This window comes from Papaver somniferum, unplaced genomic scaffold, assembly GCF_003573695.1.
Source record: "Papaver somniferum cultivar HN1 unplaced genomic scaffold, ASM357369v1 unplaced-scaffold_125, whole genome shotgun sequence".
NCBI lineage: Eukaryota > Viridiplantae > Streptophyta > Magnoliopsida > Ranunculales > Papaveraceae > Papaver > Papaver somniferum.
The window spans coordinates 18,699,740-18,771,828 of NW_020621603.1; the positions used below are offsets into that span (position 1 = coordinate 18,699,740).

Below are 72,089 nucleotides of genomic sequence, written 5' to 3' on the forward strand. Positions count from 1 at the left end.
TCATTGCGACGAGATCATATATCTCTTTCCTTTTTCTTGGTTTTCTTGGTTCACAGAATTCCATCTCCATTGCACTGTACTCATCTCTAAATTTCTCATTATACTGCAACATGATTAATGACACTCATCAAAGGAATGCATAAAAATATAACAACATTTTTTATATGCATAACCTGTGATGCAGCTAATCTAAACAATGCATAACTAGTCATGCATTTAATATTGGAACTGAATAATATGTCATGCATTGATTTGTTAAGGTGCATAACTTATTATGCATTTAAAAACACAACCCTGCTTAACTCCTTTTCAATATTGAAAAATGCATAACCGATCATGCATTCATATATTGGGCTGCATAACATGTTATGCATTGATTTATTAAGGTGGATAACTAGTCATGCATTTAATATTGGAACTGAATAATATGTCATGCATTGATTTTTGTTAAGGTGCATAATTTATTATGCATTTAAAAACACAACCCTGCTTAACTCCTTTTCAATATTGAAAAATGCATAACCGGTCATGCATTCATATATTGGGCTGCATAACATGTTATGCATTGATTTATTAAGGTGCATAACTTATTATGCAATTATCATTTTTTGCTAACGTAACTTATTATGCATTCATTTGTAAGGAATTTAGAGATACAGTCATTGATGCATGAAGGTCAATTATAAATCATGAAATGTTCACAAACAGGTACCTTTAAGAACGTAATATTCTTCTTGAGCATTGCTTTCTTCATTGCTGCCAAGTCACACTTCGCAGCTCTCGGTGTAGCATTGGAAATGACCTTGACGATGTCTGATGATATCTCATCTATGTTAGAATGCTCAGCCAACCAAAGCTGCAAAAAATAATAACTAATAAGACATTTTGTATCCAAGAAAGTAATATTTATTGACAGATGTTATGAAAGTAAAAAAAAACTAACTCACAAGAGAATATATAGTGCAACCACTGCAATTCTTGATATGAAGATTGTTTCTTTTGACAGTCTTGATGCTCTCCATCAGGTGTTCATGAATAAGATCAGGAAAAGAGACAGAGTCCATGGTTTCCAAATCCTTAACCAAACCAACATACAAGACATCTAAATTGTCTCCACTTGAACGACAAAAGAACAAGACGACTAGCATGTAAAGGCAGATAAGGCAGACAACTTCCTCTTCATGACCTTTCTTATCAATTTTTTCCAACACCAGCCTTTCAATATCATCTATCTACACCTTTGTTACCCGTGCTTTGGGATCTTTGCTGATAAATCCTGGCTTTGTTTTGAATGGGAATTGCTTGACGAGGGGATGTGACTGAGTCATCTCTATCTCTGCCTTCGAAGTCAGAATATCATTTCCTCTGTCTCCTTCAATTCTTGGAATCAGAAATGTAACAGCAAGCTCACTAGACGTTGATGCTATGGACTTGTTTTCATATAACTTGAATGAATGTTGATTCAATTCTTCATGGTCATATGATAGAAATACTTCATTCATCAGCTTGTTGCTCTTACCATCCAAGTATGCCATGTTTGCAGCATATAACCAGTTATAGAACTTTCCAAACACACACACATTCATCATGTTAGCCTTCAACGGATTCAAACCACCTCTGTCTTTTATCTTACTAAACAAGTGACCTACCCTAAGGAAACCTGCTCTATAAGTACCTCCTTGAACTGTAGATTTGGTTTTAGGTTTAACTGCGTAAAAAAAAAACAAAAAAAATGCATTTTAGAACTGCTATTTAGAACAACAAAGGAATGCATAACAAATATAACAACATTGTTTTATATGCATAACCTGTGATGCAGCAAGTCTAAACTATGCATAACATGTTATGCATTGATTTATTAAGGTGCATAACTATTCATGCATTTAATATTGGAACTGAATAATATGTCATGCATTGATTTGTTAAGGTGCATAACTTATTATGCATTTAAAAACACAACCCTGCTTAACTCCTTTTCAATATTGAAAAATGCATAACCGGTCATGCATTCATATATTGGGATGCATAACATGTTATGCATTGATTTATTAAGGTGCATAACTAGTCATGCATTTAATATTGGAACTGAATAATATGTCATGCATTGATTTTTGTTAAGGTGCATAACTGATGCATAACAGGAACATGAAGGAATTCAACGCACCTTGTTTATAGACAACACATTGCTTATTTGTATTATCATCCTCATTATCTGCATCACCCAATACTTCCTTTGGTGCAGCTTTCTTTGCTTTCTTTGCCTTGATTTGCATCTCCTTCAGTGTTTCGACACTATCAATTTCTTCGTGTTCATCTTCAACATCAGAAGGTAAAATCACATTGAGGAGAAAATTATGTTAAACTCGAAGAAGAATAAAGTGATAACTCAAAAAAAATTATGGGTATTCAGGATTAAAAAAAATAAATTCAAAAAAAAACAAAATCAAACAATGACAGATGAAGCTAATGATAAATCTCACCGGGTTTTTTCTGTTTCTTCGACTTCATTTTTCCTTTTTCATCTGAAGCATCAAGAACAAAAATTAAAATCGAAAATCAATAAAATCAAATGTACCGAATGCATGCAAGAATAAGATCGATTAAACTAGTTTAAGTACCTAATTTCTTCTCTTTTGATTTCTGAAGACGTGTTTTTGTCGGTGTTTCATCCATTTTGGTTCTACTGAATTCTAGGGTTAATGTTTTTTAGTGTTTGAAATTGATTTTTAGGGTTTGATCAACTTCAATAATCAATCATCCGTTACAGTGTTTATGGAGGAATAGGAATAGAAAAACGGATGAAGAAAAAATGAGAAGAACGGATGAAGAAAAAATGAGAAGAAGAGAAAACAAATGGTTCCGACCGTTTTTGGGAGTTAATAAAACCGCTGAAGGGTAATTGAGGAACTCTGCACGTTTTTAATGATTTTAAATAATGTTGGGCGCGACTGTAGGGAAAAGTAATTCTGGACCTGACGGTAAGAAAAAAAAAGAATTTTGGGCCTGCGCCTAAGTTCCCCTTCCTACTAATGTTACTAGACTTGCTGCATAGTTGGCCACACCCGCCTAAACATCCTGCAGTTATAAGCGGGCCGCCGATCATCCGGCCCGTTATAGGACCTGGCCGGGTTTGGCAGGTGTGGTGTGGATATATTTTTAATTTTAATTTTTTGTTATAGTACTTTAAAATAAAAGTAAAATAATGAAATACACAATTTAAGTAATCTCGGAGGTCAAGGAAATGTTTGGAAACAATAATGCTACATTCATCGTGAGTGTAACCGGGAGAAATTTCATGGCAGGTCCCAATGTAGCATTACTCCTTCCTGGATAGCACCCCTACTCTACGAAACAAAAAATTATTTATTTTAATTTGTTTTATTTTATTTTTCTCTCCCAAAAAATAGGCAGGAGGATCTAGAACTTTCCTGATAAGCAGAGAAATCATTCAGATGAAGAGAGCTAGAAATGATATCATCCTTAATTACCAAAGTACGCGAAATTCTGTGAAATCATATAACTTCGACCACGGTCAATAACAGAAAATTTTAAGTTGTTCTAACAGAAAAAAGGAATGATAAAAATCTAATCTTCCCAATTGAAACAAAACCTAATGAAAAAGATAAAATAAATCATTCACCACTACATAAATAATACACATATTTCGGATCTAAAACAAATCTGATCCTGAAGATAACTACCTCTTCAAATCAAAAGAAATCTTCTTCTTCTTCTTTATTCAAGTAAGAAAAAAATGATTCCTTTAAAATCCACTACTTGTTCTTCTTATTGATAATACGCTGAAATCAGAAGAAAAGAAAGAGAAATGATGATACTAATTGAAAATAACAAAGGAAATTACACACAAAAATGCTTCTTCATCCATCTGAAGTCTACTTTGGGTTGTAGATCTGAAAAGAGGGCTCTAAAGAAAAACAGTTTAGGCTTTTCTTTCTTAAAAGTGTATATATAGTGGCTTGAACGGCTGGGATGAATAGCTGGGAAGCAATCTACAGATATGATTCTTTTTAAGCGGGTAAGCAGGTAAGGTCGCCCGCTAACCGACACAACTACCAGCTCTACCCGTTGGGCAGATCGAGAGCGAATGCGAGTAAAACAGAGTAGGTCTGGCATAAAAAAAGAAGATAAGACAGGTGAGCTGTATCAACAAGAAACTAAACTCAGTAATCTTAGACTCTAAATGAAAGAATGCATCTAGTAATAAGCTAAATCATAGAATTTATGAATTGAATGGTAACAGGTTCTATATTTTCTAGCGACGAGTCCCACATCCATCACCAACCAATCTCACCACAAACTTCTGTGCTCACACACTTGACATGGATGCAAAACTAGATACAAAGGCTGTTTCAAATTTGATTTTAGTTCCTTATTTCAATTAAAAGCATGGGGTCAAACAGCTTGGGTGGCATATGGTCAAGAGCAACATAAGATAAGACAAACAAGTGATGGAGACACAAACCTGAGCTTGCTTGCATTTGAGGCTGCTATAGTAAGTTGCCTGTTCGATTCAGCTGATGCAACTGGAGCTTGCCAGCTCTATCCTACCCTTAATTGTCATAGAGCACATCACCCATCTGCATTTCAATTAGTATATCAGCTACATATTAATATTAACTGGATTTTTGTGGTACCAATTCACCGGTCTACAGGAAGTGCTAAAGAGAGAATTAGTCACTGTCATCTGCAAGGTTGTGAAAACGCGAATCATAGAATGAATCAAATCGTATATTGAATTAGTCACTGTCACTCGTTTTCTATTTTTAGTAATCAAATCGTATATTGAATCGTGAATAGATTCACGGATGAACTTTAAAACTCTTAATTATAACAATATATATGATTAATTAGTATTAATGTCAAAAACAACAATCATAGAACAACGGTTAGGAACCTAACCAATCATATTTTTTGTTCAAGGTCGTCGGGCCGAATCCCCATCTCATCCTGCACTTCCAGCAGGCATTCCCATGCCAGAAGTTCCAGTCGTATCTCCACCAGTAATCTGCTCAAAGTATCTGGTCTTACTGTTACATGACAGATGAGATGACCACTACCGTCTGACAAAACCAAAGACTCTTAACAACCTTCACGGCACTTGAAAGTGAATCAATAAATCAAAGCAGCAAGAAATCAATCAAACCTTTTCGTCATGCAGATTTACAATTTTGTAAAAACTGATCAACATCTTGAAACGTTTTTGATTGAACATCACTGCAATGAATAATGAAAGGATTTTATTTTTTATAATCTCCTCTAATTGAGAGCAGCTAATGAATCATTGCTGTCATTACATGTATGTGTAGATGTACTTGTGATACAGTGCTAGAGAGCGTGCTAATAAGTTTATTACCTGCTCCATGTGGGGGTGAAAAAGTGTCACGCAGTGGACCGCAACTGCATTAAGCAAGACTCGCTTTCTTGTCTGCATTATTGTTTAAACCCAATGTTAAGAATACAAGCTCCAAATGCTCACTGCCACTGGAACACAGATATTGCATACCACCTTACTACTACAAAAGTCTAGCGCGACCCTTCTGAAATAATGACATTCATAACACTTACCCTGTTACCTAATAGTTAAAAAAAAAAAAAAAAAAAAAAAAGGAACCTAGTGCAGTGAATCAAAATAACTGCAAACTGATACTTTAGAACTGTGAAATAAAACAAATTAGGGCATCGAGAGTCTGACCCCATCATTAAGATAGATGGAAGTATTCCCGCGAAGAATTGCGGTGCTTGTTCTGTTTCTTCATCCACCTGTACGACTAGCAAATCGTAACCTACAATAAAGACTAAGCTAAGGTACTCAAAAAGATGCAAACGTGAACTTATTAATAGATAAATTCACCGCCTGTAACTTCAAAAGATAAGTCCGCAAAAATCCCTCATTCTACATAAGTCTGTAAGTAGGAAATAATGTTACTTGAAGTAAACTCGATGAAAGGTTTAGCTAATTTTCAGTTAATAACTCTTACACCTAAGCAGTACCTCTATTGTTTATTTACTATCAGACTACTCTTGCGCCACTTTATACTTAATGGCAACTGCAAGATAAAACTTAGCTTATATAAAGACAACTCTCTTTATTGATGTTTAGAAAATCTCTCAAAACTAAACACAAGCTCTAATCTTGCTCATATGATCAACCACAACTTTGGTGATCATATATATATAGAACTATGAATTCCTTTTCCTAGTCCTATTACCTTATTACATGTCTTTCCTTTTCTTAGAACTAGATGACTTCTAATTCCCTTAGTATTACATCAATTTCCTAATCTTGACCTAACCAGCTTGTTAGTAACTTCTATGTTGAAGTTTAACCAACAATACTAACATAAAAATAAGTAGATTGTATCCATACCTCGGGTGCCAAAATTAGCATCGCCTTTAGTGTCAGTTCCTAAAGAACAGCTGATGTATCAGAAAACCCAGTGGCAACGTGAAAATAAACCTAATGGCGAGCAACATCAAGCCCGTGTAGAATTTCCAATCAGATGGTACAATAGCATCATGTATATGAATTTCCACTCAACAATCCGCATGAAGAATTTCCCTTAGTATTTAAGGAACTACCAACATTAACCACGTACTTGCTCATCTATAACTTGAGAAGATAATGACTCTCCATATTGATCGATATATTGTAGAAAGCCTACTCGAATAGCAGTCATTTGAGGCAAATAGTTTCACAATAGTTGGAAATCTAATATCTGTTAAAAAAGAAGGAAGCCTTAGAACCATCCATGGTGAAAAGAGATGGACAAAAAAAAAAAGGAAAGAATGTGATCTTTGTTAATAACGAACATAGAATATCAGATTCGTCAAAAGCATATGACCTTAGCAGTGATATCATCAGGAGACAACCATGAAGGTCATTTTCAGTAAGCAGTCAAGGCAGGAGCAGCAGCTGAGCCAGGTTCTAGTGCAGATGCTAATAAAGGAAGTAACTGCAGAACCATACGACAAAGCGTCGGTCAGATAATAGAAACTTACAAGAAAATAGCAGGAAATGTACGAAAAAGACACAAGGTTAGGTGCAAATGTTCAACGCATGAATTTTTCAGAACAATTGGGCGAGGAAGCTGCTCCGCCAAATTTGGAAGTTTATGGAAGAAGGTATCTTTCTCAAACCTATCTTTCAAATTTAAGATTTCCATGAATTGGATTGTAACCATATATCAGTGCGGAGTCGAGAAAGCAAAAACATGCTGGTCAAGATTCTAATTCCATCGATCTCTTCTTCTTTTTCTTCTTCTTCTTCTACTTCTTCGTTATTCTCAGTGTTTTCATTATTCTCTTCTTCTTCTTGATTACCATCATTGTTTCCATTGGTATTGAGGATTATGGGTCCTTCGCATTCATCAATTACTTGACCCCATCTCATGTGAAACATTCCTGGATCCCTACTTGGTCCATCATTAGTTTCTTTCCAGTTCCAGTTTGCTTTTTCATCGAATACCACATCTCGACTCACTATTACTCTTTTCTTTGTTGGATTGAATAATCTGTAAGCTTTGAATCTGTCAAATGCTTCACTCTTTTCTTTCATAAGAATAGACCACATATATCTTGAGAAGTCATCTATAATAACAAATATGTATTTGTTATTTGCAAGGGTTTGTGGTGTAATAGGACCACATAAATCAGCATGAAGAAGCTCTAATGGCTTTGAGGCTATGAATGTTGTTTCTTTTGGAAAACCTTGACGCGTTTGTTTCCCAACTAAACATGATTCACAGATCCTTGATTCATCATTTATCTGTGGTAGCCCTCGAACCATCTTGTTCTGAGACATAGTTTTTAAGGTTCTGAAACTTAAGTGTCCTGGTTTATCACATCTGTAACAAATATTGTTTGATCTATCCTTCTTTTCTTTCCCTTGGTTTTGATCATTCTGACTTGTTGTTCTATCTTGTGAGTTAAACCTTCCTCCCCTTCCTCGGCCTCTGTTTCCTCTACCACCTCTTCCACGACCTCTTCCTCTTGTCGCAGAGTTTTGTTGGTAAGAGTTTGTGTACAAGAGTTTTCCTTGAGTTTCTTCATTGTTTTCTTCATCAAGGATTCTTTCTTCATATGCTTTCAATCTTCCAATTATATCTTCATAGGTAGTCTTCTTTAAATCTAAGACTTGTTCGAGAGAAGCTATAATATGAATATACTTGGATCTTGGTAAACTATTGAGAAACTTCTTTACCAGTTTATCTTCATCAATGGATTGTCCAAGTGACGCAGCTTTTGAGGCTATCTCTGATAGCTTTCCTGCAAAGCTATCAATAGTATCAGTGTGTTTCATCTTCACTCTTTCAAATTCAGACATTAAGGTTTGCAGACGGGCTTCTTTAACTCGATCAGCTCCGAGATTACGTGCCTTTATTGCATCCCAAATTTTCTTTGAAGTTTCTTGTTCACCAACTTGTAGAACAAGACATTCTGGTATTGCTTGAAAGAGTAATCCAATAGCAACATTGTTTTTGTCTGGGTCCAATGTACCAGGATCAATTATTTCCCAAACTTTGTAGATTTTCATCAGTACCTTCATTCTCATGGCCCATACTGTGTAGTTTGTGGCGTTGATGATTGGAACTTGTATTGATGGTGGCGTGAACTGTTTTGCACCCACAATGGTTGTTTCGTTTTCCATGGCTCAGAAACAAGCTCTGATACCAATTAATGGCAACTGCAAGATGAAACTTAGCTTATATAAAGACAACTCTCTTTATTGATGTTTAGAAAATCTCTCAAAACTAAACACAAGCTCTAATCTTGCTCATATGATCAACCACAACTTTGGTGATCATATATATATAGAACTATGAATTCCTTTTCCTAGTCCTATTACCTTATTACATGTCTTTCCTTTTCTTAGAACTTAACTAGCTCCTAATTCTTAGAACTTCATGTATTTCCTATTCTTATCCTAACCAACTTGTTAGTGATTTCTATATTGAAGATTAACCAACACTGCTTTGAGCAATGTAAATAGTGATTTATCAATGATTTCTCCTTCTATCAAGGTCAACTCTTTCAAATCATAAAAGACGGGTAGGATGTTTACCCAGTCATCCATGATGGAGAGAGCCTGTTCATTATCACAAGGCAATTACAGCAAGTATGTATAAAGAAAGAACAATACCTCAAAGGTTTCAGTATGTATTACTAGCTTTTGAACGTGTGCAAGCGTTCGAATAAACTTTCTTGCTGCTGCACCATAACCTATCCTTTGCTCCATTGGTACCGTACATCATACTTACAAAAGAGAACTTCTGCAGATTCTAGTGTTTGAAAGCTGGAAAGAATATATTCCTTTGCCACACGACCACAATAGGTAAGTGATACTAGATTTGGTGCATTAATTTTGAAAGCACAGTCTTGTAAACCATCCTCATCCCATGTGTAAACTTTCAAGAGTTTCAGTGTAGGAATTGAGATACAGAAATTCCTCATATCAGACAAACTGCAGTCTTCCAAACTCAAATTTTCAAGGACAGGGCAATTAGAAAAGTGTTGCGCATTCCAACAATCACCCGGCAAATCGAACTCCACCGAGCCTAAGGCTCTTGAGTTTTGGAAAAGCGAAACTTCTTGGAAGAGTGGTACCATTGAATACAGAAACCTTCAATTTAATCAATGATTTACATGTAAAAAGAGATAAAGGGATAAAAAAAATATTTATCTAGCCTGGGTTCAAGCTCTTCGACATTATGCATTGTTACATTTTCGATCCATGAATGAACCCGAGATGCAGTCATGTGTTTATTCGTCTGGAGATGGAATTTTTGAATATTTGACCCATCATGAAGAAGCAGCGTTCTATCCACAAAATTCATGAACTTATTGGTTCCGGTTTCGGACATTTAATAATGAAACCCTAAGGTAAAAACAAGAGTGGGGATAGAGGTCCATATGCACTTCCATCTTTTAGATAATAGTAGAGAAGTACGAGCAACACACTTGATATCATCAATGAAAGAGAGGATATGATGAAGAAGTGAGTCAGGTAATTCGCCCAATCGCCTCACCAATGTTTTCTTGTCCCTTACGTGATAACTTTATTCTATTCAAATCCATGGGGATTCATGTACAAAAGATGTAAAGGTGCGAAAGGGATCTCAACGAGTATATATATCTTACTAACAAAAAAATATTCACCACCTTAAAGTTTTCGCAAATTATGATCACGGATGAGTGAGTGCCGAGTACTATACTGAAAATGCGCACACTTGGTATAGAACTTCCAAAAGGTTTGGTATACTCACAATTACTAGAAAAACAAAGATAATCAGTAAACAATAAATTACACCAAAATTAAACTGGACATTGTTTTGACATATTGTATTGCCGGCTATTGGCCTATGAATAAGAAGCTTGATGGGTTTTTTCAGTGTTCGGATGCTTGAGGAAGACTGGACATATGGAGGGTGGGTTTGGCCATCGTGCAAAAACAATTAACTGGAGGGTCACAAATCACCAGAAAAATTTGATAACGTGCTCAAATATTTTGACCCAGTGAACCGGAATTGTGTGGTTTTCATAAGTGAGAGCTGCTGTTCCGAACAGCCTGTTCGGCCTCTATAAGACTGGAGACGGAGCTTTTGAACTTTATTTTGCAACCGTTGTTTTTACCTTTCTTCTCATCATTAACCCAGTGACTGATTAATGATTGTTGAGTTATGTTGCTGTCCTTGTTCTTTCTTATGTATCCTTCACGGGGAACTAAATTGATTTCAATCACAAAGTTAATCTTTCTTTGTTTTGGAATGTACAATCTTAGAAAGAATGATGGTAAATTCAGTAAAGTAAAATCTTAATAAAAATAGATGGTAATATCTTGAAAATATATTTTCATTCTCACACCGGAGTTGTTTGTGATCTCTTAGAGAACCTCACTTGTCTATCTAAAGAAAAAAAAATGTAGCCTAAGCCAAAGAAGAAACAACTGAAAAAAAAATAACTAGTAACTGCCTTACATTAAATTCTACCAGATAAATTATGTAGAGAATTCAGTGAGTAGCTAACTCTTTAACGAAGGAATCACTGTTGGCTTTGGTGTGATCAATATTGGTGGTAACGTGTAGTTTCTCAGCTTCGTTGGAATAGGACAACCATGTAGAGCTTCATGTGTTAGAGTAGCAATGTTGTAGGCAAGGCAGCAGCTTCTATCGACAATGATGATAACATTTCGATCCACCGGACTTATATATATTCCCTCAATTTCGGATGATGATGGTCTGTAACCCTTCAATTCAACATTCTTATGCACCATTTGCAATTTTAATCCTCCATCAGCGTAGTCATCCTCCAGCTGCCACACATTGAGCAAAACTTTATATGGTGTTCGGCGGTTGTGGATATCGAAGATAATGATATGACCGTAGTAGATGGATCCTTCCGACTCCCCCAAAAACCTACACGTATGTTTTATAGATACATCACTCATTCTAGGAATACCAATTGACCTGCATCGATCACCACTGTTTTCTAGACTATATGCTATCAAGTACAAGTAATTTTCATCACTCCCTCTTACTTCAGCCTTCCGATACAAGACACCATGACGGATAACTATTTCAGAAAAATCATTCACTAGTTCGGGTATATCAGGAACTCTTGACGTTATCCATTCGCCGGTGTCACAAGAAAAGATTTCGAACCTGAGGTCAAAGCTGTTACCGGCGGTATAATAATAGATAAAAAGCTAGAACACGTATTGTTTGGGAGAGAGCACAACTATAAGAGGAGAACACGAACTTGAATAGAAGACGTTTTATTGATATAACTTGTGTATGCAATTGATCTTTACAAGATACATATATATATATATATATATATACTAACTCTTCCTTGAACTCCAAGATAGGATGAATTCCAAAACTAGAACAATTTCCTAAAATACAAAAGACTTCCAAACCTAGAATAGTTTCCTAAAAATACAAAAAACTTCCTTAACAAGATATACGTGTGTTAGGCAACACACACGTATTGTATGCCTTAACACCCTCCCGCAAGCGTAACGGGTGATCTTGAACCGTTAGGTTGAACCTTAATAGAGAAAACCGATCTTTAGACAAAGCTTTTGTAAAAATGTCGGCAATTTGATCCTTAGAAGATATAAACCGAACATCAAGAAGTTTCAAAGCAACCTGATCACGCACAAAATGATAATCAATCTCAATGTGTTTCGTCCTTGCATGAAATATAGGATTAACAGTAAGATATGTGGCACCAAGATTATCACACCATAGAACTGGAGGTGATTGAGTAGAAACATGAAGTTCGGATAGAAGTGATTGAATCCACATAATTTCAGCAGTAGCAATAGCAAGACCTCTATATTTTGCTTCAGTACTAGAACGTGACACAGTTTTCTGTTTACGAGCACTCCAAGATATAATATTACCACCCAAGAATACACAATAACCACTGGTTGAACGTCGATCTTCAAGAGAACCAGCCCAATCGGAATCAGTATATGCGCTAAAGGATAATTGTAGAGAAGAAGATGGCCGAAGAAGAATACCAAACGTAGATGTTTCTTTAAGATAACGAAGTATACTCTTTACTAAGCCCCAGTGAAACTCAGTGGATGCATGCATAAATTGACAAACCTTTGTAACATCATATGCTAGATCCGGACGAGTAAAAGTCAAATATTGTAAAGCTCCAACAATACTACGATATTCAGTAGCATCAGTCAACAAGGTACTGTGATCAGAAGACATGTCCCCAGAAGTACTAAGTGGAGTGTGAATAGGCTTAACACCATCCATTTTCGCACGAATAAGGAGATCATGAGCATACCTTTATTGAGAGAGAAACAAACCAGAGGATGTACGAACTGATTCAATGCCAAGAAAGTAAGACAAGAAGCCAAGATCTTTGATTGCGAATTCTTGTTGTAGACGATCAATGATAGACTTAATACTTGTAGAGTTAGAACCTGTAACAATAATATCATCCACATAGACTAGTAAATAGATAGTACCAAGAGAGCCGTTATAGAGAAATAAGGACGAGTCACACTTCGAAGTGACAAAACCAATTTGCAACAAAAAGGTACTAAGCCTGTGATACCACGCACGGGGAGCTTGTTTGAGACCATAAAGAGAACGATGCAACTTGCAGACATGCGTAGGAAAATGAAAATCTACGTAGCCCGGTGGATGTTTCATATACACCTCTTCTTGAAGTTCTCCATGTAAAAAGGCATTTTGCACATCAAGTTGATAAATTGGCCAATTGGAATACAAAGCCAATGTAAGAATAAGACGAATAGTACATGGTTTAACAACCAGACTAAATGTTTCAGAATAGTCAATACCCTCTTGTTGATTATAGCCTTTTGCAACTAATCGTGATTTTCGACGTGCAATCGTACCATCTGGATTGCGTTTAATACGAAACACCCATTTACATCCAATAACGTTCATAGAAGAATTATATGGTACTAACGACCACGTACCATTCCGAAGTAGCGCATTAATCTCATCATCGGAAGACATACGCCACTGGGGATCTTTATGAACCTGTGAAATACAAGTAGGTTCGAGAAGAGAATCACATACCAATGCATATTTGGAATTTGGTTTAAACACACCATCTTTAGACCTTGTCACCATTGGATGAGTGTCAGAAACAGAAGACGGAGACTGCAGACGAAGAACTGGGGAAGAAAAATCAGTGGCGGCTGAATGGGACATAATAATGGGAACTGTCGGCGGCTGTGACGACTCAGAAACATTATGGCTGACAGCTGATGATTGGTTTTGTTGGATAATAATTGGTGCTGGCGGCTGTGGTGGCTGAGGATCATCATTACTGTCGGCTAATGATTGACGATGTTGGCTAATGATTGCTGGAGATGGCTGATGATTGCTGACGGCGGAGAACTGCTGGCGATTAATGATTGCTGACGGTTGATGATTACTGACAGTTGATGATTGGTCTTTGGAAGAAGACGGCACGGAAGCAGTAGACAGAAGAGAAGGCAGAGAAAGATTTACGGGAGAGAAAAGGGAGTAGAAAAAGGTACCTGTGAAGTCGTCGACGCCGGAGAAGGCTGTGCTGTGGCGGAAAAAGGAAAAGTGGTCTCATCAAAAACAACATGACGACTAACATAAATCCGACCTGTAGGAATATGAAGACACTTATAGCCTTTTTGAGAAGGACTATAACCAATAAAAACACAAGGAGAAGAAAGAGGCTCCATTTTATGAGATCTATATGGACGTAAGTATGGATAGCACAAGCAACCAAACACCCGAAGTAAAGTGTAATCTGGTGAAAGACAAAAAAGAAGTTCATACGGAGAGGAGTTATGAATGGAAGTAGACGGAACACGATTCATTAGAAAACAAGCGGTGTAAAAAGAGTCGTACCAATATGAGGATGCTATAGAAGCCATGTTTAGGATTGTAAGACCAGTTTCACGAATATGACGATGACGTCGTTCGACTAAACCATTTTGTTCAGAAGTATGTGGACATGAAAATCGATGAAAAATACCCAGTTGTTGAAGATGCGGAGTAAGTTTTCGATAATCCAGTGCGTTGTCTGATTGGAAGATTTTGATTTTTTGATTGAAGAGATTTTCAACATGCTTTTGAAACAAAAAGAATATTGAAAAGACATCAGATTTCTGAGACATAGGAAACATCCAAGTAAAGCGATTAAAGGCATCAATAAAGATGACATAGTATTTATATCCTTCATTATATAAAATATGAGAAGGTCCCCAAACATCAAAGACAATTAAATCTAATGGATGCAAATAAGTAGTTTTACTAGAAGGAAAATGGAGTTTATGACTCCGATGTTCATGGCAAAAGGAACAAAACTTAAAAGTCTGACTAGAAACCGGAAGAGAAAACTGGGAAACAACCTTACGCACTGTGCGTATCATTGGATGTCCTAATCTAGAGTGCCAATCTTGTAAGGTAGCACGCTCTCCTACGTAGGATTTAGAATATTGAGACGAATCATCAAGTTGATAGAGACCACCCCTCCTACTTCCACGAAGAAGAACCTTCCCGGTATATCGATCCTTCACAAGACAAAAAGTTGGATGAAATTCAAATAAGACATTATTGTCAGTAGTAAACCGAGAAATAGACAGAAGATTATGAGAAATTTTTGGTGCATGAAGAACATTACGAAGCCACAACTTACGGTTGGGAGTTCCCAAAACAGGGGATCCAACATTAGAGATTGGAATAGAAGAGCCATTACCCATTTGAATTTTATCCGGACCAGTATATTCATTAGAAAATTGGAGACGAGAAAGATCATTGGTTATATGATCTGTAGCACCACTATCAGGAGTCCACGGAGGTGTATATAACAAACCAGTTTGAGCAGCATAAGCACGAGGAGCAGAGGTAGGTGGCTGACGTCGAGGAGGACGAAACGAGCGATCGAAACGATTCCAACAGTCATTAGCTGCATGATTCTTGCGAACACATAGTTGACAGGGAAGACGCACATCTGTGCGTGAGTTGTAAGGTTGTGCTGGGCCGAGAAGAGAGGAATGATTCGAAGTGTTGGAAGCAGCTGGACGAGCTGGGCTTGACAGGGAGGAGAATTGCTGGGACGAAGATGGACTGGACCGAGTAGGAGGACGTGAAAAATTGAAAGAAGCTGGACGAGAGAAGCTGGAAGCAGCTGAACGAGTTGGGCCGGATGCTGCAACGTTAGCTACAGGCTGAGAATGCAGTGACTTTGCTTGGTTCTCAATACGAAGTTCATACGTGAGAAGATAGGTGATAAAATCCTCTAGTTTCATGGCTCCCATGGAAGTTGTAAGAGAGGTATCAATGTCATCATATGCAGTATCTAGGCCGGCAAGAATGCAGTGACGTAATTCAGACTCAGTGACAACAGTATCGGCAGCTGCAAGGTTGTCAACGATATTGCGAGCTCGATCAATATAATCTCGCATAGAAAGAGATCCTTTGCGTAAATCCCGAAGTTCACATTGAAATTGATGGATATGAGCATCTGATTTTGAAGAAAAGAGAGATTCAAGAGAGTACCAAACAACATGAGAACTTTGGAGACGATGAACTTGTCGAAGAACAGCAGGAGTTAGCGAGGAAAAAATCCAGCCAAGAAGAATACGGTCTTGCTTTATCCAAGGAGCATATGCCGGATTGGGTGTATCACTTTTGGGAAGAGTTGGAGACGGACGAGGATTGTCACCGGTGACAAAACTATCGAGTTCATAACCTTGAAGATATGGGAGAAACTGAGCACGCCAGAGGGAGTAATTGGTGTCATCAAGTTTGACAGTGATGATGTGATGAGGTTGAGAAAATATAGAGGAAGCCATCATTGATTGAGAGGAGTTGAGTATGGTTGAAAGGACAAAGGAAGAAGTAGATGCAGCGGAAGACATAGAATCAATGCTCTGATACCAAGCTAGAACACGTATTGTTTGGGAGAGAGCACAACTATAATAGGAGAACAAGGAGTTGAATAGAAGACGTTTTATTGATATAACTTGTGTATAATTGATCTTTACAAGATACATATATATATACTAACTCTTCCTTGAACTCCAAGATAGGATGAATTCCAAAACTAGAACAATTTCCTAAAATACAAAAGACTTCCAAACCTAGAATAGTTTCCTAAAAATACAAAAGACTTCCTTAACAAGATATACGTGTGTTAGGAAACACACACGTATTGTATGCCTTAACATAAAAACCACCTTGTAGTTACATGTAGTATTACATACCAATTTGATGCCCTGGGGATAATAGTGTTGATAACCATTACATGGTCGACGAGTAAGTGAGGCCCATTGTTTTGTCAGGGGATTGCATATGTAGAACCTAGTATCGATATCATCTGCATCTTTTGCTGAAGGAAATTCAACTAATGGATGTGCTGAATAAAGTACTAAACCACTACTACATGAATCTAAGAGGCATACATTATCTAGGTTTTGATTTCTTATTGGATAGGTATCTAGAAGGAATTCAAAGGATAGTCGAGATTGGTATATTAAGGTAAGTAAAAGAAGAAGAGAAGAAGAGGGTTAAGAAGAACTGCGTTCTGTATATTGAATACGTTTTTTATATGTATTTACACAAAGCATTGGTAACCTATTTATACAAACGGACTTTGTAGAAATCTAAACATGTAAAGACTTGAGATACAAGTATTGCCTAATATTTACTTTTCCTAAAATACAAGACTTTCTGTGTATAGAAAAGTTCTAGGACATTACGTGACTGATGATGCTCTAACACCCTCTCGCAAGCGCAATGGATCATCTTGAACCGTTAGCTTGAGCCTCAAAGAAGCAAACCGGTCTCTGGAAAGTGGTTTGGTAAATATATCAATTTACAAGGTCATTTCAGGTATCGGTGAAATCATCTTACAAGGTCATTTCAGGTCAATTTGAGTATATTCAAAACCCTAGTTTAGTTAATCTCACATATAAATCCCTTTGAAAACTGAAAATTCTCCCAAAGGTTCAACTATTCATTTGGAAGTGTCATGAGGGTATCTTACCTTCTAAGACTAATGTTTTTAAGTTCAGTTATGGTCATGATAAAAACTGTAGCATGTGTAATTCTGACACTCTTGAGACTGCTGAACACATTATCTTACATTGTCCATTTGCTAGGGAAGTGTGGTCTCTTACTCCCTATAAAGACCAGATTGCTCACGATGCTAATTTGAATATATCTATGACTGAATGGGTTTCGAAGTGGCTTTCTGATTCGTCTCTGAAAGATATAGTAGTGGATGTTTTTACCATCGCATGGTGTATTTGGAGAGATAGATGACCTTTCATTTTTCAGGATAAATCTCTTAATTATCATACTAATGCTAGGACAGGGCTAAAATTAGTGAATGACACTGCACAATACCCCAATAGTGTCGTTACTCTAACTGATTCTACACCTGTGCAACCTGATGGTATGGACTATAGTGCTGTCACTTGTAACTTACCTGTGGATGGTACAATTGTTTATTGTGATGCTTCTTTTGATAAACATACTAATCTTTCTGGAATTGGACTGATAATGAACGATGTTGCAAGGAAATTCCTTGGGTTCAAGACCATCTCAGGCGTAGCGAGAAACGCCGAAGAAGCTGAAATACTTGCTGTCTTAGAAGCCATACTCTGGGCAAAGGCGCAAGGAAAGAGCGATGTCTGCCTTATTAGTGATGCGAAAGTAGTTTTAGATTGCTTAAATTTCAATAATAACCAATTAAGTTGGTTTAACAACTCTATTTTAGATGATTGTAGGTCCTTTACAGATTCTTTTAGTTCTATTAGATTTGAATTCTTAAACAGAAGTTTTACACATTTGGCTGATGTTGCTGCCAAACATTGTAGAACTTTCAGGATCAATGGGGAATGGTTTGGAATGAAGCCGAATTTCCTCTCTTTAAACAATTTTAATTCAATTCTAATCTAATGAATTTTCTTTTTTAGCAAAAAAAAAAAAAAAAAAAAAACAACCAATAAATCTGCATCCCGTTTTACGCAGGATTACTACATGAGGTGATGCTCTGATCCAAGAAGTGCAAAAACACAACAACATCCCTCTTTTGGTGCCTACCTTTTAAGGCTTTTTAGTTTACTCCAACATCTAACAATTTTATTTTGCTCTATATGTAAAGCAATATTTAATTATCTATGTTGTCACTTGTCAAGTGTAACTTACCATCAAACATACACTACCACGGTCACTGGGGGGTGCGACTTTGTGCAACCCTATTAACCCGGGGTGCACGTTACCCCTTTTCCTGTAGGCCATGTTTCTAACCCTGGTTATCTAATTCTATCAAAAAAAAATTGTTTATAATTTTTGATATTACGAGGAGACATGCACATCCACTAGTCCAGAAGAAGTCATAAATCACGTTTTTAAATGACAAATTAATTGTGTGATTTGAGTATTACAAACAATCTATGTCATATAATATAAAAATAGTGGGACCCATTATATAACGCAAAAAAATTGTTATTCTCAAATGTGATAAATTTATAGGTGCGTGATTTTTCAAAAACCATTAAATCACGGATTAAATTTGTTGGATATTGTAAGTTATAATACGCCCCACTAATATTCTGTTGCGCACCATAAAAATGGCTAACCAGTGGCTTAGCATAGACACCAGCTTACTTACCAAAGGTCTATAGAGCCATATCTGTTCCAGGTTCCATTCTAGCAAACCCCAACACCAAAATTGCGCACCATAATAGCAAACCCCAACAAAAATGACTAACCACAGGCTTAGCATAGACACCGGCTTACTTTCCAAAGGTCTATAGAGCCATATCGGTTCCATTCTAGAAAACCCCAACACCAAAAAGGATAAAACCCCAGAGAACCAAAAGAGAAGTTCTGATTCATCTCTTCACGCCGCCTTCCGTTTTCTTCCCTGCAGAAACCTAACTACCCGAGGAGACTCTAAGAAGAAGAAGAAGACACGAGTACACGACGATATTGAGTAAGTTTCAATTCCTTTGTATCTGGGTTTCGCTCAAGTTTCTATTTGGTCCATAAAAAATTGATTTTGGAGACCAACTTATATGCAAAGATTTTGATTTGATATATTGGTTAAGTTAGAAATTGGGAAGGAATAATTTTGATTAGTTTGATTGCATGGAAGTGGTTTCTGAATTCACTTTGTCAAATCTTTCTCTCTGTTTTTTTAATAGACAAACCTAAGAGGAGATCGAAGAAGAAGAAAATCTCAAATTAAAGTAAGTTTCAAATCCCTATCCATCTTTCATTCTGTTTTTTTGCTTAAGCTTCCGTCTGGTTAATCAAAAAGTTGATTTTTGGAGACGAAACTATTATCTAATAAGATCCAAAGATTTTGGTTAATTTGAAAGCTTCTGTCTGGTTAATTGTTTAATGTAGAAATTGGAAAGGAATGAATTTGCTTAGTTTTATTGCATGGATTGGCTTTTTAAATCTCTATTAAGAATCAATAATTACAGAGATTTTAGTTTGATAATTTGTTTCATGACTGAATACTCACAGTGGGGTGTACTGAATCTTTACTTTTTTTCTTGCTTTTTAGTGGGATTGTAAAATCCCCTTTGTCATAAGAAAATTATCCCATTATGTCATTTCCAACGAACCATTAAACCTACGTTAACTCGGACAATTGCCTTCCCCATCCTACCTATGCTTATCAGAATTTTCACATGATACCACATGAGCAATCAGGGATTATCAGTGGATATTAGGCGTGATGTTTTTGATGTGTCTAGGGTTCTGTAAGGCTTTCTATCGAATGATTACGAACTACCACATGTAGCATAGTTATTTTTTTGGTTGTTTCCTGGGAAGTTAATGTCATCCGGCAGCCAAGGAAACCCAGCACCTACAAGGACTAGTCGAGGACTGGGAAGATATCATACTTACATAGAGAGAGAATATTAAAATAGTTAATAGTTACAAATGCAACAGTACTCTCCCAGAAGAGAACAAAACTCCATGAAGATGGCAATTTGGGGATTAAGGGGAAGTTGCAATCGATAGTGTATAGTCATAGTCAATAATGGCATGTTAATTGGTTTATGATATTCTCTGGTCCATTTTTTAATGTTGTGTGCCTTATGTTAACTGAACTCTGTACTCTTCTTCTCCTATATAAACTATGACACGATCTCTTGGGACTAACGATTCCTCTTCTTTAATCATCAATTATTGTATTGGGTGTTGTGTTTTTATGACCCTTTGTTGCATAGTAAAATTCTAAATTCGAATCTTATACTGAATGTACACTCTCTGTCCATCTGTTATATTTTAGCGCCTTTAAGTTTTGCAGCAGCGGCGGTCCTGATAGGATCTTTGTGTAGCTGGTTTGAGTTGATATAGATGTTAAATTTGCATCAGATGCAAACTGCTAGTGATGTTTGTTTTATTGTTCTATTTGTTCTCTGGTCTTTCAGTAACTCAGTTTCATTATTCATTATTCGCTGCTCCTTTAGTTTTATCACTTCTATTTCTAACATGTGTTGCGTTGTAAGAGAAGCTGTCTATGTTGCGTTGTCTGGCTCCTGTGGTAAATAATTTTTGTAGTATCTGTAGTTGCCTTTTGTAGGATGCTCTTGATAGTAAGTTCCCTGCATCTTGTTTGGCAGGAAATCATTGGCGTAAGTTTGTATGCTTGTACTTTGTACCCTTGCGTTCAAAGTCAGAATCCTTGCATTACATTGAGTCAGACATCACTGGTTTTTATTGAGCCTGGTGTATGAGTGTATGTGAGAGTTTTATTTGATTTGATCCTTCACAGTCTTACAGATTATTTACTAGCATCATATTGTTTTATTATTTATGTCATTTAGGTTTACTTGAAGTGATGTCTATTACACCTCCAAGCAAAGAATGGATGGGTGCGCTATGACAGTCGACTCAATTTTTGGAAGGAGTTGAATCCTTTATCAGGTTCGCAAAAGATACTATAGGGGCAGATAAATTATACTGTTGTCCATGCTCGAAATGTAAGCTCTTTTCCATATTTCGGAATTGTCAAACAAAATTTAGAACTGGATTTACACCACCTTCAGGAAAACTGTATTTTATTGTGATTGGGTTCGTGTCCAAGACAAGGTGAATGGATGGTATGTGGATCCGATTACAAGACAGATTTATGTAAACTTCGAACTGTTTATGGGAAACACAAAAGACGCCGATGAGCCATTTATCCTTTATTGTCTTTTCGTAGAAACCTCTTCTTTATTGTATCAAAGATGTCGTCTTTTGATGCAAAATTGTGCCAATATTTGATGCATTGTGTTGTCACAGGAAAAGGAAAATCCCACTGATGTGATATCTAGGACAGACGTGTTGTTGCAGACACATAAAATCACCCCAGATGATAATCCCTCATCTTCTAAATCACCGACAGCTGCAAAACTAGTAAGTTCTCCCGTATTGTTTAATATTATTTATTGATATTGATGATATCAGTTAGTCTCTGACTCTAGTTAGCTTCTATTGATGTGTAGGCATTGGTGAAGGAGGCATATGATAAAGATCCTTCAGCACGAAAGTGTTTGGGAACCGACGATGTTACCAAGGTTAGTGGTGAAATTATTGTTACATGAATCTTTTTGCTTATTGAATTTTCATATTGAATGGTGATAGTGATTACGTTGCTCTCTTATAATAATGCTTACCTATCTGGTTTGCAATTGTTTTCAATCTCTTACAATCACATTGCCATACTATAATACTTCTGCATCTGTAGAACTGTCTTATTTTATCTTTTAGTAGTAATTGCTTCATGTAGCCAGACCACTATGTAGCTTTCATTAGTTTTTAAAGTAGTAGTCCTGAACTCGTGATAACATATGCTTGAAGACATAAATGCTAGATTGCAATTGGAAAAATTTGTTAATAACTGAAGTTTACCTTTATGTGTATATTGTTATTGCCTCCTTATGAATTGCCGGTTACTTTCCATCTGTACAGTAGTCTAAAAAATTCCCTTGTGTGACATTAATTGTTTATCTGAATTTCAATGAATTTGAATTTGCTTCTTATATATGGCTAGATATTTGGTGCTGATCGAAAGGGATACATATGTGGAACGGGTGCTGGTGTTTCTAAATCTCAGTTTCTTGCTTCTGAGTTTATGAAGGCCAAGTTGCAATAAGAGAAGCAGAGAGACAAAGCTTTGAAAGCACATCTGGATGCTGAAAGACAGAAAAACAACATCGGAATACATGATCAGATCTCTAATAGCTCTTATCAGCAGGTGACCTCGAATAGCTCTTAATAATGTATAGTCAGATGTATGTAATGATGTTATCATGATATATGTTAAACTGACTTTGTCTTGTTACATATACAAGATATTGGGGTCCTAGCAGCACTTTCGTCGTTTGGTTTTTGTTGTTTGAGGAACTTGAGGAAAATATCTGGTTGCACTTGCGTATGTTGATACTAAGCTGCTGATTGATGACGATCACGACTGCATGCTTGCGGAAATCATTGATCGGAGTGAAATGTTGTGTGACAAAGATGATGATGTACTCCGGGATCTACCCATTGGTGAGTTTATCAGGTGGCAAAGGCCTTTGCGACTCTGGTAGGAGAGCGATCAAGTTAGGGCGGCAGGGACAGTAAATTATTTACTTTTAAACTTTCAATATGTAAGTAGGGGTTTCTAGGATATGTCTTCCAATTTGTATTTGAATATTCTATTTTCTTTGAGAAAATAATTAAATTAATAAAATTAATTTTAGATTCTGCTTGGAATTACAACTTTGTCTCACGTTTTAATTTATTTTTATTTTATATTTGGAATCTGGATTAATTTCTGGTGCGCCAAATTTATTTTTATTTTATATTTGGAATCTGATTTAATTTCTGGTGCGCCAAATATAAGTCTGAATGAATTTCAAATCCACCAAATCTGAATCATTAGCTAAAAAATGACGCAACATTCTAGTGTTTTTTTAATGACATATGTCAACTGGTATTGCATTTCACATATTATAACCATGTTTTTTTAAAGGCATGCATCAACCGTCATTGTATTTCACATACAATAACCGTGATATTTAAATAACAAATTATGTACGTGATTTTAAATCACAAATTTTATTCGTTGTAATTAATAACATTCTCAATTTGTCATTTATAAAAAGTCACACCAAAAAAATAACGGTTTAAATAACAGATGAAAACCGTGATAAATCATGTTTTGTAACAGGATTCATCCGTTATTTATAGCTCCTTCTAGACTAGTGATCGGAAATTTGAAATCCCGAGGAATGTGAATTTATCATCAAATTCAAGGTCTCTAGTTCTCCTTCTTCTTTAGCGCTTGTTTTTCTTCATTCGTTTCTCCTTCGTATCATGGAGGGAGTCTCCCCTGTCATTTGTTAATTTGTATGAATATTGCTCCATGAGTGAGGAGTTTAAAGAGTCTCTCATGTTTAACTCTGTTGTTAGATATCGGTACTACTCCTCATGCAAATAAGGTCAAAACATAATAGTCTGGTGGTGGGAAAAAGTTAGAGATTCTCCTGACCATCAATAACAATACCTAATGATCAAGATGAAGGATTTATTGAAGACTGAGATTTTTGGGTTGCTATGATTATGAATATTAAAGATAGTAATACGGTGAGGAACAGAGTTATCATGAAATACTATGATTGAGTTTTGAACTTTTGGTCGATTAAATAAATTTCAAACTTCTATAATTAGGGGGTTAAAGGACTGTTCAAACCAAATATGGTGAGCGGGCAAGTTTTCCCTTGATGAAAATCAAGGTATAGAGAGAGAGCCGAGAGGAAGAAACACGCGGAACACACGAGAGAGCTACATTGTGTTAGCTGATTTTCACACATTTTCATTAACCATAAACATTGTCTTTATAGGCTACAAAACATTACTCGACTAACTAACAGTAACTCAACTACAAACACATGTTTGCCCCTTAAATTCCTAATTACTAGGCAGTACTTCCACTGCAGATAGAGACTACGACCATTACAATTAACAGGATCGTGCTAAAACAAATTACAGTCAAACCTCGATAAATGAATGTCATCGGGACCAAGAAAAAAAATATTCATTTAGCGGGGTTATTTATTTATCGATAAATGAAAAGACGGTATTTTCTTAATTAAGAAGTTAAAATGTATAAGAGAAGGTGTACAAATTTACCTAGAGGATATTGGTCAAAATTTTTATCAATAATTCAATGGTTACAGAAAAAAGATAACCAAGGATTAATTGTTGTCATTTTTAATTTACGTTATAGAAATGTGATGGACGTCGAACATCTTTTAAACTATCCTAACGAAAATGATGCAATTATTGAATTTCCAACAGATGGAGAAATTATTGAGTCAGTAATATATGATGAGAATAACCCTGAACCAGATGATAGTAGCATCGTACCAAATATGTCATCAAAGATGTTTTTCAAGCGATGATCACCATAAAAAATTACTTGCTACAACATGAGCAAAATATTCCAGAAATTATGCAAGCGTTACATAAAATTAAGGATGTGGTGCATTTTGTTTGGATGGAAGAAAAAATAATCAACTATAGATAAAGAATTAACTTCACATGTTATTTTATTTCTGCATATATTTTTATGTAAAATTTAATAATTATGTATATTGGTTTTTTACATGAAATTTAGTGATTATTCGTTTATATTTCTATAGGGCCTCTAAGGATTCAATTTTTTTTGATTCATTAATGCATTAAGCAAGGTTATTCATTTATCCCCTTAGTCCAAATCAGGTCCGAAAAAAGTTATTCATTTGGAGAGATTATTTATTTATCATACATCCGTTTATCGAGGTTCAACTGTAATAGTATTTGCTAGTTTTAAGGACACATGGAATACGTGCACAGGAAACATTCAATTCCAACAAACCAGGGACTTGGCAGTTTGAGTTTAACTAGAACTCCAACATCCCTGTAATGCATACGAGAGGAAATCAAGTGACGGTTTCCAATGAGAGAATACTTCCGGTAATACAGATTTTGAACATTCAAAAACGACATCGTCCTGCTGTCGGGCTTCTTCTTCCCCGGTTTAAGCCTTTACATGTTTGTTTCTGGTTTGTATGTATCTAAGTGTTGGAATATAATTTGCAATTGGGCAAAAAAGTCTCAAGAGAAACTAGAATAAGTCATTCTAGTGTGAACTAGATTTCTTGTCAGGGATACAAAAAAAGCCTAGAAAACTAAAATATCTAGAAATCAGATTACTTGGAGAAATATTTAATGTATACTTGCAAGTCAAGTATACTTGCAAGTTAAGTATTTATTGTAGTACACTTGTACTCCAAGGTGTTGTATTGTACTCCAAGTCTTGTAGCCTACAAAAGGCAGATGAATATCCATTGTAATTGTGTGAGCAAGAACATTAATAAGAAGCCTAGTTTACGGAGAACAAGCTTGCTCCACCACTACTATCTCTCTATCTACTAGGAGCTCTGTACGAGCAATTCTAATCACTATGCTCATACATATCCACACTATTCCTATCAAATCAAGTTTATACAAAAGTTCAACACTAATTTATCGATGATCCGAACGGAATGACTATAAACTTTAATTGAAAATTGATTATATAGCATATATATGTAAATCCCAACATTGATAAATTTAATCGGCAATCACCAATAACAATCTAAGTTGACGGCCCACGTCTCAATTCAATAATCAGGGATATCATGAAGGATATGAGTCTAGCGATGGAGTAGCAGAGAGATAGGAGTAAAGAAAAGAGAGAGAAATATATGGCGATAATAATCTTCTTATAATTCCGATATTTGTTTCTCCATTTCCCGATGTGTAAACTAAAATTCAGAATCGCTTTCTTCTTATAGGAGGTAATTAGTCCAAAAATAAAAAATAAATATACTGAGAATCTGCATTTATATATAAGGCAAAGGTGTGTTTCCCTCGACCTAAATTAAGAGTCCGCTTTGACTTTGTCAAGATATTAAGGAAATCCTATAAAATATCATGACTAGCCTTGACTAACTTATTTAATGTTATATTATTACCAAAACTAAATTATTAGCTTAAATATGATAGTATTATATTTTAGGGAATATTTTAAGAAAATAAAAGCAAATTTATATTGTTTTTATTATGGAATCCACAATTTAAGAAATATTTTTATAACTATTCATAAATGTTTTTATTTAAAAAGGAATGACAATTAATACAACGATATTGAGTAAGTTTTTTCCGTATATATATTAACATTATTTAAGATTTTGATATTAAAAATGATTTTATGATTATTAAAAATAAAGGGTGTATTTGATAGTTTAAGGGAAAAGTATGTCTATAAACAGAATGCACAGATAAAAATGGACAGACCAAAATAGAAATTAGGACGGATAAAAAAGGACAGAGGGAGTACATGTTTTAGACGGTGATTTGTTTTAATCATTAAAGAGTTTGGTGCTACTAACAAGTTTCCAGGTAAGAAAGTACCATCATTTCCCAATGATGATCACTTTAAACGATGAATCTTATTGGATTGATGAAGATGAACAATTAGTTAGATTTCCTGGAGAAAGTATGGATTTCGTTTACATTTCTATATATATCTTATAAGAATTGACGGTACTTCAACATATACCATTGTGTTCCCATATTATAGTTATTATAGTTTTTCAGAATTGCCGTAATTGACATGCGGACACGTCACTGTGTCGGACACCCGTGGCGGATTTGCAGTGACTCGACAAGGGTTTGGTTTGGTTTTGTTCCAAACCCAAGAACCTTTTATGAAAAACAAAAACCAAACCAGTTTATTATTATTATTATTATTATTCATTTGATTATAATTTTATATTATTGGATAGATATTATTACATGAAACTAGTTAGAAGCCTAACAAGCTAAGCTCCAACGACATACTACTACATTAATTGAACAGGTTATTGTGCTAACCTACCAGCGAGCCTCATGAGTAACCTAGCCAAGGGAGCCGAAACGGCGGGAGGGGGGGCTGAGATTGTGTCACAAGGGGGGCAAACTAACACTACCTTCCATGTTAATGCCTGCAATATTACGCCATTGGGGACTCGAACCTGGGACCTCCTGAAACGCATTAAACTTTGGGGAACGGGGATGACCAGCTTAGCTAGGGGCCCTCAGAGGTAAGCGAAGAGGGCTACCAGAGATAAGCGAATATTACCTTCCATGTTATTATTATTATTATTATTATTCGATCGGCAAAGGTAAAATATTTTATAGAAGGCCTACCAGAGGTAAGCGAAGAGGGCTCGAAAGAGCATACAAACCCAAGAACTAAAGTTCAAAAGAGCCTCGAGAAAAAAAAGAGTCAAACCATCCCAAAAGAGAATAACTGGGAACACTAAGTTATAAAGAAACTGTCCCAATTGGAAAGCACATAATCTAAAGAAGTTCCTTTCGGCTCTACGAATTGTTGCACCAAAAATACACTTGCATCTTGACATTTTTGATGACTGAATCAGTAGTAATTGAAGCGTGGTCGAAGACGACGGCATTCCTCGACTTCCAAATGCACCAGCATACCGCTGCTGGGATCAGGGGACATAATTTCTTTCCGATAGGATGCACTAGTTTGAACTTCCAACTTCTAATGATTGCATCAATGCAATTAGGTATTGGCCAAAAAGCACCAGAAGCGTTCCTGAAGTAAACCCACACTTGCGAAGCAAACTTACAGTGAAAAAGAAGGTGAGAAACTGATTCTCCAGATTTGCAGCAGAGAAGAAAACCATTGACGATTAGCTTCCCCTTTGTACGAAGAAGATCCATAGTTGCTAGGATTTTATGGTAAAGAAGCCAAAGAAAGAAACCCACACGATGAGGCCAAGATTTCGACCATATGCGAAGATTTAAAATAGGAAGCTCATGTTCCTTAGACAGCTTAGCATAGCTTGACTTCACAGAAAATCTCCCTGATTTATCGATACACCACTTCAACTGATCAAGCTCCGTAGACAAACAAACAGGTTCTAATAAGGCTGTCAAATTACAAACTTCATTAATTTGAGCTTCAGTAAGTCTTCTTTCGAGACCTAGGTTTCAAGAACCACCACCACTAATAAATTCAGCAACTTGGAAAACGGTCTGATGTTTAGAGGAAGAAGCATTATATAGAGAAGGAAAAGACAGTGAGAAAGAAGACTCTCCTATCCAATGATCTTCTCAAAACAGAATTGAGGTGTCGTCTCCCACTTCCATTTTAGAGTTTTCCTTGAAGAATTCCAACTGCTTATAGATACCCTTCCAGAAACTAACTCCTTGAGATTTATTAGGTGCTTTTGTTTCTTTATCGATGCCGCAAGACCCATATTTAGACGCAACGAATTTCCTCCAAAGGGCTTCTTTTTCAGAGTTAAACCTCCACGCCCACTTGGTGAGGAGAGCTTTGTTCATGTGTCTCAGGGACTTGATTCCCAATCCTCCACTTTTTATGGGAGTGCAGACAGTTTCATAAGCTACCAAGTGGTGACTTTTCTGGACTTCACTATTGTCCCATAAAAAGTCTCTAATTACTTTCTCAATGGATTTAATAACCTTGAATGGAGCAGCAAATAAAGAGAACATATAGATGGGGACACTAGCTAGGACACTCTTAACTAGGGTGAGTTTACCTGCCTTAGAGAGAGATGTTCTTCTCCATTAGCAAAGTCTTTTTTGGCATTTCTCGATGATAGAGTCCTATTTCGTGGAGTTCACAGCCTTATCTCCAAAAGGTAGCCCGAGATAGGTAGATGGAAAATTGTCTTCCTTACATCCCATCATCGCAGCAAGGCTTCCAATGTCTTGCACACCTGCAATTTATTATATTATAAATCCAGTTTATTATATTAGAAACCAAAACAGGAAACCTGTTTTGAGGCATACTCTTTTTTTTTTTGAGGCATACTCATTCATTATACCATCTAGGGTGGGTTTATAAGGGGTATCTAAAGGTAGTGCAATTACCTATATATCCTTAAATAATTTAAATTACTAGAGTGCCCTTATCCTCAGAAACCTAAAATCAAAAATCAAAATAAACTTTAAACTCAAACATCTTGGATTCCAATTCAATCAAGAAATTGATCAAGCAAAGCAAACACGAATCGAAGTGAGCGATGTTGGAGTGCGAAATCCAAATCTCAATTGCTCTTAGATGTATTTTAGAATGTATGTGTAACAAACCCATCTTGTTTTTTATTGATTTTATTTTGTTTGATCGATAGAATATGATTTCAAAGATGAAATTAAGGTTTTCATAAGATCAGTTTGGCTGATCTTGGAGTATGAATTTTGAGCCGAACCTAGTGTATGATTTAGAGAAACACTATGTTCGGCTAATGCGACTTGGCTAGATTTTGTTCGAATCAGCCGACCAAAATTCGTCAGTTACAGAGTGAAGTTCGGCTGATAACTTTTGAGCCGAACCTCAGTTTTTTGAAAATATACCTAGGTTCGGCTGATAACTTTTGAGCCGAACCTCAGTTTTTTGAAAATATACCTACCTAGGTTCGGCTGATAACTTGTCTGCCGAACCTAGGTATATTTTCAAAAAACTGAGGTTCGGCTCAAAAGTTATCAGCCGAACTGTTCAGTTGTCAGTAGATTTGACTTTTAAAAATTAAATTTTTTTGACAGATTCAACTTATAAAAAGAAATTAAACCTCGTATAGAAGTCTACCTATGATTTGAATCACACATTTTGGTCACTTCTAATCACTAAAGTCTCAAAATTCAAAACCCAAGTTTTTTTTTCACTTCTTCTTCTTCCTCTCAAAAATCCCAACTCTCTCACATAGATTTGATTTATCTACTAATTCACCACTAATAATATAATTTTTAATCAATCCTTAAAATTCCTAGCTAATCAAATCAAATCAAATCATAATCATTAACACTAATTATGTAAGGATAGTTATGCCATTATCAAAAATGCTGGATAAGAGGTGAAGTTGTTTTTTATTTAGTGTGCCTCAAATAAAAAAAAAAAAATCAGTATGCTTCAAACCAAAACAGTCCCATCGGTTTTTTGGTTATTTCGGTTTTACTCGAAGTCATTCTGAACATCGGGTACATGAGAGATATGTTCATCGACCCAAGCCTATCAAGCATTTTCTTAATTAGGGTTCTGTTGATTAAGACTACATTATTAGGGTTCTCGACACAGAGAGAGAGAGAGACATAGGAGGGAACAATGGCGATGAGAGTAATTATGATGAAGACTTCTCCTAAAATTCGATTCATGGAAGGAATAAGGGTTCCTCGCTGCTTTAGCAGTTTAATAGAAAAAAGAAGAGATCATAATGACGAGTCGGTCGCTTGTGGTTTGGAGAAGTTACTGAAAGATGGGTCCAAAGTTACGGCAACAACGCGTCAGAAGTTGGATATTTGGGAGAAAGAGGAGATAGACAGAAGGTGGCGTAAATGGGTGTTCTGGACCAATTATTTGTGGAAGAAAAAGAATGAAGAGGAACAGCGTAGAGAGCTAGATATGCGATGGACATACTTGAAAGATATACTACATCGTGAAGGAATTAATACCAGTCATCATAGACTATTACTGTCTATGAAAATTATATACCCTGATGAACCTTCATATAGCAAATCATCAGAAAGGACTGTCGAATTCAAAATTGGTTCACCTGATAAAGGATTAGTAAAATATTAACAGATTAGTATTTGATTATGCTGCTTACTTATTACGTTATTATGTATTACCAAGACAAACTGTGAATGGTTTGCTATGTTTTACCAAACGGCATGACGCATTTGCAATATATAACCCTCTCACCGGAGAAAGATCACCTTGGGTTGAAACTAAACAGACAGTGCGGAGGAAATATGGCAGCATTGGTTTTGGATGTAATCCTCAGAGTGGTGAGCATAAAGTCATTTGGATATCAAGTAATAAACGTGGTTCAAATCAAGTTGTTAAAGTCTTTACTGTTGGCAAAAATAAATGGAGAAGAATTGATGCAATTCCACCTATCAGTATAAGTAAAATTGATGCTGATCAATATCCTTTTTATGTAAATGGTTGTTTATACTGGCGGTTTCGATGGAAACGCGGAAGTGAACTATTGATGAGATTTGATATGGTAACTGAAAAGTTCAGAGTCATTCCAATTCCTGATTTCGTCATTAAAAAAGATATACAAACTGTTGAGCTAACAGAAATCGATGGACGCATAGCTGTATTACATTGGATACATGAACTCGAGATTTCTCTATGGACATTTCATGAAGATGCAGATGGTAACATTAAGTGGAGTGAGGAGATTATTGATATGCCTCCCTCCTGGAACGGGAAACAAGATCTTTCAATTGTAGCTCTTACAGGGACAAATCTAATCTTCTTGCGATCAGATAATTCAGACAGTATTTTTTATTACAATCGAAACACCAAGGAGTCTATAAGGTTTCCAATCTCCCCCGATTGTTTACCATGGGGGGCGCTGGAAAGGATAGTACTATTGTAGTCGAGAGGGGGTATGAACTGTCTTAGAGGATTATCGCTACTAATTGGGGCGTTTCCATTACCTTGTTTCAATTTGGTTACTTAATTATGGATTATTGTCCGATCGTTTTCTTGAAATATCTGATAGTTGTGCTTTGGGATAATTGGGATTAACTGTGTATATGCAAGTGAAATGCAAAATAATTAACCTAACTCAAGCTATATGTGTGATCCTATCTTTTAACTGCTGATAATCATCTCAAGCATTGCCAAAAACCATAGTAATGGTATGGTTGTTTATAACATAGAAGATCGAGTTGAAAAGGTGTTTTGGAGTCGAGATAAAATCAATCAACAAAAACTAGTGAATGTTTATTTAAATTGACAAAAAGCATGGAATTTTACAAGAGTGTCTACTAAATCGTATATGTATTCTACTAAAGCATGGAATCAACCAAAAACTAGTGAATGTTTATAATGTAACAATAATAATATATGTATTCTACTAAATCATGGATCTCGTTTTTTGTATTCTTTTCGGTTTTGAATAATCATTTTCCTATGAACTCAACAAAATACGTAGAACTGTGAGTAGTTGTTTTAGTGTTGTTGGAGGGTGCGGTACATCAAGAGTTTTCGTATATATTATGCATATAGTTCGTCAAACTTCCCCGCATGAACTGATTAACATATAGCATGAGAAATCAAACAAAAAAAACTGGAACTAAAATTCTATATTGGAAATCGTATGTAGTTGCAAGAAATCCTACACTATACCCATAATATGATTTCATTAATACTCAACTCATTTTTAGATTTACAATCTTAATTTTATTGATGAATCTTTGAATATTCTTACAAGAAAAGATAAAGGAATCAAGAATAACCTCTGCTTTAAACTTTCTCTTTCCTATTTACTTGTTTCTTCCTCAAAGAAAAGATCTTTCTTCTTCTTCTCAGTTGAACGACTATTTATAGGGAAATACATAGTGGATGACAGTTAATCTGTCCTTTATTTTCGGATATAGTTTGCGACATTCTCGCAACCTTACAAATGTTAATCTCGCAAACTCTCTAATTTTCGCAGGATCATCACATCTTTCTCATGATTTTAGCTGATGTCATTTATTATATCATTTCTGAAATTATTCTGCGACGCTATTGTGTTGTGTTATTGATAATTTCGCTGAAATATTATTACTGCGATTCTGATCCTACATCTTGCCTCTTCTCATATCTTCTCTGATGTGAGAAATGTCGCAGTTGTTCCTCTCTTCATATTCTGCATTTATCACACGTATTCTTTCTTCCATCCGTTTCTTGACACGTCTTCTGTAACCGCCGCTTTTCAACCTCTCATGTCTTTTCGTCTTAATGGTGTTTATTTCTTCGAGTAAAAAATCTCCCTTATATATTCTTCTTACTCTTCTTTTCACTTTCTTTTTACTTTATCTTCTCTTTTAATTCTCTCATCTCTGCAACTCTATTGTTCTTCCGTAAATTCCGCTACTGTAGTTCTTCCTTCTTCAATCTTCTTACTTTTTACTCATTCCCATACTCTATATTCAAATATGCCTCCAAGTGGCCATAAACATGAGAAAAACTTAAAATAGGTCCAAAAAGATCTTGCAGAGAAAGGTTTCACACTTTCTACCATTCCTGGTGAAAGTGCCAAATCAATTCTTTCTATCAAACTTTTTTCTGATCAATATTGTGATGATCAATCAATCATAATTTCGCTAAGTCAAATTCTCGCAGGTCTCCCCATTCCTCTTTACGACCCAGATATCCCTCTGTCCTATGAAATTCTTGCTCATTCGGGGTTTTCGCGAGCTATCTTCCAGTTGAGTGCATCCGTCTGATGCTAGAGTTCGCTAATCGTGGTGCTGGTAAAGGATCTATGTACTCCAAAGAACTTAGGGATCCTAAATTCGCAGACTTAGAAATAATTGCTGAGAAATATACAATAGCGAGCTTCTTTGAAAATTATGAATTGATCTCCATGAAGAAAGAGAATACTCGCTGGGGTATTCGTTTGAAAAGGAAAGATAACATTGATGAAGCGAAAATACTTATGCAAGATATTGATTGACATTCTGGTAAGAACACAACTCCTCGCCAATCCAAAGATGATAAATGGTGTGTTTTTCCCTTGATGCTAAGAGGGCCTTATATTGCTGGATCAAATATTCTTCCTGAGAATCTCGCTACCTATCAACCTTGGGTATTCTCTTGGCCCGAGAAGGAGAAAGAGGTATGTTTCTTCCAGTTTTGCTCACTTTATATTTCTTTATTTGTCTTTATTCTTTTGTTCGTTGACCCTTGCGATATTCTACAGATCCAAAAACTGAAAGATAGTTATAACAGGACTGGGAGGACTAGTACCTTGTTAACTCTTCGCTCATACACAGATGATGTAAGAAATTTTCTCTTATGATTTTAAACAGTATATTGTTGCTTCCATTTCTTATTTCTCTCTGTGTGTGAAGATTATTGCTGAAATAGAAGAACCTGACGATGTTGCGAAGACTGGTGATAAAGGAAAAGGTGCTCTTCGCAGGGAAAAATCAAATGCCCCTCCTTTAAAGAAAAGAAAAGTCCGTTCTTCTTCTCCTTCAAATATTCCTTCTCATGAAAATTCCGAAAGTGACAAGGATGATGAGGATAATGATGACCTTGCCGCAAATGAAGATTCTCCACCTAAATCTTCTATGGCTAAGCTATCTGGCCTCTTTTCTGATTCTTTGCAAGGAATGGGAGATAGCCAATTCGCTAATACCTGCAAAGTTATCGCTACAATTTGCGATGTCCCTTTACTGGATGGTGATAGTTCTCTTCGCGGAGTTTCTAGATCAGTGACTCACGACTTCTTGCATTCTCTTAATAGTCTGGTATACTTTCATCCTTTTACTTCTTCATTGTTGTAACTCAAAATCTTTTTCTGTATTAATATTTTTTGTATTTTCTCGCAGGCTGAAAAAGCTTCTTTCGCTGTTGCCTCAGATCTAGAGAGGAGACGCAAAAATCTTGAAAAGAAGAATCTTCAAATTCGCACAAAAAATGAAGAATTGGAAGCTGAAATCAAATGTCTTCGCGAGAAAAATAGACAACTAGAAATTGATTCTTCTTCATATAAGAACAAAATCTCTAAATTTATATCCGGTTGCCAATGTCAAGGTTGCAATCATCTCTGAATAGATGGTATGAACTGCCAAAACAGCAACCAACACTTTCAGATGATACGAACACCCTTGTGGAGTTGTGCTGAACCGCATAGCGGCTGCCTACGTACCCTCTCCGTTGCTCGAAGGGATTAAGCACGACCGTAATTCGTCAACCTTTTGTTTAGATAGTATAAACTGTGATAGCAACTATCTCTTATCAGATGATATGAACTACCTATGTAGTAATCATCTCTTATGACAGATGGTATGAATTACGTAACAACAACTATCTCTATCTTACCACTTCTCTATCATTATCATTTTTAACAGGATAAGAGTTTAAGAGGATGCAAGTAAAGACCAACACTTTACAAATTAGTCCCTTATGACAGATAGTATGAATCGCATAATAACAACAACTATCTCTATCTTACCACTTCTCTATCATTATCATTTTTAACAGGATAAGAGTTTAAGAGGATGCAAGTAAAGACCAACACTTTACAAATTAGTCCCGAACAGTTTCATTACATCAAGCCAACAACTCATATAGTCACATGTCTAATGTCAATAACACACTACAGTAGTTGAGCTTTCAAGTCAAGACATTTGGATATGAAGCAACTAACCAACTAATATATAGTTTATAAAGCTAAACATGAATTCCATTTTCATTCAGCCAAAATTAAGATATTAATTAAGTTGCAAAGGAATACCCCTCGAACGGAATAAAGCCTGTGGCTTTTTAGTTGTCGCTTACTAATCACAAAGTTGCTAAATTTTTCTTCTATAGGCATAAATACCTTTCTAGAGCTTACTTTAGAACAAAATGTAATAACAATCAGCGCATAGCTGCCAAAAATGAAAAGTAATAGAAAACGTAATTCATTCCAAACATTAGCTTCGTTATGCAGTTCAATCAAATGTAAGCGAACAAGTCCCACACAATAATTTATTATAGGAAATCAGAGAACTAACTCTTGTATAGCGTAGTACTAAAACCAAATTAAGGAACAAAATTATACAATATACCAGCTTAGGTTAGATGTTGATATCGCAGTCCGACAACCGGGCAATGCACAACAGAAGAGCCATGCAATTGGACCCATAAAAATCATTTCCGACAAAACAATAAAACCCCGTACCTCAAGGTATCGGAAATTAACACAAATTCTATACCGCAACCTCAACCACCACAGCATCACTACTAGCATTTACATAATCTCCACATGGTAAGACAAAATAACAAATGAGAGAATTTCCCTAAACACCTTAGGAGTAATTTAAATGAAACAACATGATAAGGAAGGAATGGTGCTAATGCAAGAGTGCTAATGCAAGAGTGCAACATACATTTTCCATCCATTGATCCATCATCATAGTTAACTTGATTCATTTCAATAAATTAAATGGAAGAACAAGTACTCAAAACAGCACCAACATATATTACTTCCATTACAGTTGATAACTTTGTTTAATGTACACAGTAACATTAGTTGGGTCGGGTCGGAAATAACGCCAGAACCTCGTACTTGTATATAAATTCAAATGATGGTAATTTATGAGACTTGCATTACTCAGAAAGTGGACACTAAATGGAGTTTCAAAGTGGTCCGAATATGCCCACATTCAGACATATGTACACGACAAAAACCAAGTTTTAACTAACAGTTCCAAACACAATTATAAACATCTTATCATAACTCATAACAAGATAAATAATCCAATATTGCTAAAGCACAGGAGTTGCCACTTTCTCATTCCATAGGCCTAACAGAACTAGTTTTATTTTCATTTTGTCTAGTACATCGAGTCTTCATTCAATTCACATACATAATTAGTAGGAGCGTAACAATCTTTTAGCGAGCATTAGAGTTCGATAAATCATCTTACAGTCTCAAGCAATGAAGTTAGCAATTTACTAAATAAGTAATCACAATGTACGAAACGAACAACACTCCAAGTCTCTAGGCCCTACATTATTTCTCGACACCAGGTAGTAAAATGAATATCGAAGTACACAAAACAAAGCTAAATTATAAGATCAATTTAGGTACAAAATCAGCAAGTTTACTAGTAGTTCATGGGAAACTTAGCAATTCTATTTCTGTAGCCACCCATATCATTACTGAAATAATTAAAGAAAGTCATGAGAGATTGTACCCTTTTTTTCTTTTCTTTCAGGATTTTCGACAAACAGTAAATGTGCAGTGTCGCGCTTGCAGAAATGTTTCTCCGTTGTTTGATTCAGGTTCTCACATAGCTCCTCCCCCGCAGGATGTCAATTTCTCCGACAACCCAATCTTGCTAATCAAACAAGGGCTCAAAATATGCTTCAAGCCACAACCATTCATCCACAAAAGTTAACAAGAACCATATCAATCAATTAGGTGAAACCATTTACCACAAATGTAATTTCCAAATCAACAACAGATGAACAATTTCCTTCAACTCCGTTTATGAAACCAAACCAGCCAATACAAAAAAACAGAAGATGAAGGAGAGACGGAATAGAAAAAAACAGGGAAAGGAAGGGTGGAAAAACCCATTTTACAAATTAAAGGGATCTTAATAATCAAGAACAAATTATATCAAAATAATTGATTAACCATTTAGGTCAGAAGTATATTACACTTGAATTTAATTGAGGAAGATAAAATACTCTCAACTCAATTGAAAATCTATAACATCATTTTTTATTTGCATGAAGAATAATCACTCCCATCTAATAATCATCCCAAACCACTTGCATGAAAGAATAAGTGATTGAAAATGGAAAGACTGGAATCAAAAAGAATAATTTCTCTTACTTTGTTTCGCTTAATTCACGTCAAAGTAAAACTAGGGAGTCTGATCACCATCAACGTTTGATGGATTTCCAAGCTCAAACTCTCACTGATTTCTTGTTTTTTCCTTTTCTTTTTCATGTTTCGATTTGTAAACCAAAGGAGAGTCCAAATTTGTGCACCCCTCAAAACCGGTGTGCACATTCCAGTCCTGTTTATTGATTTAGAGCATCTCAAACTGTAGGTGCAAAAAATCCTACGTGGTTAATTAGGCTAAGATCCCACCCATGAAAAATCCATAATACGAGGTTCCTAGTTAAAAGAGTTTTAAAATCAAGTCCCTAATTAAAAATAAATTTTAATAGAGACCGAAATGACCAAATTGATCTTCACTATATAACTATCTAACCTAGGTTTTCTCTCAAACAGATACATTCATTTTCATTTCAAGAGAGAGAAATCGGATCTCACTCTCACCATACACAAAAACAGATCGGAAAAAAAAAATCAAAAAAAAAAAAACGAAAAAATCAAAAAAAAAATTGTTGAAATTGGTTGCAAACACAGATAGAAATCCAAAACTATTCATCATCTTCTGAATCGATAAACCAGAACAACGGATCGAAAAACGTTAGAAACAAGAATTTCAGTTTAAGATTCAAATCCTAAATCAATTTAATTTGAATCGATTAAACCAACTGCAGATTACGAGAGGAAAGAGTCTGATGATAAACAAATAGGTATGTTTTAATTTGAAGTTGTTAGTTTTGAATTCTAACAATCAAAATATTCTCAAGTACAAATTGTATGAACATTGAAAGGAAGAAAAAAGAACAAAGCGATTAACTAAAGCTTTTATTTCTCTTTAGTTAATTTGATTTTTAAGTTTCACTTTTTTTGTTTTTGAATCAATCGATTTTTGTTAATTTGATTTGTTTTTTTATTACAGATCCAAGAAAAAAGAACAAAATGATATTTGCTTTTGAATCAAATGATTTTTCCTTTGAATAGGGGTAATTTTTATGTATAAATTTAGGGTTTATTTACAACCTAAAATCCAATGTTGATAGATATTGTAGTTGATTTCTAGTTCATGTTGATACAAGTACACTTGTATATTGGGTTATCAAGTTCATGTTGATGTTCTAGTTCATGTTTTAAGATGCGTACAACATGTGTAACTGACGTCTACGCATCCAATTTGCATGTGTAACTTGTGTCTACACATCCAATTAGCTTGTGTAACTTTCATCTACACATCCAATTAGCATGTCTAACCTTCGTCTACACATTCAATCAGCATGTGTAACTCGAAGTTACACATTCATACAAGTAGATGAATATGAGTTTCTCTTACAAAGTTGTATTGAGATGCCTTGATCTGTAGGTTATACTCATAAAACTGTGTTTGTAGTTAAATTATTCAGATTATATATGCATGATATTGAGAGTAGGTGTACATGATCTTGGATGGCACTAAAAGTATGTAACCGACATGATATTGATGCAGTGGTTATGCTGGTGATTGTTATATGATAAGTTTTATATTAATTAGCTTTCATTTATGGAATGACACTCTTCTTACAGTGGTGATGGTGGTTACAGGAGTATTGATGGTGCCGGTGGTAGTGGTGGTAGAAGATCCAGTGAAAGTGAAATTGGAGTGAAATCAATTGTTCAAAGCGAAGAACGAAGATCAATATTGAGTGATCCTCCTATAAAATTTGATTTAAGAGTAATGTTTTTTTTTTGTCTACATTGAATATTATGCTTAAAGTTGTATTTATTATCAATTATCTTGTTCAATCAAATGCAATTTTGTTCTAGATATTTGTTATGTTTGTCTGTAAATATAATTTTGTTACTTTTTATGTGCTGATGTACAACATGGGTAACTTTCGTCTACACATCCACTTATCATGTGTAACTTGTATCTACACACAACTTGCATCTACACAACTAATTAGCATGTGTAACTCGCATTTACACATAGATATAGTTTGTTCCAGTTCTGAGTCTGTTTTTCTTTCAATTAGCATGTACGAATTTCGTTTACACATCCAATTAGCATGTGTAACTTACATTTACACATCCATATAGCTTATGTACTTGATTTAGGGATTTTCCAAGTCTAAGTCTGTCTAATTAGCATGCGTAACTTACAGTTACACATCCAATTAGCAAGTGTGACCTTCATCTACACATCCATATAGCTTGTATATTTTATTCAAGGTTTTTCCATCACTCAGTTTATTTTTTTCCAATTAGCATGTGTAACTTTCATCTACACATCCAATTAGCTTGTGTAACTTTCCTCTACACACACAGTAAGCATGTGTAACTTCCGTCTACACATCCAATTAGCATGTGTATCTTGCAGTTACACATAAATATAGCTTGTTCCATTCTGAGTCTTTTTTTTCTTATTCATTACAACTCTCATTTTTAAGTCTTTTACAACAATAACAATCATAATATTCTCAGGTACAAATTGTATGAACAAGAATTTGAATTTGGGTCACAAATCCAACTACTCGTTCTTGCTATTAAAGCAATAACAAATTAATGCAAAAAAACTGAGCCAAAAAGACTTGTGATGCTTGTATAACAAAAACGAAGATCAACTGCATCTTTAAACCCTGGTAGATTTATTGGAAGTTTCCATGTTTCAAACCAAAACAAACCAATATTAGAAGTTTCCATGTCCCATGTTCCATGAAACTCACAGCAGCGATGACAACCTGAAAAATACAAACATACAATAAAAATATCAAAAATCAAACAAATGCAATTCACTTGGGGGGCAACGCCCCCTCGTGAAAAATATATCCTATGCAGCAAGCTAAACATAAAATGAGCCATCAACATACTCAACGGGAGAAATATATCATATGCAGAAAGCAATAGATACAATGTGTCTTACAGATACAAATGCTACAATTGTTTACAAATACACATGCAACAGGATATATATGTGTAACTTCAAGTTACACATGCTAAAAATACAACATGATATATATGTGTAACCTCAAGATACATATACTGTAACAAAAAAATAGCATGTCTACATCATCAATTTGAAGTTATTCTTCTGAAACAACATTGTTTTTTCATCCTCTTCTCAGTATCAAACAAAAAACTCACAACAAATTCACAAAAAACAACAGAAAATACAAATTCCTTTCTAAAAATACAACAAGATATATATGTGTTGTAACCTCAAGTTACACATACTGTATAACAAAAAACAGCATGTCTACATCATCAATTTGAAGTTGTTCTTCTGAAACAACATTGTTTCTTCATCCTCTTCTCAATATCAAACAAAAAACTCACAACAAATTCACAAAAAACAATAGAAAAATACAAATTTCATGCTAAAAATACAACATGATATATATGTGTGACCTCAAGTTACACAGACTGTATAACAAAAAACAACATGTCTACATCATCAATTTGAAGTTGTTCTTATGAAACAACATTGTTTCTTCATCCTCTTCTCAGTATCAAACAAAAAACTCACAACAAATTCACCAAAAACAAAAAAAATTAGAAAAATGCAAATTCCATGCTAAAAATACAACAGGATATATGTGTAACCTCAAGTTACGCATACTGTAACAAAAAACAGCATGTCCACATCAATTTGAAGTTGTTCTTCTGAAACAAAATTGTTTCTTCATCCTCCTCGGTATCAACAAAATATAAACAACACATTCACAACAAATTCTCTCGGATCGGACATGCAAGAACAACAAATAATCGAAAAAAATTGAAAAAAGTTTTGAAATCAAACCAAATAAAATTCGTATCTAGATTTGTTGTTTTCCTTCTTCTGAAACAATGTTATTTCTCTTCTTGTTCTCAGTAACCAAATCCTGTTCTCAGTATCAACCAAATCAAAAAATAAAAAAACGAAATAAGAAAGATCCAAATCATAAAAATCGAAATCAATAGAATTCAAGACTAGATCGAAAACACACCTACAATGTTGATTTCTCTATTCCAACCTGTCTTCTTCCTCTTCTCAGACTCAACAAAATCCAAGCAAAAAAAAAAAAACGATAATCAGTAGAAAATCAAAATAAAAAAATAGATTAGAAAAACTAGTGAATCAAACCTATTTTATACAAACAGGAAATAAAAATTGATACAAACCTATCTATTGTTCTTCAATGCAGCGTCTTCCTCTCGTCAGATCTGAAAACAACTGAATCAATTCAACGATTTTTTGAGAAATAACATGTTGTTCTTCTTCTCGTCTTCAATACAACGAACTAAAAATCAACACACCTGTTTGTTGTTCTTCAATGCAGCGATTTTGTGAAGAAACAATTCGAATTCGGAAGATTTGATATCATGAAGAGAAAATCGCCGAAGAGCAGAGAGATGAGAGAGTAAAAAAAAAAACCTGATTTAATTTTCTGTTTCTATTCCTGTATAAATCTACTATAAATAGTGGAGGTTATTTTTGGTATTTTCAGATTTATTAAAAAAATTGATGACCTCAGCAATCCGGAAAATTTTAAAACCTTGTCCCAAAAATAAAAGTTCTGGGCCTGGAAATATCAAAAACTAAAAGTATGGAGTTGATAGTGAAGGATCCATTTTGTAGGGCTTCTCTATATTGAACTCATATAATATGGGGGTTATAGTATTTTTCAATTTTTAATTTAGTCCTTTTATTTATGGGGTCTACACATAGAGTAAATATAGGACATCATATCTGAAAACCCATCTCCAACAGTAGAGAATTTTAATAAAAAATCAGTGAAAAATATGACGTGGAGGTGGAGCCAGAGGTGTAGATAACACTTTCTTGAACACATTCATAATTAGTAATTGGTCCCTCCTAATTTGTAGGACCCTACTGTTGGAGATGAATTTATGCCAAATGGGGGTCTAATCCTATGTTTCACTAAAAAAAAAAAGATTCACCCTCTGTCAGAGATGCTCTTAAAGTTTTTAGCGGTGGTTTTCTCCTGAAGTTTCGTTAAAAAGGAGACTCTTAAAACCTCTTACTTCTTTCTTTCTCCCGTGTGTTTCATTCTCTATCATGGAGTCTCTGTATGCTAAACAAGAGAATGGAAATCGAAGATATGAAAGCAAGGTTCCTAAAGAAAAATAATTAATTAGTGTTTGGGTCGTTAATTTTGGAACCCATTAGTGTTTGGGTCCTAAATTTTTCCGTTATAGTGTTTGGGTCGTTGACCTCGTCAGTCAATGCGGTCAAGTGATCAAACTGTTACTGCCGTCAATTTTTGTTAGTTTACCGATTAAAACACGTTTAAAGAAGTGGTAATTATACTTGTCCCTCCTTTTCATGGGCTTCACAAATACCCTTATCCATCAATAAATATACCCTTCCATGTTTATAAGGAAATTCAGTCGATGTTTAATACCTATTATACCCTCTTTGTATATCATATTGGATCTAATATTGTTCTCGACCTCACAAAAATCAATATTCTTCTTTCTAATGTTCTCCTTCTCCTCCTTTCCCGAACGACGGCCACCACCACCATCTTCATAGTCGCCACAACCACCTCCTTTATCACCATTACCACCACTTCCACGGTCGCCAACAGATTAAAACCTATTAAAACCAGTTGATACTTATTTTTGGTTCATTTGACAGAGAGATTTTTCATAGAAGATTTGAGATTTTGAGAGATATCTTCTTCTGAAATCAATTATAAAGCTTTGAAATCGAACTTCATAGTCACCATCAATAGTTTCATCTTTTTCTTCTCAAAATAAGATTTATTTCATTGTCGGTTGAAGATCCAAATGATTGAGATGGTGGTTCTGGTTATTGTGATTATGGATATTGTTAATTTCGATTGTTAAGGTTAGAAATTGAAAGCCAGGGTTTCAAAAGAGGATTTTTCAAATGGATTCTTTCTTATTCATGCTGCAATAATTGAAGATGTGGAACAAGTAAGATTTATGTTTCCTTCTCTGATTATTGTCAATTAAAAAAGAAATAGTGTTTATCTGTTGTTATTTTTAATGATACATGTTGATTGTTGTATGATGTATCCATAAATGTATGTGTTATTGGATCTAATACTGTTCCAGATCCATTTTACATGTATGATTCTTAGGTATTAACTTCCATGGTTGAAAGATCTCTGGACTTCAGTTTTTATGGGATCAACTATTGTTGTTGAATGGGATCAACTTATGTTCTTGACACCATTTATGGGATCAACTCCTGTTGTTGACAGCATTTTCTATGGGATCAACTACTGGCTCCTATTGTTGATAGCATTATATTTCCTTTGATTAGTATAGTCATGTTTGTATTTTAAATCATGTTTGTTAAAAAAAATTAACTTAATTTGTTGTTGGTTTGTGTATTGTTGTTCAACTGATGGTAGTGGTGGTGTTGTTGGATTTTATAGATGTAAAGTTCTTCAAATATTGAATCTGTGGTGCAATGGTAGCATGACTGACTCCAAGTAAGATGATGCGTGTTCGACTCACGTCAAATTCCCTCATTCATATATGTCATTTTTTGTTTTTTATATCAAACTTTGGTTGTTGATTCCATTTATTGGGATCAACTTCCATTATTGACACAAGTGTATTAGAATATTTCTGAGTTATTTGTGTTAACTTTGGTTGTTGACTCCATTCACTGGGATTAACTTCCATTGTTGATACAAAAAAGTTGGAATATTTTTCCAGTTATTGTGTCAACTTTGGTTGTTGACCCAATTCATTGGGATCAACTTCCACTGTTAACACAACTGAACTAGAATGTTTTTTTTTTATTTGTATGAAACTAGAAATAACCCGTGTCGTAACGGCACGACATGAGACAGAATAATTTTTGGTTAGAATGAATTTAATAATTACCACACACTATGAGGCTTAATTCGGCCCATGAGAACTTGTAGACATGAAATCTTAATCCAAATAATTATAACTTTGATTACACTTAAATAATAGTTTAATAATTCCTCACGATATTCTTTAGACTTAAAATAATAATTTTTGATAAAAATTCCTAGTTGATCATTTTTTGAAGGACGAAATCTAGATTTCTCACGTTTTGATCGATCATTAGTGAATCCAAAGCATTGACTTAGTTGGTCGCCATGAAATCGACATTTTCCCATTTTCTGGCAACACGAAACTTGAAAGTGCAGGTTTATTTTCATCGCAATTATGTAAAAAATGATTAGAATGTGTCACTAATATTTTATTCTTAAAAAAAATAGTTTAATTCAGATCGAAATAACAATATACTCAAGTTTTCATCAATCATTAGTAAATCCAAAATGGTGACTTCGTTGGTCGCCATGAAATCGATCTCTTCCCATTTTCTTGTAACACGAAACTTGAGTATTGCAGGTTTGTTTTCATCACAATCATGCATTCTCGAAAATAAAGCAAATACGTTTTGGGCAACGGTTTTTGTGGGGCTGCGGCTAATCATGTTTGACATGTTGATACTCTTAAGCTAAAAATTTCACCAAAAAAATAAGTTGGAATGAGTGAATGTGTGTGGTTGAAGAAATACACTCCTTTATTTATACACTGCTCATTGATAATTGTAATTAGGGACACATTCAATTTTTTGGACGTTTTTTCTTTTGGAATGGATTATTACGTGCTAGTCATAAAGGAGCAGCCGTTTGCATGCATACCTTAGAGCATGGACAGTTTTAACTTATTTATGGGTAAGCAACTCTCTTAATGGTGGGAGGATAATGGGGGAGTAAATAGAGGATCCAAAGCAATTCAAAAAATTGGAATTAAAAGAGGAGGAGATTTGTTTTTGGTCTAATAAAAAACGTTTCTTTTTTGAGATTCTTTCATCTTTGTTGGTGTTGTGGATCACCAAAAAACAAAAATATTATTGATTCCATCAGAAGACATTAAACGTTTCCAGAAAAACGTTTCAAAAATAAAATAAAAATTAGTTCCAGAAAAACGCATGCACTATCAAAATTCACATTTATAAGTTTGGAGATTCATTCATCTGTAAGTTTTACTCTAATAAGTGTGTAGATGGCATGGAAGCTTATAAGTTTCATTTTTCTTTTTCTTGGAATCAATTGATATGGTGACAGTTCATTTCACCATTTAGTTTCTATAGTGTTATCTCTATATTTCAACTGCTTAGAAGAGGCTAATCATGATTAATTTTTTTTTCCTTTCTTTTTTCTTTTTTTTTTTTCTTTTTTTTCTTTTTTGAGTTTATCTTCTTTTTGCTTGTGCCATAGATTTTCATCAAATTATTCATGGCATTAAAATCTGATGCAAAAATAGCCCTGATCATGATCAAGAATACAAGGTTTATCTGTCGATTGGTTAAATGTTTCATTTGAAAATAAATTTATTACAGATGCTAGAAAATAATTCTAAAGTTCTTTGTTCTTTGGGTTTTACATCGTAAATCTTTTTTATTTTATTTTTGCAGGATGATGAAAATAAGCTTATTCGATTGCTAAAATTAAAATTAGGCCCACGACGTAAAGTTAAATCTTTTGTGAGTCATTTTTTGGATATATATATATATATTCGTTACTCATTGTTCCATTTGTACAATGAGTATAATGAAAATCATTAGTTGTATTTTTTTGATTCTTCACTTTAGACAATGAGATGGTCGGATCACTTGTTTGTCTCTCAAAATGTTATCCGTCCGTCCAAAGCTCAAAAACCTATGCTGTTTTGTATTATAGATTTTGTGTTGATTCCATTCACTGAGATCAACTTCGATTGTTGACACAAAAAAAAACTTGAAAATGTATTAGTAAAGTTTTTTTTTGAACTTTTAATTTTTGGATTAACTTCGGTTGTTAACACCAAATTTTGGTGGCGGCGATGGTGGTGGCGGCGGTGGCGGTGACGCCGGCAGTGGTGGAGCGGTGCGGTGGTAACGACAACGGCGGTGATAGCATCGACAGCGATGGTGATGGTGGTGGAATATTAGTGGTGGTTGTATTTAGTAAGCGGTGGTGGTGGCGGCGGTGCTGGTGGTGGTGGTGGTAGTGGTGGTAAAGTAATAGAGAAAGAAATTTGTTAATGGATAAGGTTTGTAAATGAAAAATAATTATAACTGAGAGTATTCAGGTAATCTATTTTTTAATGAATAAGGTTTTTAAATGATAGGAGTATATCTATCGTTGTATAAGGGTATATTTGTTGGATGTCAAAACTAGGGGTATTTAAATAATGTACCCTTTAAAGAAATCCTCTTTAAAAGGTTCAGTTGGACCTCAACCTTTCAAAGGAATTTATTCTTTCTTTCCCCCTTTTTCGAATCTATACTCAAAAGTTTGTACATCAGACATCTAATTTTTAGAGTGAATAGAGATCTATATATGTACTTTATTTATTTTTCTACTTAAAGATAGTTTTTGAACTTCCATTACTAAAACAAACCTCATTTTGTTCTCATCTGAAATACAACTTACTGTAGAACTAAGACTACTACACCGAAACGGAGTCTGCCTTGAAGAAGTAGGGTTTTCAGAAATGAGGTGATTGATTGTTGATTTTTGATGAAAAATGCAGGAGATTAAGATGGGGTTTTAGATCTGTGATAGATAAGGAAAGTTGGGTTTATCTTAAACTCAAGTTTTAAGCAACTTATAAGAAGTGTTGTGGCTGATGATTTCATGGATGATTGGCTGAGATGTTGAAGTCATTAGAATCCCTGATTGATTTGAATTATTTAGTCATATGCAGAGTCAGAATTTGCAGGGACGAATTAAACAATAAAGGGGGTCAGTACATCAACAACAAATAATCTCTTCATCACCAGTATTACGCCCTCCAACTGCTCGAGAAAACTCCACAGAGAGGACCCATTCATGACAACCCACACATCTTCCATCTTAACAGCCAACACCCATGTATGGTTCGAGTCTATATGGTGGGTATCCTTTGGATAATAGATTATCACATCATGTCCGTGGTATGTTGCTTTCTAGTCTATTTTTCTCTATATATCCTCTCTGTAGTAAGAAATTCTACCTGAAAAAGTGGGGGTCTAAAAACCGCACCAAATATTTCGCTTAACAATCTGTATGGACTAACTCTGAATAAGCGGGGTCTAACAACCACACCCAATATTTCGATTTGCAATCTGTATGGACTAACTCCAATTACTTTATAGAGAATCAACTAGACAATCAGACTCAATCTAGAGAAAAGTATATCGAGGAGTTAATATCTCTCTCACTTGATTTGATCTTTACTCAAGCAAATAATAATTTGCGAGTCTTTATCAAATACAAGGATAATAAACTTGGATGGTACCAAAGACCAATATTTAAGGATCAATCAATTTCCAATCAACAACCAAAGGTTGGATTTCACAAATGATCGATACAAACGCACAACTTGTGATATTTCAATTATATAACAAAATATAATGCGGAATAGAAATAACAAAGACACCATAAATTTTGTTAACGAGGAAACCGCAAATGCAGAAAAACCCCGGGACCTAGTCCAGATTGAACACCACACTGTATTAAGCCACTACAGACACTAGCCTACTACAAACTAAATTCGGTCTGGACTGTAGTTGAACCCTAATCAATATCACATTGATTCAAGGTACAGTTGCACTCCTTACGTCTCTGATCCCAGCAGGATACTACGCACTTGATTCCCTTAGCTGATCTCGCCCACAACCAATAGTTGCTACGACCCAAAGTCGAAGACTTTAATAAACAAATCTGTATCACACAGAAAAGTCTACGGTGATAGATAAACCTATAAGTTTTGTTCCGTCTTTTGATAAAATCAAGGTGAACATGAACCAATCGATAACCTGGACTTATATTCCCGAAGAACACCCTAGAATTATCAATCACCTCACAATAATCTAAATCGTATGGTAGCGAAACTAGATATTGCAGAATCACAAACGATGAGATGAAGATGTTTTTGATTTCTTTTTATCTTACCCTATCGGAGATATAATCTCAAGCCAATCTTACAATTGAACTCTTATGATATAAAATGGCAAGATCAGATCGCTCAACTACAAGAGAAATAGTTTCGTCTGGCTTCACAATCCCAATTAAGTCTTTAAGTCGTTAACCGACAGGGTCTCGAGAAGAAACCTACGGTTAAAGGAGAATCGATTCTAGCAAACCAACTAGTATCACACAAGAGGTGTGGGGATTAGTTTTTCCAGTTGCTAGACGTCTCCCTTATATATTTTTCAAATCAGGGTTTGCAATCCAAGTTAATTGGTAACAAAGCATTCAATATTCACCGTTAAATGAAAAATCTGATTTTATCTAAGCTAATATCTTTCAACTGTTAGATCGAAACTTAGCTTGTCACACACAAATGAAATGTATTCATTTAGGTTTGAGTAACCGTACCTAAACATGTACACTTAGTTGGTTCACAAATACTTAACCAATGGTTAGTCATATGAGCACTTTCATATTAACCGTATTAATCTTTCTCATAACTAGTTCAAATGACTCATAAGAACTAGTTCAAGAGTTGTTCAATTTCTTAGGTCTTTATACATAGACACAACTGAAACAAAATCGGTTTGATTCACTTGAATCAATTCATGAACAATATAGCCACGGTTTGCGAAGATTGCATTCCTTATTGATTTATTGTTTTAAGTTCATGAACTTCCGATTTGAGAAATATAACCATCTTGGGTACACATACGGGTATGCGTACCTTAGCTACCGGATTTGAGTTTGAAAACTCAGCAGAAATTTTCGGTTTGAAAACTTCTGTGGGTACGCGTACGGGTACGCATACCTAGGTGACTGGTTTTTCAATTTGCAAACTTCACAAACTACAACAGAAATTTTCGGTATGAAAACTTCCGCCAGTACGTGTACGGGTACGCATACCTAACCTGTCTCTTTCACCAATACCGCATGCACACATATGCATGCACTTGGTTTCCGGCACATGGATTTATACACTAATGTGCGAACACACTATATATGCTTATATCCATAGTTGGTTACGTAATCTCAACTCTACATTTCAATCATTGATACACTCTTCTATAATGTTATAATAGTCGTTAGACATAAAGAATCGACTATCGTCATCAAAGCTATTTTCAAGATTGAAACGTCATCATGACTTTCTTCACGGGTAAAGATGAAAATGCTTAAAACAAAAGCTTACCAACACATATTTCGATAAAAAGATAGGCGAGTAAACTCGGCTCGAAATAGCAAATGTGTATGTATAAAAACTATCATACTTATACGACTTTTGTCTCAAGAGTAGGAGATAGAGTAGATAGACTTTTGAGTGACAGATGAGTTCAAGTCTCCACATACCTTTTGGTCGGATGAAGTTCCACTGGTTCCTTGAGTAGTTCTTCGTCTTCGTAAGATAATCGCATGGAGTCTGGATCTCAACTATTCCTAACTATCCTAGACCGAGACTTAGTCATAAGTAAACTAGAAATCAAGACATATAGTTTTGATCACTAACATTGACAAACATGATTGAGATAGAAACGCATGCGAGTTCGACCGAGCAATGCTCTAACAATCTCCCCCTTTGTCAATTTTACTGACAAAACTATCAATACATATGGATTACAAAATAGATAAAACTTTGTAGCTTCTCGTCCACATGCTTGATCTCCTTGGTGCTTCAACATTACTCGAAAACTTCGTCTTTTCCAAGTACTCCCATGATTCCATAGATGATCAATTCAACATCATAGTTGTTGAAGTTCCGTAGCCATAACAATGAGAAAACAAAAGCTCACGATCATTGTTATACAGTGTCATAGTATTATTACATAGCATCTAAGTTCTTATATACAACTTCGACAACAATACTATGGTGATATGTATCACTCCCCCTTAGTCAATACTTTCGTCTCAACATGTAAACCACTCCCCCTTACATAATGACCCGTAAAACACTTAAATCATATGTATTTGTAGTGTGAACTACATATTAATTCTCCCCCTTTTTGTCAATAAAATTGGCAAAGGTACGAAAACGGGATCCCAATGAAATTTCCACGAAGACGCTTCAAGACCAAAGAAAAGTACATATCAACTTATTTATATGCAATCATAAAGCCAAAGCTAAATGCATTCATCAAGGAGTTTATAAAGATACAAGATAACCCCTAAATAATTCCGTAGCCGCACTCCCCACAAAGATATGGAAATTCAGCGCAAGTTCAAAAGAACTCTCCCCCATTTGATGTCATTCCCGAGAGAACAACAAGAGCGACCTTACTTTTACAAGAAAAGAAGGATTTTATTGGAAACCAAAAACCATAATGAAATGATTTTCTATATCCAAAATTCTCAATTAAACTAACCACGAGTAAACCCATGATCAATTTAATCGGAATACACAATCAAATTAAACACAAAAGTGATCAATTTAATTGAGCATGCTCAACATAAGAGAACTTACGGAGCTACGACTATGTTAACCATAAAAGAATGATTAACGCAATCGTTTTATGCTCAACACAAGAAAATCTTATGGAGCATTGCAGTATACACATAAGATATGGATCAGGGAAAGATCAATATTGCGGCATATACAAAGATTCATTCTATTTTCATCACTATTTGCATAACGACTTATAATAGACATAATCTTTGTTAACAAAATATTTTAACCTATCTTCCATCGAAAATTGACATAATAGGCTTAACTTTTGTTTTGTCAAAATTTCATCGATCTTGTATCAATACTTGCATATCGACATATAAACGAGATAATTTTTGACAATATATGGGACAATAATAGTTCACAGACGTAAACACACATATCCCATAACACAGTGAAATATAAAACCATAAATATTAATACTGCAATCATCATCTTCCAAATCAACTTTAGATTTTAAATAAATAAATCTAAAAACATGAAGATCAAAACGTTGGACATAGCTATGTGTACTCACAATAATCGTTATTCCAAACTCTAGTTATTCTTCTTAAACAAAACAAGAATAAAATTCTTTTAAGAAGTTTCCTAGAAAAAACATCTACTAGAAACCTTGTTGAATCAAGGTTCACGTTCGCCAGCTTCACGGGTTTCGAGGCCTTTGAGCTTGTGATTCATAATATCAATTGCGTCTTTGGAGAAGATATCCTTGTTGAGAATTTCTAGAGCTTGTGACTTTATGAGACCAAGGTCAGTAGTAACCTTTTTCAACTCAACTCTAACCTTCATTGTATCAACTAGTTGCAGTTTTGCTTCCTCAAAGTATTTAAGAAAGTCATGAACCACTTTAGCAGAAATCATATCCTCATTCTCAACATCTTGGTGTGAGTGGCATAGTAGCATGAGGCATTAGGTGCACCATCTTCTACAAAGTTCTTTTCTTCCTCCCTTTTGATTCTAAACAGAAACCTTTCTCAGGAAATCCCTTTGCAAAATCACCATAGTGAGATGAAGAAGACGACATTCTTGATAACCCAAACCTAGAGTATGCGTACGTGATTTACATAACTCTATAGGTTGGGTAATTAAGGTTTCTTAGGGAATGAGTTTTTAGGGTTTCCTTAGTTGATCCGTGCCAGACATACGGGTAGCCCGTACGATATCAAACTTGACCCAAACGAGAGACAAGAGTCGTTTGCACATGACCTTGCAGAAAACTCTTTCCACAAGAGAAAATCATAATGAATCCAAAAATCTATGTCTCATAAGAGAAACAACTTTTAGAGTGTATGATTAGCACCTTGTTTAACCAAAAATAAAACAAAAATAGAAATTTCAAACAAATACCTGTGTGAGTATTTTTGGCAAAGATACTCATGCTAAAAACGATAAGAAGATAGCTTGAGAGTCTAAAAATACCATTTCTCACAAGTATACCTGAACATATCTCTCAACCAGGATTTTGTGTGTGAGAGATTTCAACCTTGTGATCAAGTAGCACAAGTATGAGCTTTTAGCTCATCAAATGATTATTGTTTTAGGTTAAACCTCTTTCTTTTGTACTTTGGAAGAAAACTGTTATGATGTGAAAAATATCATAAAATTTACTATCATCATAATATGACACATAGTGAGGATTTTTTACTTGAAGAGTGTTGTCTAGATGAAGTACACAACCTGTTGATGATTTCCTTATATCCCTCAATAATCAATCTTAGGTTGTCATCCATCTTCTCATGCCTGCATTCTTCACTTGATACATGATTCACATCAGGATTATCATTATCTCCATTTCTGATAGGAGAGAGAACAAGAGTTCTTCTTGGACGATATTGTCGAGAGGTCTATTATGCTTTTGTGCATTTGAGGAACTCCTTGAACTGACTTTCCTGGTAGGAAACACAGGACGTGTACTAAAACCAATTGGTATAGACATACGAATGTCAGTTACACCTTTAAGAATCAAATCTAAGGTGTGTTGAAGTTTAGTCAACGATTTGTTTTTCAACTTGGGTTTCCTCTTTTGCACTATATGCCTTTTTGAATCACAAAATAGGCACACTTTCTGATCACGGGAGTGATTAGAGATTGTAGACCTAACATTATCGTTTGGAGATTTCTTTCTTCCAACTGTTGTGTGAATCCCCTGCACATTAGTTTGAGTGAGAAGAGAATATGAAAATACTTCTGAAACTGTTGATCTTTCAGTTTGAATAGAAGTAGATGTTATAGTAGACTTTTCCGAACATCCTTGAATGGAGAGTTTACTCAAGAGATGTTCAACATTTAAAGCATACTTTTTAAGTTTTGCCTCAAGTAAGATACGAGATGATCGAACTTCAGGGTTTTCTTTATAAAAAGCATTTTCACTGGAGCCACAGTCTTTTACTACACCAAGAATAACATTGACATGTTTCTTAACTGTTTGAATCTATCAGCTTGAATTCTAACAAGGTTTAGAATTAATTTACTCTCTAGCTGTTTCCTCTTGAATGACAGAGTCAAATTCATTAGAAAAACACATGTCAGTGTTAGTCAGTTTCGTTTGAACACTGGGTTCGTCTATAACAGAGATTGAGGGATCTTTCTCTTTCATAGACCTATTAGAAACAAAACTTTTATTTCTGGTGACGCGTTTATCAGGGATAGTTCTCTTGTCCATAGAGTCAGATCGCTACAAACACAGACTGATAAGGTCTTTAAACGTGTTTGCCTGCTCTCATACCAATTGAAAAAGCGGGGGTGTAAGGAACCTCAAGCTCGTCAACACTATTAGACCAGTCAAGAGACGATTAGGTCGCTAATGACTCGATCAATTAGAGATGAACCGTGATTAATATAAATTAATCTAACATTAGTTTAGATACGGAACTAGTATCACTAGATAGATCTCGAAAGGTTACGCGAAATAAACTACTCGAACGTGTCAATCGGATACCGGACGAAGAAGATTTCATCATATTACCGTTCGGGTAGCCCTTATCCTATTGCTGGATGCCTTAATAATTCTAGTCAACCTTATCTTCAAGTCGAGTAGATAAACTCGATCCTTTCTTTCTTTTTAATTTTTATTTTCTTCTATTCTTCTCTTCTTCATCTTCTCTTTCATGTTCTTCTCTGTCTCCGTGTCGATCTTAGTCTCAGAGATTTGAGTGTTATTTGTATTAGAATTCTTGTAGACTTTGTTATCCAAGATGATTAGATGAAAAGGGTGATATTTCAGGAGATGATCTAGTTCTGCAAAGTTCAGAGAATGGTAAGTTTAATTAGGGTTTCCTAAACGATTGATGTTTTGTTTAAAATTGATTTTAATTGATTAGTTGTCGATGGGTTTTTTTTTAATTGGTGTATGAATCGTTGTTTGAAGTTTAATTTTGATTTCAATATAGAATTAGGGTTTTCCCCTGTTCTTCCCCAAATTAGTAAATTAGGGATCCTGAGTTTAATTAAGGTTGAATAAGGGGAATTGGACGATGGTGGTTCGAAGAAGAGTTGGGTTTGATTAAATGTGAAATTTAGTCACAGAGTTGAAGGAGTTGTAAATTCAAGGAATTAGGAATTCAAGGGTAGTTTGAGAAGATCTGGGTTGCTGTTAATTTGGATTTCTGAAAGGAAGATGAACTGGTGAATTAGATTTAGGGTTTTTGATTGGTGTTCTGAAATTGGAAGAAGAACAAGATAGTCAAGAAAACTGTTGCTGGTGAAGTTCAGGTGGCAGGTGAAGCTGTTAGTTAGTGGTTTTGAAATATGAGTTTGCTGGATTGGGAAGTGGAGATGTCATTAATGGTTAGCTAAAGGTGGGTTGTCTCTGTGTGTTTATAACTGCAAGTGTTAGGGGTTTGATTTACTGGTGAAATTTAGCTAGCGGGGTTGTGTTTATAACTTGAATTGTTGAAGTGATAAAGAAGATGATGCAGTTAGATGAATGTGTAGGATTAATAGTTTAATTGAGTTGCAGATGAAGCTATTGATTTTCCAGGGACTCAACTAGGTTGATTGTTGGGACTGAACTTAGTAGTTGGTTACAGGTGGGGGCTATGTGGAAGAATAACTATGGATTGTGTATTGAGTTGAGTTGCAAGAAAGGTGTTGATGATGATGTTATTGCTGACATGAAGATATGAAGTATGGCTGGGTAATGAGTTGGATTCGTGTCTTCAGTTAAGAGCAAGGACTTGATTGTGTTAATGCAATTAGAAATGTGGTTGAAGTTAAGAGGAAATGTAATGAGATTAGGTCAGTGTATGGAATTGGAGATGCATAAGGTTGTGGTTGTGTTACGGAACTGGCAGAAGATTTGGAAGAATGTTTTATGAGCATATTGAAGACTGGGTTGTTGTTTTGAGTGTATTTGAAGTTGAGTTGGGTAGTGTGTTGGAATTAAAGATAGAAATGATTATGACAGTATGTGAACTGAAATTAGAATGTATGAAGATTGAACTGAATAGGTGACTGAGGTGATGTAATTGAAGTTAATATGGTTGAAATGAATTAATGAAGTAAAGTTAGGTTGTTGGCTGTAGTCTTGGTATATTTTGTGTTGCATATTGTTTGTGCATTAGTGATCTTAGCTTGAGCAAGGGCTCTGGCCTATGCATAGGTTTTGGCCTGTTAATCATCCCAGTCAGTTGTTTGACTGACTCTATTGTTAGATGACTCAGTTTATCTGACTGAGCTGAACCGTGTTGACCCACCGAGTTAGCCTTTGACTAGACTTGACCATCGTGACCATTGACTGGACCTGATAGTTGACTGACATTGACTGTTAATTGACCTTGCTGCCTGTTATTGACCGTTAGTTGACTTAGGTGGACTAGGCCTTGTGTTAGTGGGCCGAGATTAGTGAGCTTGGCCTTAAATCTAGTTTTCCTATTTTGATGAATTGGACCACTTGTGGTCTGAGATGATCTTTGGTTCCTTCTACAAAGTTGTAGACATTCTTAAGACCTTTCTAATGGACTATAGAAACAAACAAATTGAATTAGTATACCTTAGATATGTTAAAGAAAGATACTGAAAAGGGTGTAGAACCATAAATGGGTTTAGAACAATTATGTAGTTCACTTAGCCTATAACTAGAGACTTGTATGAGATTATGTTATGAACCTTCTGTGAGCCTTTTGGCTAATCTCTCAGAGTGATTGTGTGATTAACAATTAATCTTTATTAACAACGATCGATTCAAAGGATGAACCAGTAGATGGAGGAATTCAAGGTAGGAGTGGCTTGCCATCAATCAGGTGGGAACTCTGTAACCTTCTTGTAATCATTAAGTTTTCTTTTATCTGCGAGCATGATGAGTCTTTACTATTTGAGTGCATGATAGCGTATATTGTGATGTTTTATTTCCTGTATCTTGAGTATGACGTTTATGTTGTATCTGTATGCACGGTGCTGCTATGATGTGTTGTGTTTGATACGCATTGTGAGATTTCCCTGCGATGAGTGTCTGTGTTCCCCACGGCTCTTAGCTAAGTTAAGTAATGCGGTAATTCATCCGTCGACAATATTATTTAGTAGGGCGGTGATTCATCCGTTTTAATAGTATTATAACTATTTCATAGTAGGGCGGTAATTCATCCATTTTAGTAGTATTGCTTATTAATATAGTAGGGCGGTAACTCATCCGTTTGAATAGTACCTAGTAGGGCGGTAATTCATCAGTTATGATATTATATATACTATTTTATTCGAGGGAAATCACTCGTGTGCATATTATACTTGTTCGTCTAACTTTCTGATCTTGATGGTAATATTCTGAATCATAGTTTGTATGGGAACTCTATGTGGATGATGTTATTATTATTGGTTAGGGTTGTTCTCGCGTCGTCTTCTCCAATGAGTTTGGAGAGGTTAGGATAACACTTGCTTCTTGTTGCATGAATTGCTGAATGCTTAGATTCATTAATCTTCTTTTCAATTTCTGTTCTTAGAACTGTGAATCATGTTAGTGATTACCTGAAAGTTATGTGTTTCCATTGGGCACCCCTTTGGGATGATGTGCTCACTTATTCCCACTTCAGTTTCAGTTTTCAGAAGAAATGGTGCGCGCGAGGATATATCATTTTTTTTTGCTAAAAATCTTTGAGGATTCTGAAGATGTTGTGTTATCTTTTATATATACTTTGTTGATCTGTAAAACAACACATTATTATATTCATATCACTCGAGAGATTTTCATTTAAATAATATCAAAGTATATGGGAAATCTAGTTTTGATGCTTCAATTAGGTTGTAATCCTATTAGCTAAGCAGGTTTAGTATAGTGGGGCGTGAGAGGGGGTCTAACAAACACACCCAATATTTCGATTAGCAATCTGTATGGACTAACTCCAATATACTTTCTAGAGAATCAACTAGAAATTCATTCTCAATTTAGAGAAAAGTATATCGAGGAGTTAATACCTCTCTCACTTGATTTGATATTTACTCAAGCAAATAAGAATTTGCGAGTCTTTATCAAATACAGGGATAATAAACTTGGATGGTACCAAAGACCAATATCCAAGGATCAATCAATTTCCAATCAACAACCAAAGGTTGGATTTTACAATTGATCGATACAAACGCACAACGTATGATATTTCAATTATATAACAAAATATACTGCAGAATAAAAATAACACAGACACCAGAAATTTTGTTAACGAGGAAACCGCAAATGCAGAAAACCCCCGGGACCTAGGCCAGATTGAACACCACACTGTATTAAGCCGCTACAGATACTAGCCTACTACAAACTAACTTTGGTCTAGACTGTAGTTGAACCCTAATCAATATCACACTGATTCAAGGTACAGTTGGACTCCTTACGTCTCTGATCCCAGCAGGATACTACGCACTTGATTCCCTTAGCTGATGTCACCCACAACCAAGAGTTGTTACGACCCAAAGTCGAAGACTTTAATAAACAAATCTGTATCACACAGAAAAGTCTACGGTGATAGATAAATCTGTCTCACACAGATAAACCTATAAGTTTCGTTTCGTCTTTTGATAAAATCAAGGTGAACATGAACCAATCGATAACCCGGACTTATATTCCCGAAGAACAGCCTAGAATTATCAATCACCTCACAATAATCTAAATCGTATGGTAGCGAAACTAGATATTTCGGAATCAAAAACGATGAGACGAAGATGTTTGTGATTTCTTTTTATCTTGCCCTATCGGATATATAATCTCAAGCCAGTCTTACAATTGAACTCTTATGATAGTGTAGATGGGGAAAAAACGATTTGCTGATTTTTACGGAATTGAGGAGTCGACCGTACGGAGGAGGCTCCTTGAACCGAGCGAAATGCTTAACCTCACACAGATGCACTGCAAGGAGGGAGTGCTTTAAGTTTGAGAGATCAATATGTAGGCCTCCGGCCTAAACTAAGACAATGACCGTTCCAGAGTCAATTCGGTCACAAGAAAGGATGAGTCGATCTATAGGAGGGAAGCTGAGAAATGTGTGAGATCAATGGTGATCGAAGATTGTAAGTGTGTTGTGTATTTTGCGTAAAGACATAATATAAGCTCTGATTGATTGAATTTTCTTTGTTGAGAGTAATTGCTCAGATGTTGAGTTGTTAATCTCGTCTTGTCTGTTTGACGAAAGATTTTCCTGTTTTCAATCATGATTCAGAGACTTATTTGTATTGCTAGAATTTTGAACACCTTGATCCCATGAAGTGTGAAAGTTTCCGGAGTCAAAGAGTGGGGAAGTGGAAATCGTGTTAAAACCAGTTGCTCATCGTGTGGAGACTTGGTTTATTTTCTACCCACTACTTTGTTAACTCCTTCAACTGATTCCACGACTTGCTCACATTCTCATCGTGTGTATGAACACACGTGTCCTAGACCGCCAGACCAAAATCCTAGTTAATATCCCCCCATAACACGATTGACGTCTCGTGATTGTGGAGTCTGCAAGGCGGACGTGTATTTAGTTAGTCAGTTGCTTACTTCATGGGACGATGAGTCCTTGTATTGCTGAGTCGAACAAATGTTCTGGGACTCATGAATTTAACGTGTCTGTTGAGACATAAGTATAATTGTCGAATAAATGTTGATAGTTAAGGTGAGCAAATATTGCTCATGGATCGTTGAATATCGATAGTTGAACCAATATTCCTTAGTCTGAGCAAATATTGCTCATTTGAGCAAGTGTTGCTCGTTTGATGAATTATTGGTAGCATGACCAAATAAAATATTATTTTAAGATACTGGCAACTGAACCGAGTATAATTAATAAAATGTTGATCATGGGATCATCGTAAAATTATTAGTGTTTGAATCTGCTCAGAATTATGTTTTTGCAGAGCTTTGGATTCGAAACCCTAATTTTGATCAATTGATGATCAATTGATGATTTATTGAAAATCAACCACGGAGTGAAGGAGGGACCGGATACATGGGATGATGGATCGACCATGTAGCGTCCAGGTGCTCGAGTGAACAAAATACCAAAGTCTCTTGAAGAACAGTTGGTGAAAAGATGATCAAATGCTGGTTTAATCATTTATTCAAACAATGTTCGTCTGAACCTTAGGTGATAAAACCTAATAAATTATGAAGATATGAAGGACCGACCAAGGGTTCATGAAAACCGGCCATGGTTGGTCACGGGATCGACTGACGACCGTTTTATGGAATTCCAAAATTGTTTGGAAGAGTTTGAACCTAATGTGAACAAATTAGGTCAAATGATGAAAGTATGTGGGGCCGGCCTCTTGCAAGCCAAAGAACCAACCTTGATCGGTCAAAGTACTATGCTCGGGTCGCCAAAGTGTCCGTATCTCAGTCCTGAGAATTTTGATATTTTCTGATGTGCGTTTGAGCAACATTTTGAGAAAATATGAAGAAATCAAGGATTTTGATGAAACTGAGGAAACTTCATAAGATGAAGGAAATAATAATAATAAATTAAGGAATGATGAAGTGTGGGATCGGCTATGGCTAAGGCATGGCCGTCCGGCCAAAAAGCCCGGTCCCATGGCACTTTTCCTAATTTTTATATTATTTTCATGATTTTAGGGAAATATCATGAAATCAAGGAGTTTGTTGAAATTAAGGAGTTTCCTTGAAGTGTAGGAGTTTCCATGAGATGAAGGAAACAAATAATATTAATAATAATAAAATAAGGGCGTGTGGGACCGGCTTGGGCATGGTCGGACGGCTAGGTCCCGGTCCCGTGAGCTTTCCCTAATTTTATGTATTATTTCATGATTTGAAGGAATTTTCATAATTTGAAGGAAATATCATGAAATCAAGGTATTTCATGGTATGAAGGAAACATAAAAAAATAATAATAATAAAATAAGGGATGTGTGGGACCGGCTAGGGCATGACCGGCCGGCTAGGGCCCGGTCCCACGAGTTTCCCTTATTTTATATTAGTTTTCATAACTTGAAGGAAATATCATGAAATTAAGGAGTTTTCATGAGATGAGGGATATAATAAAAATAATGAGAAATCATGAGGTGTGGAACCGGCCACGACTAGAGCATAGCCTGCCGGCTAGTAGACACGGTCCCACGACACCTTTCCCAATTTTATATTACTTCCTTGATGCGAAGGAAACACCATGAAACTGAGGAGTTTTCTTAAAACGAAAGATATTTTTTCAAATGAAGTGATTTTCATGAGATCAAGGAAAATAATAAAAATATGATAAAATATAGAATTGAGCGTGGGACTGGCCACGGCACGACCGGCCGGCCGAGGCCCAGTCCCAGTCCCAGTCCCAGTCCCCAACGCCTTGATTAATATTTTATTATTTATTATTTTCTTCCTATTTTGCATAGGTTCATCGTTCCTTCGTGTTTTGGAATGCTCGTTCGTGCATTCAGGTGCTCGTTAGTGCATTATTGTTGAGTGCACTTGCACCATTTTGGTCGGGGCTTACTCGATAGTTTCTCAGATGCCCGTGTGTTGAATATTTATTACTAACCCATGGAATTCTGTTGGGAAGAGCCATGGATTGAAGAGAAGAAATATTATGAAAAACGTAGAATATTTTCCAGGGATTCAGTTAATGAATCTAATGATTTAGGAATAATTAATTAATGTCTCTATACTAGTACGATCGTCTAGGAGCATTAATTATTCAGGAATTGAGCGATATGAGCTTGTTGAAGAGTCATATTTCTTTTATATAGTCAGGGAAAACATTGTTATATCCTGAAGACGTTATTGCTCTATACTAGCAGGCAAGCTGTCTAGGAGCCGTCCAATCTTTCGATTCTATATAGAAGTAATTACTGAAATTGCTCAGTATTCATGAGATATGTCGTTGCCTCAGCTGAGAGACTACATATCTACATACACTCTGAGAGACAGTATTCTCAGTCAGAGGTCCTTGTGGCACGAGCTTTCATGCTTTGATGAGAGACATGAGCCTCAATACTCATCTGATTGCTGAATCAGGAGCACGTATAATTATGGTTTTACGATTTTATCCCTTGTCGAAAATCCACCATCTACATTAAGTCCCCTTCTTAGTGAGGGACAGTCATGTTCCTCAGTCAGCACTGGATGGTCATTTTCCAGTTACGAACGAAACAAGTAATTAAACTTAGACGTAAGATAAGATGTTACCGGTTTTTCGATTGCGCGAGCGAACCAAGGCTTGAACGAAGATCCCAGTGGCATGATAGAGCATCAACTAATGAGCATAAATTGGTGTGGAACCTCTGATTTGATGACGGGACTTTGGTCGGTTTAGGATTCATTCACCGGGCCCAATAAGGAAATCCTTGTGAAATTAGGTTTTGGAAATAAAATTTGATATAAAAGGGAATTAATTTTTTTTTTATTTCACTACACGACCACCACCATCTTCACCCTTTCATCACCTTCACGCCAGCAGTAAGGAGAGGATTTTTCGCCGGAGCTTGCCGCCGCCAACAGACGCCACCGTCCTATCACCGTCCGGCCATATTCCGACCAACGCCGACCAGGTACGCAACAATTTTTTTTTCTTAAAAGTTTGATGTTTGTTCATGAGTTATTCATCATAAAATAATATGTGTATGTGCATACTTTGGATGTGAGTTTTATGGAAAAACCTTTGTTTTAGGAACGTACGTTCGTTCGATCGTTAATTTGAGAAACTAGTAATAATCCCTGATTTAAGAGAGATTTTTTAATACATAGACTTGTGTCCAGTGATAAAGTTTTGTTTATGAGCTTTCATGAGAACCAAAACTTCATCTTAAAAAAGGTGCGAACTTTCACAAAATCGAAATAAACCCTCGTTTCAAAGACAGATGATCATAGTACGAAGGAAAAAGATTTTTTTTATAAAACCATGGGTTGTTCACGGATTATTTTTTTTGATGAAACCGTGGAATATCCACGAATTTTATTTACGTGAGCTTTGCTCACGTCAATTCTTTTTTTTTTATTTACGTGAATAAATCACGTTTTTATTTATATATATATGAATATATACATTAAAATCAAAAATTGAATTTTGTGTAGTCATTGGAAGTAAACAATTATTTATGATGAAATAATGTTTTAGTTCTCATAACTCCATGACAATTGTTCACACAGTAGAAGTGTTTATGATTTTATGTAAACCTGAGTTTCGCTCATTTTTTTTGTAGATTTCGAAGAAACGAACGAGTTTTGAAGGGTTAACTCTTGCATCACAATCACTACTGTTAGTAGAATCGTAAAAAGGTAAGAGTTGAGAATTACCATTTTTGTAGATGCTAGTTGAGCATTTATCATTTGCATGATTCCGTCATCTTGCCAAAGTTTGCATCTTGTATGGATGACTGAAGTAGAATGTTATGTGAACCTTACAGCTATTTCTCAAGGATGTATAATTCCCAAGCTAATGACGCCTCCAGAGATGATGCATGCATAGATAATGATGCCTCCAGGGATGATACACGCATGGATGAGACTTCCATTAGCGAAGAAGAAGATGAAACACCGGGAATCAAGAATGTTCCAAACATAGAGGATGCGTTCTTTGTAGATCAAAGGCCTGAAAAGCGTCTTAGATCTCCAACATTTCGTTTTCTGATAAATCCTAGAGAGGGCACTCAGAAAACGTTGGTGACTCCTCAGGCAGCTATTCGGTTCTGTCTTGAAAGAGGATATTTTTCTGCATCAATCATTGAATTCAAGCTTTCTCGACGGCCTTTAGAGAAGTTTTCTGGATGGGAGAGGTATATGCTGGGTTTTCCTCGTGTCCGAGCCAAGTTGCATGATGCTCAGATAATACGGGTTATCCAAGCTTCTGGAGACTTGTTCATTTTTCACGATGCGCGAGGTATTGTAGCTCTACTTGCTCGTTGGTGTATTCCAACTCATACCTTCATATGCAGATGGGGAGAGTTTATACTTTAGAAGATGTAGTTGCTTTGCTGCATCTCCCAATCACGGGTAACTTTCCTGAAGGTCTTTCTTCCTTAGACGAAACTGCAATCTCTAACATCTTGACAGCTGCAATGGAGGAGATCAATAAGGCATCCGACATCAAAGGTTGTTATGCTCATTGGTTAATACATTGGTGGCCAAGAGATACTCCTCTGGAATGGCCTGTTGACGATACATTATCTGTTGCTGCTTTCTTGTGTTTATGGCTGTCTAAAGATGTATTTGAAGATACTGGAAATTTGTTGAAGCCGTTTGTGATTCTTTTTGCAATTAAGATGGCTCAGGGTGAGCAACTCCCAATAGGTAGTCTATTCTTGGGTTCATTGTACTCTAACTTAGACTCCTTGATTATAGACTCCACCATCTCGAATGGTTTTATGAAGATTGGATGATATGACAATATAATGTTTCTTCAAGATTTGATGTGGGAACGTTTCAAGATTTATGCACCCATTCCACGTACCATCTTGCAAGGATTGAATGTTAATGCTCGCCATGTTTTCTCTGAGAAGACCAATACCAGGATCACGCGCTGGTCCACAAAGAAACCTCGACTCAAGACTTGCTCCATTGATGTGTTAGACCGTGAATCTGAATTCAACTTTCGCCCATGGGTGTCAGTTCCTTCTTATATTTCTCAGTTGAAAACTTTTAATGCTGAAGAGAGTATGACTTTGAAATTTGGTGCTGATTTGAGTGACGACGAGAGGGATTTTATGTTGAGTTGCACTCCTGGTCACCTGATATCAATAATACATGGCGAATTCTTGGTGGAAGAATACAATAGAGCAGCTGGGCAAATGGTTATGGATCAGTGTGTTCCGATTTTTCGAAGAAGGAAACCATCGGTTGAACAACTCATGGCCCGTTTAGACCGCACACATGTGGAAGGAAGTGAATACTGGTTCCCTCTGAGCGAATTACATATGTAACTCCAGGTTACATAAACTTTTGGGATCAACAACTCGGGCGTTTACTTGATTTCGTGTCGGTTGATCAACCTTTGGTGAAGGAGCCTCCTTCTGCTGAGATGATTGCTACTCGACCAAGACTGAAGCATTTCCATGGTGGTGATAAACGGAAAACATCTCCAGGATATTCACAAGTAAGTATTATTTGTGTAGTTTTCATAAAATTATGATAATGATGTTTTGATTATTGCATCAAAATTTTCCACAGGACGGTCGTAACGTAAGACCTTGAATCGATGTAGACCTCTCAGAAACTGAAGCAACTATTCATGGTGGAGAAGGAAGGAATAAGAACTATAAGATGGTGCCTAACACCATAAATCCCCAGTGATCTCTTTGGTGAGTTGTCGATATTTCTTTCGCCATGACTTCTTTCCATCCATGTAATTAGGATCGCAAAACCAATGTTTGTTTCTTTGTTACAAAATTTTACTCCATCAAGTATTGACGGTCTTCAGTTCTCTGCCGCTGGGCAAACAGTTTCTGACTTGAGTGGAGAAGAGGTCGTAAGTATTTCTTCGTATATCCAATTATGATGCTTTGTAGACAAAATTCTAATTGTTGAGAATATTTCCAGGAGGATGTCGCCACGGAGGTGGAGAGTACTGGTGATGTTAGTTCATCCTCGAAAAATAGCGATAAAGAAAATTCTCAGAGCTCAAAACCGAATGAAAGTGACGGTGCTCTTGGTGTTGATGTGGGTAATTCAGGTTCTTCGAACGCTTAAGAGACCACCCAAGTAAGTATTTCCCTTACATTTAATACATGGGAGTATAAAATTCCTGATTTAAGAATGGGTGAATGAGAATTCATGTGAATATACGAAAAGTTTTGCCGAAATATGTCACCAGAAATTTCAGATCTCAGCCCTTTAGCAAAAATGCTGTAGAATCTTCATACGATGTCGGAATTTCGCAATCTACCCGTGTATCCTTATGCCCAGAAAATTTCCAAGATTTTACAAATAAGCTTTTAGAGTGTTGAGAACTTTTAGGAGGTGAAATCAGCGAAATAGTAAACTTTCAGGAGACTTCCAGAAAATTTTCAGCTGTCATGTAGTCCGATGTTTTGATCACATCCTTTTTCTTGTTCATCCGATTGTTATGAAATTTTGATAGGTTGTAGATAAGACCCATAAGAAGAGAATGGTATACAACGCAGCCTTAAATTCTTCACCAATTGATCCCAGCTTGTCTTTTTGTACAGGGCAGTGTAAAATATTCTTAGACGAGCTTGTTGTAAAACGTGTTTTTGTGACTTTCACGTTATTTGCCGATGTCTAGCATGTGAAATGAAGAACTTAAGTATTATTAGTTTACTTTCATGCCAAACTTTATGATTTCCTTTGGTTTCATGCTTGGACGATCCTAATCTCATGTAATCTTCGTATTAGGTGTCGAATACCGAAGTTGAGAATGAAGGAGCTAATAATGATAACTCGAGAAATCTTGGGGTTATTGATGGAGAGACAACCATTTCTGCACTTCAAGGCCATGATAGGGTTATCACTGATGTTGAGACTTCAATAGTTATTGCTCAGCGACGGAAGAAGCTGATCCGCGAGTAGAAGAAACTGAAAAAATTGTTGCCATGACCGTGGAAGTTTCTCCAGTAATCGAGAATCATATAGTAGTGCATGAATACCCGAGTTCAGGGATTGATTTTGACCCTCCATTTGGTGCATCACTCCCATATCACGAACTGGTTTGCGGATTCATCGTTCCCATTGGATATGCCGGCTTGTACGAGAAGATATGGAAGAAATTTGGTCACATCATCGTTACCAGAGATCCCAAGCACGCTTATTCTTTAACAATGCAAGTAAGCGTTATCTTGCGTGTTGTAAGTGACATATGTGCTAGGGCCAGAAATGATGTCACTCCAGATGTACTCTTTGATTGGGAGTTCAACTTGGAGAATTCTGAGAGACTTGGCTTCAACGTGAAGTGGCTTCGTAAGAAGATAAATGCTATAAAGGACCCATGTGAGAAGAACATACCCTTTCCAAATGATGCTGTGATGGAGAAGGAAGATAATATTGCTAAGCTGACTGAAGAGCTGAACATGGAGAAGGTGGCTTTATAAGTCTTGAAGGATGCAGAAGAGCAAAAGTCTTTCTTTGCTGATTTTCTTTGATTTCTTTTCATAATCTCTTGAACTTCTGAGAGATGTGAGGTTTTATTTCTGGTTTTGATTATCTTTGGATAAGTAGATGATTGAGGATTTTTTGGGTTTGATAGAGATTTTCTCTAAGTAGACTGAATTTTGATAAATTGCTGAATTTAAATTACTGATTGCAAGTATTGCAAACATTTTGGAGGAATTGAAATACAATGAAAGAAAATTCTAAACGCCAAATATTTAGGATGTTCGTTCCCTGAACATCCAATACCTCGAATATCCAAAACCTTAGACATCAAAGGCCTTGAGCCAATTCTCGTGTAATACGGCCACAGTCTCCTTGTTGTCCATGTTGATTAATTTGTAGTATCCACCAGCAACGGACTTAGAGATCATAAAAGTTCCTTCCCAGTTGGAGTTCTTTGCAGAATGAAAGTTACGCTTAGTTGCTTTGAGAACTAAATCTCCTTCCTGGAATTTGTTATACTTGATCATCCGTGCCCTGAATATATTCTATTGGTTTGGGATTCTTCGTGCAGTGAAATTCCATGTTGTTTAAGTCTTTCAACCTTGCAGCACATGTGGACATTCGTGCAAAGGAGAATATTTGGGATACTGTTTGTCGAATTCAACCATTATTTCAGCAATGACTTTATTAGTGAGGTGTTCGATTCGGAGAGGTTCTGCATCCATCCACTTGGTGAAATATTGCTGAGGTGAGGTTATCCACTCATAGCATTTTGTAATAGCTGAGTTGTTGGTGGAGTGAAGCCCTCGGACCAAATAAGCATATTTGAAAACTGATGATATGGACATATGAGGAGGAATAAGACTTTCCTGAGTACGAAATATTTTGATGAAAGCATTTGCATTTTCTTCAGGCTTTTGTGTTAGCCCTGTCAGGGCATTTACCTCCTCCATATACTCGAACGGTGAAATATCTTCTTTTTCTTCTTCTGAATCAGAAGTTTCTTCAACAGAGAAGTGTGCAATCGAAGGTGTTGGTGTTATATTTCCAGCATGAATCCATGTACGCCCTAAGATCATATCATATCCTGGATCTTCTCGGATTATATAAAACTTTGTTTCTGTCCAGGATGAGTTTATGTTCACCTTGAGAGTAATGTGGCCATAAGCCTCCCTGGGCATTCCTTCATGATCCATAATTGATGTTGGAGCATGAATAAATTCCTGTCGTGTGATACCGGCGGCTCTGAGAGTTTTTAGAGGGATAACGTTGACAGCAGTGCCGACATCAATCAATGCTCGTTTGAATTCGTTTCCCTTGAGATGGACTGTGGTGAGAAGTCCCCAATCATACATTTCTTTGTCTGTTGCTGCAGAAGGCTCATGTGGCGTCTCCTGGATTGATAAACTCTTTCCTGACACAATGTGGTTCAATGCAAAAAACATGTCTCCCCTTTGAGCTTTTGATAAATACAACAATTCGCAAACATGCTCAATTAAGGATTGAACTTCTTCCTTGACAGGCGGTTCAGAAAGAGTGAAGGCTCTAACTGGGAGAAGATCTATGTGTACTCCTTCAGTCCCCAAGTTAAGCTCTCCTGATTCAATCTTTTCCTTAAATATGCATTTCAAAGTTCTGCAATCACTCGTAGGATGATTGAAGAACCTATGAAAGCGACAATAACGAGGATTTTCCATGACCTCTTCAGTTGGTTCTTTCTTGACATATGGAAACTTGATCGCGCCGTCTTGAACCCAAGCATATATTAGTTCAATAACAATGGGAAATGGAAAGTCAGGTGCCTCTGGATCTGCTTCCGCGTGTTGAGCAGGAACTTGTGCATTACCCTTCCGTTGCGCCTTTGAAGGAGTTGAGGAAGTATGCTTGCGTTGTGGTTCGGATTTTCGTTTCCCTCCTTCTGTAACAGCGTTTGTGGAAGGTTGAAGATTGTATTGTTTGTTGATCAAACGTCTTCTACCTCGAGTCTCCCGTGGTTCTTCGGTTTTTGTAGTTTTAGCCCTCTCCAGTAAAGCAGGTGCAGTAGTTGCCGACCTCTTAGCCGCTTCATGAAGTTCGGAGAAAGTCTGTAACCTGATATTTTCCAGTAAAGCCCTATAGACTGGAATCATTCCGTTGATGCACAAGTCCACAAGTTTCTGTTCTGTGACATTTGGATCATGGCAGTCCAAAGCTTGAACTCTGAACCTTTTCACATAATCATTAGGATGTTCGTTGCTCCTTTGAAACATCCTACCGAGATCAGAGAGGGTGATTTGCTCTGAAACGAAGAAATACTTTATGTAGAAAGCATTAACTATTTCCCCCCAACTCTTAATACTTCCTGGTGCGATGTTGTTGTACCAGGTATATGCCCTGCCTTTCAGAGACTTTGAAAATTCCTTCAGCCGGACAGTATGGTTGTGCTCATATTCACCCAATGCTTCCAAGAATCGAGAGACATGTTCTCGAGTGTTGCCCGTTCCATCATAAATGGTGAATGTTGGAGAGGTATAACCTTTTGGAAGAGGAATCCTTTGCGTATCAGTAGGGTATGAATGTTGGTGACGGTGGACAGAAGTCGTCTTGTCTTTTCCACGATCCTCCAAAAGGCGTTCCAGGTCTTCACGAGTGATAAAACTGGATGCTTCTTTCGCTGGTGGATTGTCTACATCCTTAGGGATTTATTCATCATCTACCACATGGATCGGAGTGACTTCGGTATCGGCGTCTAAATACGTTTCTTTAGTTTTCCTTTCTCTGAGTTTTCTCTGGCATCTTGTCTGTAAGAGTCTTGAGATAATTGCATAGTTCCTTCTGAGTAGCAGCCATGTTAGTCTGATTTTTGGCAAGAGTCTCTTGCACCTTCATGAGATCACCAATGGTAGGTGGATTTTCACTGATTTCTTCAGGAGACCGACCAAAGAGTGGATTGTTGATGGCGCTAGTGCCGTCACTTGCAGGGGTGATTACCGTACTTGGAGGAGTAGTGGTGGAAGGTTACGCCGGAGGAGTAGTAGTGGCAGGTTGCACCGGAGAAGTGGTGGTGGGAGGTTGCGCCGGAGAAGTGGTGGTGGCAGGTTGCGACGGAGGAGTGGTATTGGCAGTACCACTAGAGCTTGCAATATTGGGGTCGGGTGTTGAACCCGGATTGGTAACTGAACCAGACCTAAGACCGACCATTTTTGTGAGAATTGAGATTGAAATCGAGAGAATGATCTCCCAATGTGGTCGTCAATCTGTAGATGGGGAAAAAACGATTTGCTGGTTTTTACGGAATTGAGGAGACGACCGTACGGAGGAGGCTCCTTGAACCGAGCGAATGCTTAACCTCACACAGATGCACTGCAATAAGGGAGTGCTTTAAGTTCGAGAGACCAATCTGTAGGACTCCGGCCTAAACCAAGACAATGGCCGTTCCAGAGTCAATTCGGTCACAAGAAAGGATGGGTCGATCTGTAGGAGGGAAGCTGAGAAATGTGTGAGATCAATGGTGATCGAAGATTGTAGGTGTGTTGTGTATTCTGCGTAAATAAATAAGATAAGCTCTGAATGATTGAATTTGATCTGTTGAGAGTAATTGCTCAGATGTTGAGTTGTTAATCTCTTCTTGTCTGTTTGAAGAAATATTGTCCTGTTTTCAATCACGATTCAGAGACTTATTTATATTGCTAGAATTGTGAACACCTTGATCCCATGAAGTGTGACAGTTGTTGGAGTCAAAGAGTGGGGAGTAGAAATCGTGTTAAAACCAGTTGCTCATCGTGTGGAGACTTGGTTGATTTTCTACCTACTACTTTGTTAACTCTTTCAACTGATTGCACGACTTGCTCACATTCTCATCGTGTGTATGAACACACGTGCCATAGATCGCCATACCAAAATCTTAGTTAATATCCCCCCATGTAACACAATTGATGTCTCGTGATTGTGGAGTCTGCAAGGCAGACGTGTATTTAGTTAGTCAGTTGCTGACTTCATGGGACGATGAGTCCTTGTATTTCTGAGTTGAACAAATGTTCTGAGACTCATGAATTGAACGTGTCTGTTGAGACAGAAGTATAATTGTCGAATAAATGTTGATAGTTAAGTTGAGCAAATATTGCTCATGGATTTTTGAATATTGATAGTTGAACCAATATTCCTTAGTCTGAGCAAATATTGCTCATTTGAGCAAGTGTTGCTCGTTTGATGAATTATTGGTAGCATGACCAAATAAAATATTATTTTAAGATACTGGCAACTGAACCGAGTATAATTAATAAAATGTTGATCATGGGATCGTCGTAAAATTATTAGTGTTTGAATCTGCTCAGAATTATGTTTTTGCAGAGCTTTGGATTCGAAACCCTAATTTTGATCAATTGCTGATCAACTGATGATTTATTGAAAATCAACCACGGAGTGAAGGAGGGACCGTCTACATGGGATGATCGATCGACCATGTATCATCCAGGTGGTCGAGTGAACAAAATACCAAAGTCTCTTGAAGACCAGTTGGTGAAAAGATGATCAAATGCTGGTTTAATCATTTATTCAAACAATGTTCGTCTAAACCTTAGGTGATAAAACCTAATAAATTATGAAGAGATGAAGGACCGACCAAGGGGTCATGAAAACCGGCCCTGGTTGGTCACGGGATCGACTGATAATCGTTTTATGAAATTCCAAAATTGTTTGGAAGAGTTTGAACCTAATGTGAACAAATTAGGTCAAATGATGAAAGTATGTGGGACTGGCCTCTTGCAAGCCAAAGAGACAACCTTGGTCGGTCAAAGTAATATGCTCGCGTCGCCAAAGTGTCCGTGTCTCAGTCCTGAGAATTTTGATATTTTCTGATGTGCGTTTGAGCAACATTTTTGAAAAATATGAAGAAATCAAGGATTTTGCTGAAACTGAGGAAACTTCATAAGATGAAGGAAATAATAATAATAAATTAAGGAATGATGAAGTGTGGGACCGTCTATGGCCAAGGCATGGACGGACGTCCAAAGAGCTCGGTCCCATGACACTTTTTCTAATTTTTATATTATTTTCATGATTTTAAGGAAATATCATGAAATCAAGGAGTTTCTTTGAAGTGAAGGAGTTTCCATGAGATGAAGGAAACAAATAATATTAATAATAATAAAATAAGGGCATGTGGGACCGACTTGGGCATGGTCGGCCGGCTAGGGCCTGGTCCCGTGAACTTTCCCTAATTTTATGTATTATTTCATGTTTTGAAGGAATTTTCATAATTTGAAGGAAATATCATGAAATCAAGGAATTTCATGGAATGAAGGAAACATTAAAAAAAAATCAAGAGTATAAAGCACA

General features: G+C 36.0%; 2 protein-coding genes and 2 long non-coding RNA genes across 4 annotated transcripts; 2 read left to right on the top strand and 2 right to left on the bottom strand.

Annotated features, from left to right (window-relative positions):
* Positions 1-6,905: 6,905 nt before the first annotated feature.
* LOC113331392 (F-box/LRR-repeat protein At3g26922-like) lies at positions 6,906-9,627 on the bottom strand. The gene is made up of 3 exons (XM_026578100.1): positions 9,268-9,627; positions 9,083-9,106; positions 6,906-6,974 (listed from the first exon to the last, which is right to left on the bottom strand). Exons 1-3 carry the CDS (start codon positions 9,625-9,627, stop codon positions 6,906-6,908), a joined length of 453 nt encoding a protein of 150 aa, XP_026433885.1.
* A 7,278-nt stretch (positions 9,628-16,905) lies between these two features.
* Positions 16,906-18,461, top strand: LOC113331393. The gene is made up of 3 exons (XM_026578101.1): positions 16,906-17,036; positions 17,597-17,783; positions 17,838-18,461. The coding sequence occupies exons 1-3, from the start codon at positions 16,906-16,908 to the stop codon at positions 18,459-18,461; spliced, it is 942 nt and encodes a 313-aa protein (XP_026433886.1).
* A 901-nt stretch (positions 18,462-19,362) lies between these two features.
* On the top strand, positions 19,363-23,273 carry LOC113331559. The gene is made up of 7 exons (XR_003351020.1): positions 19,363-19,500; positions 19,712-19,756; positions 21,353-21,452; positions 21,813-21,926; positions 22,016-22,087; positions 22,564-22,767; positions 22,865-23,273. It is a non-coding gene; the product is annotated as an uncharacterized LOC113331559 (long non-coding RNA).
* Positions 23,274-36,913: 13,640 nt separating this feature from the next.
* On the bottom strand, positions 36,914-38,179 carry LOC113331604. The gene is made up of 2 exons (XR_003351067.1): positions 37,955-38,179; positions 36,914-37,477 (listed from the first exon to the last, which is right to left on the bottom strand). It is a non-coding gene; the product is annotated as an uncharacterized LOC113331604 (long non-coding RNA).
* Between the last annotated feature and the right edge of the window lie 33,910 nt (positions 38,180-72,089).

What these genes read in the sequence shown, in the direction of transcription:
- LOC113331393 (XM_026578101.1), top strand. Translation starts at nt 16,906, where the DNA reads ATGGATGTGCTGAATAAAGTACTAAACCACTACTACATGAATCTAAGA. An exon ending in GTCGAGATTGGTATATTAAG is followed by an intron (nt 17,037 to 17,596) that starts GTAAGTAAAAGA and finishes TAAAAACTGTAG; the next exon opens with CATGTGTAATTCTGACACTC. An exon ending in TGAAAGATATAGTAGTGGAT is followed by an intron (nt 17,784 to 17,837) that starts GTTTTTACCATC and finishes TTCATTTTTCAG; the next exon opens with GATAAATCTCTTAATTATCA.
- LOC113331392 (XM_026578100.1), bottom strand. Translation starts at nt 9,627, where the DNA reads ATGGTACCACTCTTCCAAGAAGTTTCGCTTTTCCAAAACTCAAGAGCC. An exon ending in TTCTCTTTTGTAAGTATGAT is followed by an intron (nt 9,107 to 9,267) that starts GTACGGTACCAA and finishes GATAATGAACAG; the next exon opens with GCTCTCTCCATCATGGATGA. An exon ending in TCTCCATCATGGATGACTGG is followed by an intron (nt 6,975 to 9,082) that starts GTAAACATCCTA and finishes ATGGTTCTGCAG; the next exon opens with TTACTTCCTTTATTAGCATC.